The sequence below is a fragment of the Dendrobates tinctorius genome, unplaced genomic scaffold (assembly GCF_039654945.1).
Source record: "Dendrobates tinctorius isolate UK_male_01 unplaced genomic scaffold, ASM3965494v1 ptg000119l, whole genome shotgun sequence".
Classification (NCBI taxonomy): domain Eukaryota; kingdom Metazoa; phylum Chordata; class Amphibia; order Anura; family Dendrobatidae; genus Dendrobates; species Dendrobates tinctorius.
In genome coordinates this window covers 537,890-609,978 of record NW_027361787.1, presented here as the reverse complement: position 1 = coordinate 609,978, position 72,089 = coordinate 537,890, and the positions used below count along the sequence as shown (strand labels likewise).

The following is a 72,089-nucleotide window of genomic DNA, read 5'->3' as shown; positions in this document are numbered from 1 at the left end:
CTCTTTTCAAGAGGTATACTGAAAAAACCATTGCTAATGTCCAGTACAGAGAAGTATTTGGCCTTTGCATTTAACCTTGCCATCATGTCATGAGTATCTGCCACAATTGGTGCGACATTGGGTGTATGCTTATTGAACATCCGTAAATCCAATATCATTCGATAAGAACCATCAGATTTCAAAACACACCACAAAGGATTGTTACTTACAGAATTAGCCTTTCGGATAACACCTTGATCTAACAATTCCTGTATGATCTTTGACATAGAATCAATTGATTCTGGAGGCAATTTATACTGACGCTGTGGCGGGGGATCACGCCCCTCCACATTCACGATAACTTCCTTCATTGTTCCAACCTCATTCCTGAACTGAGCCCAAAGAGAAGGAAAAAGCTGTACAATTTCTGTCAATACCTTGTCATCATTAGTGTCAGGCCACAAATGGTCAGATGACACCACATCATTCAAGCAAATACTTCCAACATGGCTATAATCATTAGGATCAATGACTACCGGTTTACAACCATTGGAATCTTTCCAGATCACTTGATTTCCTAGGTCAACTACCCATCCGAATTTCTGCATAAAATCTGTGCCAAGTATATTTTCAGAATCACGACAATACCAGATGTCAATTTCTGTTTTGAAAGAACTAGGTATTTCCAAAATCACATTGGGAACTAAGGTTGCTTTAGTTCCACCTTTTCCACTGAAACCGACAATTGTACAAACTGGTGAATCTGGGTTTAACTTCAAATCAAGGTTTGTAACACTTAACTGAGCTCCTGTGTCAATGAGAAATACAACATTCTGGCCTGCTAAACTTACTTTGATAAATGGTCTTCCACAGTCATCCAATGTAACTCGAGTCACAAATTCCAATGGATGTGGTACAGGAATAGTCTGTGATTGTCAGAAAGATGAAGGAGATGGGAGAAGACCAGTGTCCTTTTTAAAAGACCTTGGAATTCTATCCCTTGACTCTGTTTCCTTCACTGTCATTTCTCTGATCTGTCTGATTAATGGTGCATATGGTGACTGTGTTTGTCTGTTGGCAGTATGAGCAGGTGCAGATAATTGTAATGCAGGTGCGGAAGGTGTGGTGTATGATTTTGGCATGAGTCCATTTTCCCTTCCAAGCTTACCTGTTCCTTGTGTACCCATCTCTGATTCTGCTCTCAAAAATTTCCTGCACTGCCACTTCAAATGTCCAGGTATACCACAAAAATAACAATGGATATTGTTCCTTTGTGTAGTATTTTTACCTCTATGCTCAATGTAATCCCTGCTCTTGGAGATTACTGTGGCTCTAGGTTTCAGCTGACTGTCTTCCTTCTCATGAACTACCGCTATTTTAGCCTTGACCTGATTTTGTTTCATGGATCTCCTTATTCTGTCAATAAAAACTGTTGCTTCTTGCAATGATGGCTGAGTGTTAGCCAATTGCACTGAGGCAGGATCTAAGTACTTGAACTTCTTTACAAAAAATTTGATCATGGATGCTGGCTCTTCGTGAGGCCCGAGATCCATTACCATCCTATAGGCCTGTTCAAACTTTACCAAAAAAGAGAATGGGTCTTCAGAAATATTTGTTTGTAAACTCCCTAAAATATCAACTGTAGGCATGTCTTCTCCAGTTGTAAACAATACTAATTGTCTAAGTCTGTCTTCTTTTGTACTATGTGCCATTTCATTCTCATCATTTAATCTGGGTGTGGTCTGTAATCTTTTTCCCATATGTGAAGGTAACCAAACTTTGAATATTTTATTCTTTTGCTCATCATTCAGATTGTATTTGTCTGTGTTTGATTCAAAAGTGTCCGCATTATAAAAGGCATCCATCTTATCATTGTAATTTGGAATGTCTTTTACAATTTTCATTAGCTGATCGTGTATTTTCAGATTAATGCGTGCTGCTCTGTCATGTAATTTTTTCCGTTGTAATTCTACTGCCTCTAATTCCTCTACTGAAGCATCTGGATCCTGCATATTTGGTACAAATGATGAGGCAGCAGCACTGTCCTCCTGTTTACCTGTTGATCTTGTGTTAGCAGAAACCCTTTTTATATCTTGTCGTAATTTAGACAATAACTCTGTCCTGGTATCTATTTGATCTTCCAATTGTTCTATATGCTCTGACAAAATCAAACAATTTGGACAATCAAAGTAATCCCCGTCAGACTCTTGTGTGTCACCTGGTGTGTCAGTGTGATTAATGTCTTGTGTGACAATGCATGTTTTATAGGTGTTAGGTTCAGTTTTCTCAAAGACTAAGCTATTATACACATGAACTAGCTGCATAACATTCTGAAGTTTCCTTTGTAATTTTCTTACTGAGAAAAACCTTTTGTCAATTTTAACATTTTCTGCCTCACATTGATTATACAAACTAGACCATAATTGGGCATCCGTATGATTATGAACAAACTTGAAATCTATGTTACTTTTCTTAGCATAATCATGTATAAAATCCATTATATTTTTTCTCACCTATTGAGAGTCTTTCCCGTCAATGGATGGTCCTCTGTGTCCTTATGCAATCCTCAGATCTCCGTCTGGATGAGACGCATGCAGCTCTTTACGATCCTCACCCGTCGTCTTCAGGTTCAGTGTGATCCTTTGTGCCGTGAAATAGTGGAATTCCTGAGGAAGCTTGTACAACAGGTGGTTTTTTAGCAGAGTTCGTGCTCCCCCCTTGCACAATCGAGGAAGGAATGCCAGCCAAAATTAGCACAAAAGATCAATCTGGCTAAGGCTCGCCAAAATGTAGAAAAATATATATATATATATCTTCTTGCACGGTTGAGAATCAAAAGTAAAGGCAATGTTGAATTGAGGATAAAATAAATCTTGTTTTTAATTGTTCATTTCCAAAAGTGATTACAAAAATGAAGAAAAGTAAGTTCATGACATGCAATAATTATTTGAAGAGAAAACGAGCATTGTTCTTACATATAGTCTTGAGCAGCTGTCCGGGTGTTCGAGAGTCTCAAGGGATATGAGATCTCCTGAACAAGAGTTAGGCCGGCTTTATATACTATTCTGACCTATAAACTACAACCACATATGGTGGCTTGCCACTATGTTCATAACTTCTTCCATATTAAGTGAACCCTAGTTATTTTAAACAATATGCATACAGTTATTTATGCATTACCTTAGTCTGAGATATTTAAGCCTAAAGTCTGAGATCTTTAGAACCATTCATTATCTCTAAATAGTCACATTTTGACAGCTTTGACTATTTTGACCTATACATTTGACAAGAGAGACAGCTGTGTGAGCCAAGGCACTCAGAATAAGTCAGTCACTTCTCTAAAGTAAGCAAAGCCTGTTAACTATATTCTGTATGAGAGAATTAATCCATATTATAGAAATACTGATATTTTACATATGTCCATGTCCACCCTTGCGCCGACAGTTACCCGCCTCCCGTTGCCCGATAAATATTCTGGGGATGGAGTCCCTCCTCCATCAGCGGACCCGGGTGCATCTGTAGGAGATGGTCGCGAGCATTTGATGTCGCTGGTTCGTTCGTCGGTGACTTCGTCTATGTGGCAAGCCTATGATGCCGTTAGACCGACTGTCTGGTTACTAGGACACTCCTACATATTTTGAGCAGCACAGCGAGCTGAGTGCCGCCCTGGGGGGAGGCATCTAGGTTTCCGTGACGTGGCCTTCATGTGGAGAGGCATCAGGGGCTTGCAATGGCCGCAAGTTCTACCGGAAGTGGTATCGATTGCAAGAGGAGCCAGGGGTCCTATAATTTTGGATTCTGCACGCGGGGGGGAATGATCTATGATCGTACAAGGTGGCAGAGCTTCTCACAATGATGCGGGCTGATATGGAACGTTTCCATGGTTTTTTTTTCAGGAATTGGTGCTAGTCTGGTCTGAGATTGTCCCGAGGGCGGTGTGGCAAGGAGCTAGGGATGGTATTGCCGTTGAGCGCACTAGGAGGACCATACACGCCTGTATTTCTAAGATGGTGCGTGAGAGGTTTGGTTGTTAGACACAGACAACTGGAAGGGGATAATGCTGCTTTATTGAGACCTGACGGGGTGCACTTGAACAATATCGGGCTCGATATCTTATCCGGTCTCCAAGATGGCATAGAGCAGGCATTGCTACTGATGGGTGGGGGTCGGAGTCCTGTTTGAGAAACAGGATCCTCCGTGGCGGTGGAGAAGTAATGGCACATAAGTTACGGCTTGCTGGCTGACTTGCCTGCGAATATGGAGTAGGGCATTAGGCAGCGAGCGCGTTTTTAAGAAAGCTAAGTGCCTTTTCAAATGGTTGGTAAGAAAACATTTAATAAAGCTGTGACCGACCTTCACCCATCACTTGGTCTCTGAGTTTTGATTTGTATGGTTAAGTGGGGCTGAGGAAATGCGCCAAGGGGTTGTTTAGCCCTATGTCAACACAGTCATACAGGAGGAGAGGTACTGTGCAGTATATACATATACAGGAGTGGTACTGTGCAGTGTATATATATACAGGAGGAGTGGTACTGTGCAGTGTATATATATATATATATACACAGGATGAGTGGTACTGTGCAGTATATACATATATAGGAGTGGTACTGTGCAGTGTATATATACAGGAGGAGTGGTACTGTGCAGTATATACATATACAGGAGTGGTACTGTGCAGTGTATATATATACAGGATGAGTGGTACTGTGCAGTATATACATATATAGGAGTGGTACTGTGCAGTGTATATATACAGGAGGAGTGGTACTGTGCAGTATATACATATACAGGAGTGGTACTGTGCAGTGTATATACACAGGAGGAGTGGTACTGTGCAGAGTATATATAAAGGAGGAGTGGTACTGTGCAGTATATACATATACAGGAGTGGTACTGTGCAGTGTATATATACAGGACAGGAGTTGTACTGTGCAGTGTATATATATACAGGAGTGGTACTGTGCAGTGTGTATATACAGGAGGAGTGGTACTGTGCAGTGAATATATATAGGACTGGAGTGGTACTGTGCAGCGTATATATACAGGACAGGAGGAGTGGTACTGTGCAGCGTATATATACAGGACAGGAGTAGTGGTACTGTGCAATGTATATATACAGGAGTGGTACTGTGCAGAGTATATATACAGGAGGAGTGGTACTGTGCAGTGTATATATACAGGAGGAGTGGTACTGTGCAGTGTATATATACAGGAGTGGTACTGTGCAGTGTATATATACAGGACAGGAGGAGTGGTACTGTGCAGTGTATATATACAGGAGGAGTGGTACTGTGCAGTGTATATATATACAGGAGGAGTGGTACTGTGCAGTGTATATATATACAGGAGTGGTACTGTGCAGTGTATATATACAGGAGGAGTGGTACTGTGCAGTGTATATATATACAGGAGGAGTGGTACTGTGCAGTGTGTATATACAGGAGGAGTGGTACTGTGCAGTGAATATATACAGGACTGGAGTGGTACTGTGCAGTGTATATATACAGGACAGGAGGAGTGGTACTGTGCAATGTATATATACAGGAGTGGTACTGTGCAGTGTATATATACAGGAGGAGTGGTACTGTGCAGTGTATATATACAGGAGGAGCGGTAATGTGCAGTGTATATATACAGGAGTGGTACTGTGCAGTGTATATATACAGGAGGAGTGGTACTGTGCAGTGTATATATACAGGAGGAGTGGTACTGTGCAGTGTATATATACAGGAGGAGTGGTGCTGTGCAGTGCATATATATACAGGGCAGGAGGACTGGTACTGTGCAGTGTGTATATGCAGGACAGGAGTGGTACTGTGCAGTGTATATATACAGGACAGGAGTGGTGCTGTGCAGTGCATATATACAGGCCAGGAGGAGTGGTGCTGTACAGTGTATATATACAGGACAGGAGGAGTGGTAATGTGCAGTGTATATATACAGGAGGAGTGGTACTGTGCAGTGCATATATACAGGACAGGAGGAGTGGTACTGTGCAGTGTATATATACAGGAGGAGTTGTACTGTGCAGTGTGTATATGCAGGATAGGAGTGGTACTATGCAGTGTGTATATACAGGACACGAGTGGTACTGTGCAGTGTATATATACAGGACAGGAGGAGTGGTGCTGTGCAGTGTATATATACAGGACAGGAGGAGTGGTGCTGTGCAGTGTATATATACAGGAGTGGGACTGTGCCGTGTATATAGACAGGAGTGGTACTGTGCAGTGTGTATATATACAGGACAGGAGTGGTACTGTGCAGTGCATATATGCAGGACAGGAGTGGTACTGTGCAGTGTATATATACAGGACAGGAGTGGTGCTGTGCAGTGTATATATACATCACAGGAGGAGTGGTACTGTGCAGTGTATATATACAGGACAGGAGTGGTACTGTGCTGTGCATATATGCAGGAGGAGGGGTACTGTGCAGTGTATATATAGGAGTGGTACTGTGCAGTGTATATATACAGGAAAGGAGGAGTGATGTCGTGCATTGTATATATACAGGATTGGTACTGTGCAGTGTATATATACAGGACTGGAGTGGTACTGTGGAGTGTATATATACAGGAGTGGTACTGTGCAGTGTATATATAGGAGTGGTACTGTGCAGTGTATATATACACAGGAAAGGAGGAGTGATGTCGTGCAGTGTATATATACAGGATTGGTACTGTGCAGTGCATATATACAGGACTGGAGTGGTACTGTGGAGTGTATATATACAGGAGTGGTACTGTGCAGTGTATATATACAGGATTGGTACTGTGCAGCGTATATACACAGGACAGGAGTAGTGGTACTGTGCAGTGTATATATATATAGGAGTGGTACTGTGCGGTGCATATATACGGGACAGGAGGAGAGGTACTGTGCAGTGCATATATACAGGACAGGAGTGGTACTGTGCAGTGTATATATACAGGAGTGGCGCTGTGCAGTGTATAGATAAAGGAGGAGTGGTACTGTGCAGTGTACATATGCAGGACAGGAGTGGTACTGTGCAGTGTATATATACAGGACAGGAGTGGTATTGTGCAGTGCATATATACAGGACAGGAGTGGTGCTGTGCAGTGTATATACAGGAGTGGTACTGTGCAGTGTATATATACAGGAGGAGTGGTACTGTGGAGTGTATATATACAGGACAGGAGTGGTGCTGTGCAGTGTATATATACATCACAGGAGGAGTGGTGCTGTGCAGTGTATATATGCAGGACAGGAGTGGTACTGTGCAGTGTATATATACAGGAGTGGGACTGTGCAGTGTATATAGACAGGAGTGGTACTGTGCAGTGTATATATACAGGACATGAGTGGTACTGTGCAGTGCATATATGCAGGACAGGAGGAATGGTGCTGTGCAGTGTATATATACAGGACAGGAGTGGTACTGTGCAGTGTATATATACAGGACAGGAGTGGTACTGTGCAGTGCATATATACAGGCCAGGAGGAATGGTGCTGTGCAGTGTATATATACAGGACAGGAGTGGTACTGTGCAGTGTAAATACAGGAGTGGTACTGCGCAGTGTATATATATACAGGAGGAGTGGTACTGTGCAGTGCATATATATACAGGACAGGAGGAGTGGTACTGTGCAGTGTGTATATGCAGGACAGGAGTGGTACTGTGCATTGTATATATACAGGACAGGAGTGGTGCTGTGCAGTGTAAATATACAGGCCAGGAGTGGTACTGTGCAGTGCATATATACAGGCCAGGAGGAGTGGTGCTGTGCAGTGTATATACAGGACTGGAGGAGTGGTACTGTGCAGTGTATATATACAGGAGGAGTGGTACTGTGCAGTGCATATATACAGGACAGGAGGAGTGGTACTGTGCAGTGTATATATACAGGAGGAGTTGTACTGTGCAGTGTGTATATGCAGGATAGTAGTGGTACTATGCAGTGTGTATATACAGGACACGAGTGGTACTGTGCAGTGTATATATACAGGACAGGAGGAGTGGTGCTGTGCAGTGTATATATACAGGAGTGGGACTGTGCCGTGTATATAGACAGGAGTGGTACTGTGCAGTGTATATATACAGGACAGGAGTGGTACTGTGCAGTGCATATATGCAGGACAGGAGTGGTACTGTGCAGTGCATATATGCAGGACAGGAGTGGTACTGTGCAGTGTATATATACAGGACAGGAGTGGTACTGTGCAGTGCATATATGCAGGAGGAGGGGTACTGTGCAGTGTATATATAGGAGTGGTACTGTGCAGTGTATATATACAGGAAAGGAGGAGTGATGTCGTGCAGTGTATATATACAGGATTGGTACTGTGCAGTGTATATATACAGGACTGGAGTGGTACTGTGGAGTGTATATATACAGGAGTGGTACTGTGCAGTGTATATATACAGGAAAGGAGGAGTGATGTCGTGCAGTGTATATATACAGGATTGGTACTGTGCAGTGCATATATACAGGACTGGAGTGGTACTGTGGAGTGTATATATACAGGAGTGGTACTGTGCAGTGTATATATACAGGATTGGTACTGTGCAGCGTATATACACAGGACAGGAGTAGTGGTACTGTGCAGTGTATATATATAGGAGTGGTACTGTGCGGTGCATATATACGGGACAGGAGGAGAGGTACTGTGCAGTGCATATATACAGGACAGGAGTGGTACTGTGCAGTGTATATATACAGGAGTGGCACTGTGCAGTGTATAGATAAAGGAGGAGTGGTACTGTGCAGTGTACATATGCAGGACAGGAGTGGTACTGTGCAGTGTATATATACAGGACAGGAGTGGTACTGTGCAGTGCATATATACAGGACAGGATTGGTGCTGTGCAGTGTATATATACAGGAGTGGTACTGTGCAGTGTATATATACAGGAGGAGTGGTACTGTGGAGTGTATATATACAGGACAGGAGTGGTGCTGTGCAGTGTATATATACAGGACAGGAGTGGTACTGTGCAGTGCATATATACAGGACAGGAGTGGTGCTGTGCAGTGTATATATACAGGAGTGGTACTGTGCAGTGTATATATACAGGAGGAGTGGTACTGTGCAGTGCATATATGCAGGACAGGAGGAGTGGTGCTGTGCAGTGTATATATACAGGACAGGAGTGGTACTGTGCAGTGTATATATACAGGACATGAGTGGTACTGTGCAGTGCATATATGCAGGACAGGAGGAGTGGTGCTGTGCAGTGTATATATACAGGACAGGAGTGGTACTGTGCAGTGTATATATACATGACAGGAGTGGTACTGTGCAGTGTATATACAGGAGTGGTGCTGTGCAATGTATATATGCAGGAGTGGTACTGTGCAGTGTGTATATGCAGGACAGGAGTGGGACTGTGCAGTGTATATAGACAGGAGTGGTACTGTGCAGTGTATATAGACAGGAGTGGTACTGTGCAGTGTATATATATATATATATATATACAGGGCATGAGTGGTACTGTGCAGTGCATATATGCAGGACAGGAGGAGTGGTGCTGTGCAGTGTATATATACATGACACGAGTGGTACTGTGCAGTGTATACAGGAGGAGGGGTACTGTGCAGTGTATATATAGGAGGAGTGGTGCTGTGCAGTGTATATACACAGGAGGACTGGTACTGTGCAGTGTATATATACAGGACAGGAGTGGTACTGTGCAGTGTATATATACAGGAGTGGGACTGTGCAGTGTGTAAACACAGGAGTGGTACTGTGCAGTGCATATATACATGAGGAGTGGTACTGTGCTGTGTGTATATGCAGGACAGGAGTGGTACTGTGCAGTGTGTATATACATGACAGGAGTGGTGCTGTGCAGTGTATATATACAGGACAGGAGGAGTAGTGCTGTGCAGTGTATATATACAGGACAGGAGTGGTACTGTGCAGTGTATATATACAGGACAGGAGGAGAGGTGCTGTGCAGTGTATGTATACAGGACAGGAGGAGTGGTGCTGTGGAGTGTATATATACAGGACAGGAGTGGTACTGTGCAGTGTATATACAGGAGAGGTACTGTGCAGTGTATATATACAGGAGGAGTGGTACTGTGCAGTGCATATATATACAGGACAGGAGGAGTGGTACTGTGCAGTGTGTATATGCAGGACAGGAGTGGTACTGTGCAGTGTATATATACAGGACAGGAGTGGTGCTGTGCAGTGTAAATATACAGGACAGGAGTGGTACTGTGCAGTGCATATTTACAGGCCAGGAGGAGTGGTGCTGTGCAGTGTATATATACAGGAGTTGTACTGTGCAGTGTGTATATGCAGGATAGGAGTGGTACTATGCAGCGTGTATATACAAGACACGAGTGGTACTGTGCAGTGTATATATACAGGACAGGAGGAGTGGTGCTGTGCAGTGTATATTTACAGGACAGGAGGAGTGGTGCTGAGCAGTGTATATATACAGGAGTGGGACTGTGCCGTGTATATAGACAGGAGTGGTACTGTGCAGTGTGTATATATACAGGACAGGAGTGGTACTGTGCAGTGCATATATGCAGGACAGGAGTGGTACTGTGCAGTGTATATATACAGGACTGGAGTGGTACTGTGGAGTGTATATATACACAGGAGTGGTACTGTGCAGTGTATATATAGGAGTGGTACTGTGCAGTGTATATATACAGGAAAGGAGGAGTGATGTCGTGCAGTGTATATATACAGGATTGGTACTGTGCAGTGTATATATACAGGACTGGAGTGGTGCTGTGGAGTGTATATATACAGGAGTGGTACTGTGCAGTGTATATATAGGAGTGGTACTGTGCAGTGTATATATACAGGAAAGGAGTGATGTCGTGCAGTGTATATATACAGGATTGGTACTGTGCAGTGCATATATACAGGACTGGAGTGGTACTGTGGAGTGTATATATACAGGAGTGGTACTGTGCAGTGTATATATACAGGATTGGTACTGTGCAGCGTATATACACAGGACAGGAGTAGTGGTACTGTGCAGTGTATATATAGGAGTGGTACTGTGCGGTGCATATATACGGGACAGGAGGAGAGGTACTGTGCAGTGCATATATAGAGGACAGGAGTGGTACTGTGCAGTGTATATATACAGGAGTGGCGCTGTGCAGTGTATAGATAAAGGAGGAGTGGTACTGTGCAGTGTACATATGCAGGACAGGAGTGGTACTGTGCAGTGTATATATACAGGACAGGAGTGGTACTGTGCAGTGCATATATACAGGACAGGAGTGGTGCTGTGCAGTGTATATATACAGGAGTGGTACTGTGCAGTGTATATATACAGGAGGAGTGGTACTGTGGAGTGTATATATACAGGACAGGAGTGGTGCTGTGCAGTGTATATATACATCACAGGAGGAGTGGTGCTGTGCAGTGTATATATGCAGGACAGGAGTGGTACTGTGCAGTGTATATATACAGGAGTGGGTTTGTGCAGTGTATATAGACAGGAGTGGTACTGTGCAGTGTATATATACAGGACATGAGTGGTACTATGCAGTGCATATATGCAGGACAGGAGGAGTGGTGCTGTGCAGTGTATATATACAGGACAGGAGTGGTACTGTGCAGTGTATATACTGGAGTGGTGCTGTGCAATGTATATATGCAGGAGTGGTACTGTGCAGTGTGTATATGCAGGACAGGAGTGGGACTGTGCAGTGTATATAGACAGGAGTGGGACTGTGCAGTGTATATATACAGGAGTGGGACTGTGCAGTGTATATAAACAGGGCATGAGTGGATAGTGCAGTGCATATATGCAGGACAGGAGGAGTGGTGCTGTGCAGTGTATATATACAGGACACGAGTGGTACTGTGCAGTGTATATATACAGGAGGAGGGGTACTGTGCAGTGTATATATAGGAGGAGTGGTGCTGTGCAGTGTATATATACAGGAAAGGAGGAGTGATGTCGTGCAGTGTATATGTACAGGATTGGTACTGTGCACTGTATATATACAGGACTAGAGTGGTACTGTGGAGTGTATATATACAGGAGTGGTACTGTGCAGTGTATATATAGGAGTGGTACTGTGCAGTGTATATATACAGGAAAGGAGGAGTGATGTCGTGCAGTGTATATATACAGGATTGGTACTGTGCAGTGCATATATACAGGACTGGAGTGGTACTGTGGAGTGTATATATACAGGAGTGGTACTGTGCAGTGTATATATACAGGATTGGTACTGTGCAGCGTATATACACAGGACAGGAGTAGTGGTACTGTGCAGTGTATATATATAGGAGTGGTACTGTGCGGTGCATATATACGGGACAGGAGAGGTACTGTGCAGTGCATATATACAGGACAGGAGTGGTACTGTGCAGTGTATATATACAGGAGTGGCGCTGTGCAGTGTATAGATAAAGGAGGAGTGGTACTGTGCAGTGTACATATGCAGGACAGGAGTGGTACTGTGCAGTGTATATATACAGGACAGGAGTGGTACTGTGCAGTGCATATATACAGGACAGGAGTGGTGCTGTGCAGTGTATATATACAGGAGTGGTACTGTGCAGTGTATATATACAGGAGGAGTGGTACTGTGGAGTGTATATATACAGGACAGGAGTGGTGCTGTGCAGTGTATATATACATCACAGGAGGAGTGGTGCTGTGCAGTGTATATATGCAGGACAGGAGTGGTACTGTGCAGTGTATATATACAGGAGTGGGTTTGTGCAGTGTATATAGACAGGAGTGGTACTGTGCAGTGTATATATACAGGACATGAGTGGTACTATGCAGTGCATATATGCAGGACAGGAGGAGTGGTGCTGTGCAGTGTATATATACAGGACAGGAGTGGTACTGTGCAGTGTATATATACAGGACAGGAGTGGTACTGTGCAGTGTATATACAGGAGTGGTGCTGTGCAATGTATATATGCAGGAGTGGTACTGTGCAGTGTGTATATGCAGGACAGGAGTGGGACTGTGCAGTGTATATATACAGGAGTGGGACTGTGCAGTGTATATAGACAGGAGTGGTACTGTGCAGTGTATATATACAGGGCATGAGTGGATAGTGCAGTGCATATATGCAGGACAGGAGGAGTGGTGCTGTGCAGTGTATATATACAGGACACAAGTGGTACTGTGCAGTGTATATATACAGGAGGAGGGGTACTGTGCAGTGTATATATAGGAGTGGTGCTGTGCAGTGTATATATACAGGAGGAGTGGTACTGTGCAGTGTATATATACAGGACAGGAGTGGTACTGTGCAGTGTATATATACAGGAGTGGGACTGTGCAGTGTGTATAGACAGGAGTGGGACTGTGCAGTGTGTATAGACAGGAGGAGTGGTACTATGCAGTGCATATATACAGGACAGGAGGAGTGGTACTGTGCAGTGTATATATACAGGAAAAGTGGTACTGTGCTGTGTGTATATGCAGGACAGGAGTGGTACTGTGCAGTGTGTATATACAGGACAGGAGTGGTGCTGTGCAGTGTATATATACAGGACAGGAGGAGTGGTGCTGTGCAGTGTATATATACAGGACAGGAGGAGTGGTGCTGTGCAGTGTATATATACAGGACAGGAGGAGTGGTGCTGTGCAGTGCATATATACAGGACAGGAGGAGTGGTGCTGTGCAGTGTATATATACAGGACAGGAGGAGTGGTGCTGTGGAGTGTATATATACAGGACAGGAGTGGTACTGTGCAGTGTATATACAGGAGTGGTACTGTGCAGTGTATAAATACAGGAGTGTTACTGTGCAGTGTGTATATGCAGGACAGGAGTGGTACTGTGCAGTGTATATATACAGGAGTGGAACTGTGCAGTGTATATAGGCAGGAGTGGTACTGTGCAGTGTGTATATATACAGGACAGGAGTGGTACTGTGCAATGCATATATGCAGGACAGGAGTGGTACTGTGCACTGCATATATACAGGACAGGAGTGGTACTGTGCAGTGCATATATGCAGGAGGAGTGGTACTGTGCAGTGTGTATATATACAGGACACGAGTGGTACTGTGCAGTGTATATATACAGGACAGGAGGAGTGGTGCTGTGCAGTGTATATATACAGGACAGGAGGAGTGGTGCTGTGCAGTGTATATATACAGGAGTGGGACTGTGCCGTGTATATAGACAGGAGTGGTACTGTGCAGTGTGTATATATACAGGACAGGAGTGGTACTGTGCAGTGATATGCAGGACAGGAGTGGTACTGTGCAGTGTATATATAGGAGTGGTACTGTGCAGTGTATATATACAGGAAAGGAGGAGTGATGTCGTGCAGTGTATATATACAGGACTGGTACTGTGCAGTGTATATATACAGGACTGGAGTGGTACTGTGGAGTGTATATATACAGGAGTGGTACTGTGCAGTGTATATATAGGAGTGGTACTGTGCAGTGTATATATACAGGAAAGGAGGAGTGATGTCGTGCAGTGTATATATACAGGATTGGTACTGTGCAGTGCATATATACAGGACTGGAGTGGTACTGTGGAGTGTATGTATACAGGAGTGGTACTGTGCAGTGTATATATACAGGATTGGTACTGTGCAGCGTATATACACAGGACAGGAGTAGTGGTACTGTGCAGTGTATGTATATATAGGAGTGGTACTGTGCGGTGCATATATACGGGACAGGAGGAGAGGTACTGTGCAGTGCATATATACAGGACAGGAGTGGTACTGTGCAGTGTATATATACAGGAGTGGCGCTGTGCAGTGTATAGATAAAGGAGGAGTGGTACTGTGCAGTGTACATATGCAGGACAGGAGTGGTACTGTGCAGTGTACATATACAGGATAGGAGTGGTACTGTGCAGTGAATATATACAGGACAGGAGTGGTACTGTGCAGTGTATATATACAGGAAGAGTGGTACTGTGGAGTGTATATATACAAGACAGGAGTGGTGCTGTGCAGTGTATATATACATCACAGGAGGAGTGGTGCTGTGCAGTGTATATATGCAGGACAGGAGTGGTACTGTGCAGTGTATATATACAGGAGTGGGACTGTGCAGTGTATATAGACAGGAGTGGTACTGTGCAGTGTATATAGACAGGAGTGGTACTGTGCAGTGTATATAGACAGGACATGAGTGGTACTGTGCAGTGCATATATGCAGGACAGGAGGAGTGGTGCTGTGCAGTGTATATATACAGGACAGGAGTGGTACTGTGCAGTGTATATACAGGAGTGGTGCTGTGCAATGTATATATGCAGGAGTGGTACTGTGCAATGTATATATGCAGGACAGGAGTGGTACTGTGCAGTGTATATATACAGGAGTGGGACTGTGCAGTGTATATAGTCAGGAGTGGTACTGTGCAGTGTATATATACAGGGCATGAGTGGTACTGTGCAGTGCATATATGCAGGACAGGAGGAGTGGTGCTGTGCAGTGTATATATACAAGACACGAGTGGTACTGTGCAGTGTATATATACAGGAGGAGGGGTACTGTGCAGTGTATATATAGGAGGAGTGGTGCTGTGCATATATACAGGAGGAGTGGTACTGTGCAATGTATATATACAGGACAGGAGTGGTACTGTGCAGTGTATATATACAGGAGTGGGACTGTGCAGTGTGTATAGACAGGAGTGGTACTGTGCAGTGTATATATACAGGAGTGGTACTGTGCAGTGTATATATACAGGAGGAGTGGTACTGTGCAGTGCATATATACAGGACAGGAGGAGTGGTACTGTGCAGTGTATATATACAGGAGGAGTGGTACTGTGCTGTGTATATGCAGGACAGGAGTGGTACTGTGCAGTGTATATATACAGGAGGAGTGGTACTGTGCAGTGCATATATACAGGACAGGAGGAGTGGTACTTTGCAGTGTATATATACAGGAGGAGTGGTACTGTGCTGTGTGTATATGCAGGACAGGAGTGGTACTGTGCAGTGTATATATACAGGAGTGGTACTGTGCAGTGCATATATACAGGACAGGAGGAGTGGTGCTGTGCAGTGTATATATACAGGACAGGAGTGGTACTGTGCAGTGTATATATACAGGACAGGAGGAGTGGTGCTGTGCAGTGTATGTATACAGGACAGGAGGAGTGGTGCTGTGGAGTGTATATATACAGGACAGGAGTGGTACTGTGCAGTGTATATACAGGAGTGGTACTGTGCAGTGTATATATACAGGAGGAGTGGTACTGTGCAGTGTGTATATGCAGGACAGGAGTGGTACTGTGCATTGTATATATACAGGAGTGGAACTGTGCAGTGTATATAGACAGGAGTGGTACTGTGCAGTGTGTATATATACAGGACAGGAGTGGTACTGTGCAGTGCATATATGCAGGACAGGAGTGGTACTGTGCAGTGTATATATACAGGACAGGAGTGGTACTGTGCAGTGCATATATGCAGGAGGACTGGTACTGTGCAGTGTATATATACAGGACAGGAGTGGTGCTGTGCAGGGTATATATACAGGACAGGAGGAGTGGTACTGTGCAGTGTATATATACAGGAAAGGAGGAGTGGTACTGTGCAGTGTATATATACAGGACAGGAGTGGTACTGTGCAGTGCATATATGCAGGAGAAGGGTTACTGTGCAGTGTATATATAGGAGTGGTACTGTGCAGTGCATATATACAGGACAGGAGGAGTGGTGCTGTGCAGTGTATATATACAGGACAGGAGGAGTGGTGCTGTGCAATGTATATATACAGGACAGGAGTGGTGCTGTGCAGTGCATATATACAGGACAGGAGGAGTGGTGCTGTGCAGTGTATATATACAGGACAGGAGTGGTACTGTGCAGTGTATATATACAGGAGGAGTGGTACTGTGCAGTGTGTATATGCAGGAGTGGTACTGTGCAGTGTATATATACAGGACAGGAGGAGTGGTGCTGTGCAGTGTATATACAGGACAGGAGTGGTACTGTGCAGTGTATATACAGGAGTGGTACTGTGCAGTGTATATGTACAGGAGTGGTACTGTGCAGTGTGTATATGCAGGACAGGAGTGGTACTGTGCAGTGTATATATACAGGAGTGGGACTGTGCAGTGTATATAGACAGGAGTGGTACTGTGCTGTGTATATACATATACAGGAGTGGTACTGTGCAGTGTATATATACAGGAGTGGGACTGTGCAGTGTATATAGACAGGAGTGGTACTGTGCAGTGTATATATACAGGACAGGAGTGGTACTGTGCAGTGCATATATGCAGAACAGGAGTGGTACTGTGCAGTGTATATATACAGGACAGTAGTACTGTGCAGTGCATATATGCAGGAGGAGTGGTACTGTGCAGTGCATATATGCAGAACAGGAGTGGTACTGTGCAGTGTATATATACAGGACAGTAGTACTGTGCAGTGCATATATGCAGGAGGAGGGGTACTGTGCAGTGTATATATACAGGAGGAGTGGTACTGTGCAGTATATACATATACAGGAGTGGTACTGTGCAGTGTATATATATACAGGATGAGTGGTACTGTGCAGTATCTGTATCCAACATTCTGCCCCAGCTCACAGCCTGCCCCCATGTCCAGCATTCTGCCTCAGTCTCCAGCATTCTGCCCCAGCTTCGAGCATTCTGCCCCATGTCCAGAATTCTGCCCCAGCGTCCAGCATTCTGCCCCGTCTCACAGTCTGCCCTCATATCCAGCATTCTGCCACCAGCGTCCAGCATTCTGTCCCCAGCGTCCAGCATTCTGCCCCATGTCCATTCTGCCCCCAGTGTCCAGCATTATGCCCCATGTCCAGCATTTTGCCCCAGGCTCCCTGGATAGCCACTCTCAAAAAAAAAAAAATTCTTCTTACCTTGTTATCTGGCTGTGCTCCAGCGGCGAGGCTCCCTCCCTCTCCCAGTCCCACGTGGCACACTGACTGAATGAGGAAGTGGAGGAGCAGAGCAGTGTGTGACGTCAGGTGAGGGCGGAGCTGTGGCTGGACCATTGTGCAGGGGGGGATTTCGGCGCTGGCTGGACCATGGTGCGGGGGGGGGGGGGGGGGGCCTGCCCGAGGGGCCCGGCAGGCGCTGAGTCAGAATTTAAAATATAGCTGCAGAAGCCTGTATAAAATGTAGGGGGGCCCCAGCGCGGATCGGGCTGCCAGCATGGTCGGGCCCCCCTAATCACCGGGCCCCATACACATGTAAGGCCTGTCATGCCCTGATGGCGGCCCTGGTTTCAGGATGCTTGACAGTTGGCATGAGACAAGACTGGTGGTAGCGCTCACCTGGTCTTCTCCGAATAAGCCGTTTTCCAGATGTCCCAAACAATCGAAAAGGGGATTCATCAGAGAAAATGACTTTACCCCAGTCCTCAGCAGTCCACTCCCTGTACCTCTTGCAGAATATCAGTCTGTCCATGATGTTTTTTCTGGAGAGAAGTGGCTTCTTTGCTGTCCTCCTTGAGACCAGGCCTTGCTCCAAGAGTCTCCGCCTCACAGCGTGTGCAGAAGCACTCACACCTGCCTGCTGCCATTCCTGAGCAAGCTCTGCACTGCTGGTAGTCCGATCCCACAGCTGAAGCACTTTTAAGAGACGGTCCTGGCGCTTGCTGGTCTTTCTTGGGCGCCCTGGAGCCTTTTTGGCAACAAGGGAACCTCTCTCCTTGAAGTTCTTGATGATGCGATAGATTGTTGACTGAGGTGCATTCTTTCTAGCTGCGATACTCTTCCCTGTTAGGCCATTTTTGTGCAGTGCAATGATGACTGCACGTGTTTCTTTAGAGATAACCATGGTTAACAGAAGAGAAACAATGATGCCAAGCACCAGCCTCCTTTTAAAGTGTCCAGTGGTGTCATTCTTACTTAATCATGACAGATTGATCTCCAGCCCTGTCCTCATCAACACCCACACCTGTGTTAATGGAGCAATCACTGAAACGATGTTAGCTGGTCCTTTTAAGGCAGGGCTGCAATGATGTTGAAATGTATTTTGGGGGATAAAGTTAATTTTCTAGGCAAATATTGACTTTGCAAGTAATTGCTGTTAAGCTGATCACTCTTTATAACATTCTGGAGTATATGCAAATTGCCATTAGAAAAAATGAAGCAGTAGACTTTGTAAAAATTATTATTTGTGTCATTCTCAAAATTTTTAGCCATGGCTGTACAGACCAAAGTTTGGACACACCTTCTCATTCAAAGAGTTTGCTTTATTTTCATGACTATGAAAATTGTAGATTCACTCTGAAGGCATCAAAGCTATGAATTAACACATGTGGAATTATATAATTAACAAAAAAGTGTGAAACAACTGAAAATGTGTCTTATATTCTAGGTTCTTCAAAGTAGCCACCTTTTGCTTTGATTACTGCTTTGCACACTCTTGGCATTCTATTGATGAGCTTCAAGAGGTAGTCACTGGAAATGGACTTCCAACAGTCTTGAAGGAGTTCCCAGAGATGCTTAGCACTTGTTGGCCCTTTGGCCTTCACTCTGCGGTCCAGCTCACCCCAAACCATCTCGATTGGGTTCAGGTCTGGTGACTGTGGAGGCCAGGTCATCTGGCGTAGCACCCGATCACTCTCCTTCTTGGTCAAATAGCCCTTACACAGCCTGGAGGTGTGTTTGAGGTCATTGTCCTGTTGAAAAATAAATGATGGTCCAGCTAAACACAAACCGGATGGAATAGCATGCCGCTGCAAGATGCTGTGGTGGCCATGCTGGTTCAGTATGCCTTCAATTTTTAATAAATCCCCAACAGTGTCACCAGTAAAGCACCCCCACACCATCACACCTCCTCCTCCATGCTTCACGGTGGGAACCAGGCATGTAGAGTCCATCCGTTCACCTTTTCTGCGTCGCACAAAGACAAGGTGGTTGGAACCAAAGATCTCAAATTTGGACTCATCAGACCAAAGCACAGATTTCCACTGGTCTAATGTCCATTCCTTGAGTTCTTTAGCCCAAACAAGTCTCTTCTGCTTGTTGCCTGTCCTTAGCAGTGGTTTCCTAGCAGCTATTTTACCATGAAGGCCTGCTGCACAAAGTCTCCTCTTAGCAGTTGTTGTAGAGATGTGTCTGCTGCTAGAACTCTGTGTGGCATTGACCTGGTCTCTGATCTGAGCTGCTGTTAACCTGCGATTTCTGAGGCTGGTGACTCGGATGAACTTATCCTCCGCAGCAGAGGTGACTCTTGGTCTTCCTTTCCTGGAGCGGTCCTCATGTGAGCCAGTTTCTTTGTAGCGCTTGATGGTTTTTGCCACTGCACGTGGGGACACTTTCAAAGTTTTCCCAATTTTTCGGACTGACTGACCTTCATTTCTTAAAGTAATAATGGCCACTCGTTTTTCTTTACTCAGCTGCTTTTTTCTTGCCATAATACAAATTCTAATAGTCTATTCAGTAGGACTATCAGCTGTGTATCCACCAGACTTCTGCACAACTGATGGTCCCAACCCCATTTATAAGGCAAGAAATCCCACTTATTAAACCATAGTCATGAAAATAAAGAATACGCTTTGATTGAGGTGTGTCCAAACCTTTGGTCTGTAGTGTGTGTGTGTGTGTATGTGTGTATATATATATATATACACACACACATACTATGACTTATCTCGGCTAAGACAAAGCCTAGATCCTCAGGCTACATCCACATCATGGGCGTAGCCAGGATCAAACCTGGGGGGGGGGCAGAACCTCATACTGCACACCCCTACACTTGAAAATAAAGCCTGCACCTTAAGAAGATGTGGTGGTGAATGCAGTATATTTATTCCAACTATCAGTTGATGTTACTGAAGACGAGCAATGCCTGTCCTGGGCGTCCTTTTGGGCAGCTATGAGGTGGACCTGACTGGTGCTAAAAAAAAAGGAGCGTTAGTCTGTGTGCTATCCGGCTTTCATTCTTTTTGGTACAGATATGATATGGATAGACAGATATATAAATAAAAGCAGATTAGAAATCTGCTCTGATATTGAAAACATTATCTATGAGCTCAAAAACCTTTCAGGTGATGCAGTTTTTAAAAAGCTGATCTGCTTTTGCAACTGAAAAACGTATCCTCAAAAAACGCAGCAAAAACGCTGTGTGTGAATGTAGCCTTAGATCAGGAATAGAACAGTCATTTATAGGACATTTCATAACTTTCCCAAATTCCTATGAAAAAATATTCAGCACATTCTGCATTGAACTACTGTACCCAATTTATTATATATTTTAGGAGTCGGAATCGGTCCATTTTATACCAACTCCGACTCCACCAAAATGAGCTCCGACTCCGACTCCACAGCCCTACATACCAAGGTTGTGTTTTATCTCCCGTCCACCACACTCCAGCTCCGGCTCCGCCCCCTAAGCACCATCCTCTGCTCCCCCCATGCTCAGCCTCTGCTCCCCCCCCATGCTCAGCCTCTGCTCCCCCCCCCCCCATGCTCAGCCTCTGCTCCCCCCCCCCATGCTCAGCCTCTGCTCCCCCCCATGCTCAGCCTCTGCTCCCCCCCATGCTCAGCCTCTGCTCCCCCCCCATGCTCAGCCTCTGCTCCCCCCCCATGCTCAGCCTCTGCTCCCCCCCCATGCTCAGCCTCTGCTCCCCCCCCCATGCTCAGCCTCTGCTCCCCCCCCATGCTCAGCCTCTGCTCCCCCCCCATGCTCAGCCTCTGCTCCCCCCCATGCTCAGCCTCTGCTCCCCCCCCCATGCTCAGCCTCTGCTCCCCCCCATGCTCAGCCTCTGCTCCCCCCCCCCATGCTCAGCCTCTGCTCCCCCCCCATGCTCAGCCTCTGCTCCCCCCCCCCCCATGCTCAGCCTCTGCTCCCCCCCATGCTCAGCCTCTGCTCCCCCCCCATGCTCATCCTCTGCTCCCCCTCCCATGCTCAGCCTCTGCTCCCTCCCCCCATGCTCAGCCTCTGCTCCCCCCCCATGCTCAGCCTCTGCTCCCCCCATGCTCAGCCTCTGCTCCCCCCCCCATGCTCAGCCTCTGCTCCCCCCCCATGCTCAGCCTCTGCTCCCCCCCCCCCATGCTCAGCCTCTGCTCCCCCCCATGCTCAGCCTCTGCTCCCCCCCATGCTCAGCCTCTGCTCCCCCCCCATGCTCATCCTCTGCTCCCCCTCCCATGCTCAGCCTCTGCTCCCTCCCCCCATGCTCAGCCTCTGCTCCCCCCCCATGCTCAGCCTCTGCTCCCCCCATGCTCAGCCTCTGCTCCCCCCCCCATGCTCAGCCTCTGCTCCCCCCCCCATGCTCAGCCTCTGCTCCCCCCCCCATGCTCAGCCTCTGCTCCCCCCCCCATGCTCAGCCTCTGCTCCCCCCCCCCCCATGCTCAGCCTCTGCTCCCCCCCATGCTCAGCCTCTGCTCCCCCCCATGCTCAGCCTCTGCTCCCCCCACTCTCTCCCCCCACACACCGTCTCCCTTCTGTCCTCTGCGGGGTGTCGCCGCTCCCTCCTCCGGGCTTTGTGTTGTGCCGCGCTCTTCCCCGCTGACAGCTCCGCTCCTCTGCTGCGCTCTCTCCACAGCAAACATTACGACACCACCGTCGCCTCCTCCATGACTCAGTCCGGCCTCCCACGTCTCCTCACCACACGTCACTTCCCCGCCCGGCCGCCATTTTAGTTCCTGTGGTGGCGGAGCACAGGCGGAAGTGCCGCCATCTGTAGCAGCGGCTGCGGTCCTCCTCACCGTGTCTCCGCCGAGTCAGGAGGTTTTCGTGAGGGGGAGATCTCGGCGGCCTGATACCATAATGCCGTCCCCCCCGCTCCGTGTGGCCGTGGTGTGCTCCAGAACCGCAGCATGGAGGCGCACAATCTCCTCCGGTAATGGCGGAGCCCCTTCTTCTTCAGTCTGTGCGCGTAGTTCGGGGCCGTGTGAGGCCGGTGATGTCTCTAGGCCTCTGTATGTGATGGAGGACCCTGGGAGCGCCCATACCTTCTTACACACACCTCCATGGTGGCCTTTTCCCCCTCAGATGTAGGAAAATTACACATTTGTAACTGAATGTGTTAGAAACTTTTTTTGGGGGGGAACTTGCGCCATATAGCAACTCTCCGGCCATTTTTTTTTAAATTCTTTTATATGACTGGGAAAGGATTAAAAGCATAACAGTAGTGGCCTTTTCAGTTACCGGGGCCGACTAGGCCTCACACGGGTTCTGGTCGGGTCGTCATCAGTCCAGTCTGGGCAGGTGGTGTGTATATATATAATTTACTTTTCACCTCCCCAGTCTCTTCACTAGTTTTAAGCTTCAGGGGCCTGAAGGTCCTGGAAGCCCTTTTATTTCGAGTGATTTCTGGCCGAAGCAAACTTAGGTTTGTTTGTGTCTGGTGGAAACTGATGGCCTTCACTCTGTTTTTTTTTCTGTTTTTGGAGTAAAAAAAAAAAATATATATATTAGGTTCTTTTCACACCAGGACGTGTACACTGAATATATTCTATAGGGTATAACAGGCACCCGTCTGCCGAGAGAACGTCCTTCTCAAATCCATCTGACCACTGTACATCCAAAAAAACTTACCAGCTGATTCATCAGTTTAATTTTTTTTTTTTTTTTAAGCCAAAAAATGTCTCTTGATGTTTTTACAGCCTCTCTGTTTACTTTGTGAAAAGTTGAATAAAATGCCTTTATCTACGATCATCTGATGTCTTGTTACAAAGAAATTAGACAGGGACAGAGTTTTGAATATTGGAATATTACAATTTTTTCTCATGTAGGGTGACCAGCCAATGTTACTGGGCACAGTGAGGCTACATGAAAGCTCCACATGTCCACTGTTAACTCCTGGTGGATTGTTTTATTAGTAATCTGTTCATTGTGGTATAAGTTGTATGCACAACTTTTTGTGTTTTTTGTGTTGTATTTGAATTCAAATGGAATTTGAATTCAGGGGGTCAGAGCCTGGCTGTCCATGGATAAAAGTGGTCCTTGTGGTGCAGGCTTGAGGGTGCACAAATGCCCAACAGAGCACCACACAGCCCCAAGAACTGCTCCCTCACCTCAGTCTGGTAATTAGCTTTCAAATGACATCCCAATGTCCCCTCTGGCTTTGCCAGAAGTCCCACCAGGGGCCCCAATGTCTGATTTGGACAGCAGATCTGTACTGAAGTCCCTGGTGGTGCAAACTCTTGTGTCACCAGGGAGCATGTCAATGTCAGCAGTCAGGATGGCCTAGTGGTCTAAGGCACTGTGTTCAGGTTGCAGTCTCCCGTGGAGGCGTGGGTTCGAATCCCACTCCTGACAGCAGCAGTACTGGTCCCTGGAGGTGCAAGCTGTTGTGCACCAGGGAGCGTGTTAAGCGTCTGCAGTCACCACATGTGGAGGCGTGGGTTCAAATCCCACTCCTTGACAGCAGCAGTACTGGTCCCTGGAGGTGCAAGCTGTTGTGCACCAGGGAGCGTGTTCAGCGTCTGCAGTCACCACGTGGAGGCGTGGGTTCGAATCCCACTCCTGACAGCGACAGTTTTTTTTTTTTTTTTGTTTTTTTTTAAAGAAAAGAAAATAAACCTAGTGGCAGCATGTGTAATAACAGTCTCCAGGTCTTATAGCCTAATGTATACACCATAAATATTTATATGTGTGTCTATACAGTTGGTGTATATATGTGTGAGTATATTTTTTAGCCTTAAAGTTTTGATTCTCCATCCTCATTTCTTTCTTTTCCAAATCAAAAAAACACTCGTGTGAGAGCAATCTGCATCCAAAAAAACTTAGGGATAGGGACAATTTAGTGAGTACGTCGGGCTCCCTTAAAAGGTCAATTCACCCAACGAACAAGGGTGCTGCTCAGGGTGGATTGATTTAAATCACGCCGATTTAAATCATGATTTAAATCACGATTTAAATCAAAAGATTTTTTTCTATTTAAATCGGATCGATTTAAATCATGATTTTAATCATGATTTAAATCACTGGTTTAAATCAAAAGGTTTTTTTTTTAATATAAATCACGATTAAAATGAGAAGTGAGAGCAGTGTGCATGTGCGCCCATAGTTACACGGACGAAAGTAGGGGCAACGATCTAACGCCAGGGTGAGGGGGGGACCCCAAAGTAAGTAAAAATCTTTTTTGTTTTACTATATGGCAATAGGTAGGTGTTTAAAAGCAGCATGTCTTAATTGTATAAACTATTAATAGCCTCCACATTTTGTTCATACTGCCCCTTTAATTCCACACTTCTAGCTTGGTTTCAGTTTTGGTTTAGTTTCTTTTTCCCTGCATTCAGTTGACATGCCCAAACTTGTTGGATAGTCAGCAGTACTTGGCTCAGGCTGGAGTAACATCAGCAGTGCTTGGCTCAGGCTGTAGTAACAATCAAACTTCATAAGTGATCTGTGTGAGCCATGGCAGCAGGTCGTAAGAGAGACCCTATTTGGGTTCATTTTGTTGAGATGCCAGCAGCAGATCTTGGAAAGAAAGGTGCAAGAGCAAAGTGCAAATACTGTCAAAAGGATATCCAAGGACTTGTTTGCCGTTTGAAATCACATTATGAAAACTGCAATCAAATGATTTAAATCAAAAAAATCTGATTTAAATCAAAAAAATCTGATTTTTTTGATTTTTTTTAAAAAATTCAAGATTTTTATCCACCCTGGTGCTGCTTGCTCGTCGGGTGAGATGGGCAGCACGATTATTATCATCTAACACGCTTTCCTAGGATAATCTGCCAACACAAATCTCTTCTTGAATGGACAATCGTTTCTTAAATGACAATTTATGCTGATAAAAAAACCCAAAAGCTCTAAATTAGGAAGGAGGCTGGAGGGGGGGGCGTCAGGGACTGGAGGGGGGAGACAGAGGCTGGAGGAGGAAGTGTGGTGGTGTAGACGGGGCTGCGGGAGGCTGTGTGGTGCTGTAGAGCGGGTTGCGGGAGGCTGTGTGGTGGTGTAGAGGCCTACAGGGCCACACAGCCCCCTGGTGTGACTTCCCGAGTGCCATGACAGCTGACTGTATATACATGTTTACACATACATGTATGTACATGTGCCATGACCGCTCCTTAGACCATACATACATGGATTGTCACTTACCCAAACCGAGGATGAAGAGGCTTAGCTGCTCCACATGATGATGGTGGCCGGAGAGCTGTGTTCCTCCATAGCGATGTCGTCCATTAGGCAAACTTGGTGTCCTTGTCCCGCCAGTTCTTGAGCCAGTTTAGTGTCCACGATGCCTTGTTACCTATTGGAAAAAAAAGGGAAAAGGAAATTAAGTCCTATGAATTGTACTGGTACATTAACCCCTTTTTCTACGAGCGTATATTGCCAGCAGACACACAGAGAGCGGGCGACTGCCCCAAGTGTTACCTACTGAGAGACAGAGAAATAAAAAAACAATAATTAATAAGGGAAATATTGCATTCATAATTAGTGTTCACAGCAGAGTGACAACACAGCCCCCCTAACCCTCCCCTACCCCACAGGGAACGCCTGTACCCCGCCATGCCCCCCACAGCTGTGCCCATACACTGTCCTCACCTCCCCCTGCAGGGACCACCTGTCTCCCACGCAGTGCCCCCCACAGCTGACCCCAAACACTCTGCAGGGACCCCCTGTCTCCCACGCAGTGCCCCCCACAGCTGACCCCATACACTCTGCAGGGACCCCCTGTCTCCCCCGTAGTGCCCCCCACAGCTGACCCCATACACTCTGCAGGGACCCCCTGTCTACCCGCAGTGCCCCCCACAGCTGACCCCATACACTCTGCAGGGACCCCCTGTCTACCCGCAGTGCCCCCCACAGCTGACCCCATACACTCTGCAGGGACCCCCTGTCTACCCGCAGTGCCCCCCACAGCTGACCCCATACACTCTGCAGGGACCCCCTGCCTCCCCCCACAGCTGACCCCATACAGGCATACAGTTACCGGCCGGCAGCTCCAAGGTTCAAATCTGGCGCTCAGGTGACGTCATTGTTGCTGCAGTTAGACCGAGAAAGCAGGGGGTGGGCTCGGAGCCACGTGACACAGAGCCCGGCCGCCCATCCCCCAGCCTCACTGTACTGCAAGCCAGGGAGAGACTGTTTGTGTGCTGCACGGCGCTGACTCCGCCCCCCGAGCCAGGGGATGAGTCACAGGCAGCTCGGCGTGTCACACGACTCCTCCCTCTGCCACCTTCTATGCAGGCCGGATCTTGGTTCCCATAGCACAGTGACCCTGCCCACCGGCCAGTCACTGCCGCCCCTCCCCCACCACTAAGCGATCTTACACAGCAGCACAGAGCCAGGGAGGAGATGGGAGATGACCCCGCACCACACAGCGGAGCACTATGAGCCCTGGGGGTGCAGCGCTGACCCCGCCCACGCCGCACCACACAGCGCAGCGCTATAAGCCCTGGGGGCGCAGCGCTGACCCCACCCACCCCGCACCACACAGCGGAGCACTATGAGCCCTGGGGGCGCAGCGCTGACCCTGCCCACCCCGCACCACACAGCGCAGCACTATGAGCCCTCGGGGCAGTCTCCCGTAGAGGCGTGGGTTCGAATCCCACTCCTGACAGCAGCAGTACTGGTCCCTGGAGGTGCAAGCTGTTGTGCACCAGGGAGCGTGTTCAGCGTCTGCAGTCACCACGTGGAGGCGTGGGTTCGAATCCCACTCCACACAGCGCAGCACTATGAGCCCTCGGGGCGCAGCCAGGGGTGGGATTCAGCGGGTTCTCCCCGGTTCGGTGGAACCGGTTGTTAAAGCTATTGCTCTCATTTTTGGCACCATTAGCCGGCTCTCACTTTTGAAAATGAGATTTCAAATTTTGAGGTCTGCGGCAGATTCTTTCCGGCGTCCATGCTCCCGGAGGCCACTGCAACATGGCGGCGGCCAGCAAGGGAAGTGCGGGGGCCTCCGGGCTGCGAAGAAATCGCGGCGGAGCCGCCGTCCCTGTACCGGAGCACAGCCCGCTGCCACCACCGCACCGCAGAGCGCCGCCCGCTGCCACCACCACAGAGCCCACCTGCCTCAGCGCTGCTGCTGCCCCTGCCTCAGCGCTGCTGCTGCCCCTGCCTCAGCGCTGCTGCTGCCCCTGCCTCAGCGCTGCTGCTGCCCCTGCCTCAGCGCTGCTGCTGCCCCTGCCTCAGCGCTGCTGCTGCCCCTGCCCCAGCGCTGCTGCCTCTCCCCCAGCGCTGCTGCCCCAGCACAACCAACCTGCCCTAGCACAGAGCCGCCACCGCACGAGCCTGGACCACTGAATGACCCCTGTGACTACTTCACCTGTGCCAGATCCCTTCCCAGGTAAGCTGAATTCGGACTGTAAGACGGACCCCCATTTGACACATTATTTTTTTTCCCCCTATTTTCCTACTGAAAATTGGGGTGTTCTTATGGTCCGTTGCATCTTTTTTTTTTTTTTAAAGAAAAGAAAATAAACCTAGTGGCAGCATGTGTAATAACAGTCTCCAGGTCTTATAGCCTAATGTATACACCATAAATATTTATATGTGTGTCTATACAGTTGGTGTATATATGTGTGAGTATATTTTTTAGCCTTAAAGTTTTGATTCTCCATCCTCATTTCTTTCTTTTCCAAATCAAAAAAACACTCGTGTGAGAGCAATCTGCATCCAAAAAAACTTAGGGATAGGGACAATTTAGTGAGTACGTCGGGCTCCCTTAAAAGGTCAATTCACCCAACGAACAAGGGTGCTGCTTGCTCGTCGGGTGAGATGGGCAGCACGATTATTAGCATCTAACACGCTTTCCTAGGATAATCTGCCAACACAAATCTCTTCTTGAATGGACAATCGTTTCTTAAATTACAATTTATGCTGATAAAAAAACCCAAAAGCTCTAAATTAGGAAGGAGGCTGGAGGGGGGGGCGTCAGGGACTGGAGGGGGGAGACAGAGGCTGGAGGAGGAAGTGTGGTGGTGTAGACGGGGCTGCGGGAGGCTGTGTGGTGCTGTAGAGCGGGTTGCGGGAGGCTGTGTGGTGGTGTAGAGGCCTACAGGGCCACACAGCCCCCTGGTGTGACTTCCCGAGTGCCATGACAGCTGACTGTATATACATGTTTACACATACATGTATGTACATGTGCCATGACCGCTCCTTAGACCATACATACATGGATTGTCACCCAAACCGAGGATGAAGAGGCTTAGCTGCTCCACATGATGATGGTGGCCGGAGAGCTGTGTTCCTCCATAGCGATGTCGTCCATTAGGCAAACTTGGTGTCCTTGTCCCGCCAGTTCTTGAGCCAGTTTAGTGTCCACAATGCCTTGTTACCTATTGGAAAAAAAAGGGAAAAGGAAATTATTGAATTTTGACATAGAATAAAAATTAAGTCCTATGAATTGTACTGGTACATTAACCCCTTTTTCTACGAGCGTATATTGCCAGCAGACACACAGAGAGCGGGCGACTGCCCCAAGTGTTACCTACTGAGAGACAGAGAAATAAAAAAACAATAATTAATAAGGGAAATATTGCATTCATAATTAGTGTTCACAGCAGAGTGACAACACAGCCCCCCTAACCCTCCCCTACCCCACAGGGAACGCCTGTACCCCGCCATGCCCCCCACAGCTGTGCCCATACACTGTCCTCACCTCCCCCTGCAGGGACCACCTGTCTCCCACGCAGTGCCCCCCACAGCTGACCCCAAACACTCTGCAGGGACACCCTGTCTCCCACGCAGTGCCCCCCACAGCTGACCCCATACACTCTGCAGGGACCCCCTGTCTACCCGCAGTGCCCCCCACAGCTGACCCCATACACTCTGCAGGGACCCCCTGCCTCCCCCCACAGCTGACCCCATACAGGCATACAGTTACCGGCCGGCAGCTCCAAGGTTCAAATCTGGCGCTCAGGTGACGTCATTGTTGCTGCAGTTAGACCGAGAAAGCAGGGGGTGGGCTCGGAGCCACGTGACACAGAGCCCGGCCGCCCATCCCCCAGCCTCACTGTACTGCAAGCCAGGGAGAGACTGTTTGTGTGCTGCACGGCACTGACTCCGCCCCCCGAGCCAGGGGATGAGTCACAGGCAGCTCGGCGTGTCACACGACTCCTCCCTCTTCCACCTTCTATGCAGGCCGGATCTTGGTTCCCATAGCACAGTGACCCTGCCCACCGGCCAGTCACTGCCGCCCCTCCCCCACCACTAAGCGATCTTACACAGCAGCACAGAGCCAGGGAGGAGATGGGAGATGACCCCGCACCACACAGCGGAGCACTATGAGCCCTGGGGGTGCAGCGCTGACCCCGCCCACGCCGCACCACACAGCGCAGCGCTATAAGCCCTGGGGGCGCAGCGCTGACCCCACCCACCCCGCACCACACAGCGGAGCACTATGAGCCCTGGGGACGCAGCGCTGACCCTGCCCACCCCGCACCACACAGCGCAGCACTATGAGCCCTCGGGGCAGTCTCCCGTAGAGGCGTGGGTTCGAATCCCACTCCTGACAGCAGCAGTACTGGTCCCTGGAGGTGCAAGCTGTTGTGCACCAGGGAGCGTGTTCAGCGTCTGCAGTCACCACGTGGAGGCGTGGGTTCGAATCCCACTCCACACAGCGCAGCACTATGAGCCCTCGGGGCGCAGCCAGGGGTGGGATTCAGCGGGTTCTCCCCGGTTCGGTGGAACCGGTTGTTAAAGCTATTGCTCTCATTTTTGGCACCATTAGCCGGCTCTCACTTTTGAAAATGAGATTTCAAATTTTGAGGTCTGCGGCAGATTCTTTCCGGCGTCCATGCTCCCGGAGGCCACTGCAACATGGCGGCGGCCAGCAAGGGAAGTGCGGGGGCCTCCGGGCTGCGAAGAAATCGCGGCGGAGCCGCCGTCCCTGTACCGGAGCACAGCCCGCTGCCACCACCGCACCGCAGAGCGCCGCCCGCTGCCACCACCACAGAGCCCACCTGCCCCAGTGCAGCTGCCCCTGCCCCAGTGCAGCTGCCCCTGCCTCAGCGCTGCTGCTGCCCCTGCCTCAGCGCTGCTGCTGCCCCTGCCTCAGCGCTGCTGCTGCCCCTGCCTCAGCGCTGCTGCTGCTGCCCCTGCCTCAGCGCTGCTGCTGCTGCCCCTGCCTCAGCGCTGCTGCTGCTGCCCCTGCCTCAGCGCTGCTGCTGCTGCCCCTGCCTCAGCGCTGCTGCTGCTGCCCCTGCCTCAGCGCTGCTGCCTCTCCCCCAGCGCAGCTGCCCCAGAACAACCAACCTGCCCTAGCACAGAGCCGCCACCGCACGAGCCTGGACCACTGAATGACCCCTGTGACTACTTCACCTGTGCCAGATCCCTTCCCAGGTAAGCTGAATTCGGACTGTAAGACGGACCCCCATTTGACACATTATTTTTTTTCCCCCTATTTTCCTACTGAAAATTGGGGTGTTCTTATGGTCCGTTGCATCTTATAGTCCGAAAAATACGGTAATTTATCCTGAGATTACAGAGTCTGCAACTTTTCTATCTAGCCAGTTAGAAGTGACTCATTGTAACACTTAGGGTACCGTTACACCTAGCGATGCACCAGCGATCCCGACTAGCGATATGACGCGGTCAGGATCGCTGGTGCATCGCTAGGTGGTCGCTAGTGAGCTGCTACACAGGCAGATCTCACCAGCGACATTGCTGGGGACGGGGATCGCTACTTACCTGTCAGACACGGCGATCCTGCGTCCTCCCGCCCTGGGCGCCACAGGAAGCCCAGCAGGAAGTGGCCGACGAGGAATGGACCAGGAGCTTCTCGCGCGATCAGTGATAACCAGCGGGGGAGCTGGTCGGAGGTAAGTATCACATGCAGGGATATCGCTAGCAATATCGCTGCAACGTCACAAAATCGGTGACTTTACAGCAATATAGAATCATAGAATCGTAGAGTTGGAAGGGACCTCCTGGGCCATCTGGTCCAACCCCCTGCTCAAAGCAGGATTCGCTAAATCATCCCAGTCAGATGTCTGTCCAGCCTCTGTTTGAAGACTTCCATTGAAGGAGAACTCACCACTTCTCGTGGCAGCCTGTTCCACTCATTGATCACTCTAACTGTCAAAAAGTTTTTTCTAATATCTAATCTGTGTCTCTTCCCATTCAGTTTCATCCCATTGCTTCTAGTCTTTCCTTGTGCAAATGAGAATAAAGTTGATCCTTCTACAATGTGACAGCCCTTTAGATATTTGTAGACAGCTATTAAGTCTCCTCTCAGTCTTCTCTTTTGCAAACTAAACATTCCCAAATCCTGCAACCTTTCCTCATAAGACAGGGTTTGCAGACCGGTCACCATTCTGGTCGCTCTTTTCTGAACTTGCTCCAGTTTGTTGATGTCTTTTTTAAAATGTGGTGCCCAAAACTGGACACAATATTCCAGATGAGGTCTGACCAAAGAGGAGTAGAGGGAAATAATGACTTCACGTGATCTAGACTGTATGCTTCTGTTAATACATCCTAGAATTGCATTTGCCTTTTTTGCTGCTGCATCACACTGTTGACTCATATTCAGTCTGTGATCTATTAGTATATCCAAGTCTTTTTCACATGTGCTGTCACTTAGCCCTATTCCTCCCATTCTATATATGCTTTTTTCATTTTTATTGCCCAGATGTAGTACTTTGCATTTCTCCCTGTTAAAAACCATTCTGTTACTTGCTGCCCACTTCTCCAGTTTATTTAAATCTTTTTGAATCCTCTCTCTCTCTTCTCTAGTATTAGCTATCCCTCCTAGCTTTGTGTCATCAGCAAATTTAATCAGTTTACCCTCAATTCCTTCATCTAAATCGTTGATAAAGATGTTGAACAATACAGGGCCCAGGACAGAGCCCTGTGGTACCCCACTTGAGACATTCTTCCAACTGGATGTGCAGCCATTTACGACCACTCTTTGGGTCCGATCACTAAGCCAGTTATGAATCCACCTAACAGTTGCCTTGTCCATTCCATACTTAGTCATTTTTTCAATAAGGATTGTATGAGAGACTTTGTCAAATGCTTTGCTGAAGTCAAGATATACTATATCTACAGCATTTCCTTGATCCACCCAATCAGTGATACCGTCATAGAAGGAAATTAAGTTAGTCTGACATGACTTATTAGTTAGAAACCCATGCTGACTCTGTTTAATCACTTCATTCTTATCCAGGTATTGACATACATGTTGTTTAATAATTTGTTCAAAGATCTTTCCTGGTATAGAAGTCAGACTCACCGGCCTATAGTTGCCTGGGTCCACCTTCTTCCCCTTTTTGAAGATAGGAACAACATTTGCTCTTCTCCAGTCTTCTGGCACTTCTCCTGTTCTCCAAGAATTTTCAAAGATTATGGAGAGGGGTTCAAAAATATTGCTAGCGATATCGCAGTGTGTAACGGGGTCTTTACAGACAATGGCGTTTACCATCTGTCTGCAGAACTAAAGTAATGAAAAAGAAGCTGGTAATTAGCTTTCAAATGACATCCCAATGTCCCCTCTGGCTTTACCAGAGGCCCCAATGTCTGATTTGGACAGCAGATTTGAAAAGACATTTTCAGTCTGGGGCAGTCTTGGGGGTTCTCAATCCCCTTAACTACTCTGCAGAAGGGGTCAGGCAAATCAAGCTTGGCAGGAACATCATCCAGGAGGCCACCTACATACAGCAACATCACTTGTCCCCCTGCTCCAAATGGAATTTGAATTCAGGGGGTCAGAGCCTGGCTGTCCATGGATAAAAGTGGTCCTTGTGGTGCAGGCTTGAGGGTGCACAAATGCCCAACAGAGCACCACACAGCCCCAAGAACTGCTCCCTCACCTCAGTCTGGTAATTAGCTTTCAAATGACATCCCAATGTCCCCTCTGGCTTTGCCAGAAGTCCCACCAGGGGCCCCAATGTCTGATTTGGACAGCAGATCTGTACTGAAGTCCCTGGTGGTGCAAACTCTTGTGTCACCAGGGAGCATGTCAATGTCAGCAGTCAGGATGGCCTAGTGGTCTAAGGCACTGTGTTCAGGTTGCAGTCTCCCGTGGAGGCGTGGGTTCGAATCCCACTCCTGACAGCAGCAGTACTGGTCCCTGGAGGTGCAAGCTGTTGTGCACCAGGGAGCGTGTTAAGCGTCTGCAGTCACCACATGTGGAGGCGTGGGTTCAAATCCCACTCCTTGACAGCAGCAGTACTGGTCCCTGGAGGTGCAAGCTGTTGTGCACCAGGGAGCGTGTTCAGCGTCTGCAGTCACCACGTGGAGGCGTGGGTTCGAATCCCACTCCTGACAGCGACAGTTTTTTTTTTGTTTTTTTTTAAAGAAAAGAAAATAAACCTAGTGGCAGCATGTGTAATAACAGTCTCCAGGTCTTATAGCCTAATGTATACACCATAAATATTTATATGTGTGTCTATACAGTTGGTGTATATATGTGTGAGTATATTTTTTAGCCTTAAAGTTTTGATTCTCCATCCTCATTTCTTTCTTTTCCAAATCAAAAAAACACTCGTGTGAGAGCAATCTGCATCCAAAAAAACTTAGGGATAGGGACAATTTAGTGAGTACGTCGGGCTCCCTTAAAAGGTCAATTCACCCAACGAACAAGGGTGCTGCTTGCTCGTCGGGTGAGATGGGCAGCACGATTATTATCATCTAACACGCTTTCCTAGGATAATCTGCCAACACAAATCTCTTCTTGAATGGACAATCGTTTCTTAAATGACAATTTATGCTGATAAAAAAAACCAAAAGCTCTAAATTAGGAAGGAGGCTGGAGGGGGGGGCGTCAGGGACTGGAGGGGGGAGACAGAGGCTGGAGGAGGAAGTGTGGTGGTGTAGACGGGGCTGCGGGAGGCTGTGTGGTGCTGTAGAGCGGGTTGCGGGAGGCTGTGTGGTGGTGTAGAGGCCTACAGGGCCACACAGCCCCCTGGTGTGACTTCCCAAGTGCCATGACAGCTGACTGTATATACATGTTTACACATACATGTATGTACATGTGCCATGACCGCTCCTTAGACCATACATACATGGATTGTCACTTACCCAAACCGAGGATGAAGAGGCTTAGCTGCTCCACATGATGATGGTGGCCGGAGAGCTGTGTTCCTCCATAGCGATGTCGTCCATTAGGCAAACTTGGTGTCCTTGTCCCGCCAGTTCTTGAGCCAGTTTAGTGTCCACGATGCCTTGTTACCTATTGGAAAAAAAAGGGAAAAGGAAATTATTGAATTTTGACATAGAATACAAATTAAGTCCTATGAATTGTACTGGTACATTAACCCCTTTTTCTACGAGCGTATATTGCCAGCAGACACACAGAGAGCGGGCGACTGCCCCAAGTGTTACCTACTGAGAGACAGAGAAATAAAAAAACAATAATTAATAAGGGAAATATTGCATTCATAATTAGTGTTCACAGCAGAGTGACAACACAGCCCCCCTAACCCTCCCCTACCCCACAGGGAACGCCTGTACCCCGCCATGCCCCCCACAGCTGTGCCCATACACTGTCCTCACCTCCCCCTGCAGGGACCACCTGTCTCCCACGCAGTGCCCCCCACAGCTGACCCCAAACACTCTGCAGGGACCCCCTGTCTCCCACGCAGTGCCCCCCACAGCTGACCCCAAACACTCTGCAGGGACCCCCTGTCTCCCACGCAGTGCCCCCCACAGCTGACCCCATACACTCTGCAGGGACCCCCTGTCTACCCGCAGTGCCCCCCACAGCTGACCCCATACACTCTGCAGGGACCCCCTGCCTCCCCCCACAGCTGACCCCATACAGGCATACAGTTACCGGCCGGCAGCTCCAAGGTTCAAATCTGGCGCTCAGGTGACGTCATTGTTGCTGCAGTTAGACCGAGAAAGCAGGGGGTGGGCTCGGAGCCACGTGACACAGAGCCCGGCCGCCCATCCCCCAGCCTCACTGTACTGCAAGCCAGGGAGAGACTGTTTGTGTGCTGCACGGCGCTGACTCCGCCCCCCGAGCCAGGGGATGAGTCACAGGCAGCTCGGCGTGTCACACGACTCCTCCCTCTTCCACCTTCTATGCAGGCCGGATCTTGGTTCCCATAGCACAGTGACCCTGCCCACCGGCCAGTCACTGCCGCCCCTCCCCCACCACTAAGCGATCTTACACAGCAGCACAGAGCCAGGGAGGAGATGGGAGATGACCCCGCACCACACAGCGGAGCACTATGAGCCCTGGGGGTGCAGCGCTGACCCCGCCCACGCCGCACCACACAGCGCAGCGCTATAAGCCCTGGGGGCGCAGCGCTGACCCCACCCACCCCGCACCACACAGCGGAGCACTATGAGCCCTGGGGGCGCAGCGCTGACCCTTCCCACCCCGCACCACACAGCGCAGCACTATGAGCCCTCGGGGCAGTCTCCCGTAGAGGCGTGGGTTCGAATCCCACTCCTGACAGCAGCAGTACTGGTCCCTGGAGGTGCAAGCTGTTGTGCACCAGGGAGCGTGTTCAGCGTCTGCAGTCACCACGTGGAGGCGTGGGTTCGAATCCCACTCCACACAGCGCAGCACTATGAGCCCTCGGGGCGCAGCCAGGGGTGGGATTCAGCGGGTTCTCCCCGGTTCGGTGGAACCGGTTGTTAAAGCTATTGCTCTCATTTTTGGCACCATTAGCCGGCTCTCACTTTTGAAAATGAGATTTCAAATTTTGAGGTCTGCGGCAGATTCTTTCCGGCGTCCATGCTCCCGGAGGCCACTGCAACATGGCGGCGGCCAGCAAGGGAAGTGCGGGGGCCTCCGGGCTGCGAAGAAATCGCGGCGGAGCCGCCGTCCCTGTACCGGAGCACAGCCCGCTGCCACCACCGCACCGCAGAGCGCCGCCCGCTGCCACCACCACAGAGCCCACCTGCCCCAGCACAGCTGCCCCTGCCCCAGCGCAGCTGCCCCTGCCCCAGCGCTGCTGCTGCCCCTGCCTCAGCGCAGCTGCCCCAGCGCAGCTGCCTCTCCCCCAGCGCAGCTGCCCCAGCACAACCAACCTGCCCTAGCACAGAGCCGCCAACGCACGAGCCTGGACCACTGAATGACCCCTGTGACTACTTCACCTGTGCCAGATCCCTTCCCAGGTAAGCTGAATTCGGACTGTAAGACGGACCCCCATTTGACACATTATTTTTTTTCCCCCTATTTTCCTACTGAAAATTGGGGTGTTCTTATGGTCCGTTGCATCTTTTTTTTTTTTAAAGAAAAGAAAATAAACCTAGTGGCAGCATGTGTAATAACAGTCTCCAGGTCTTATAGCCTAATGTATACACCATAAATATTTATATGTGTGTCTATACAGTTGGTGTATATATGTGTGAGTATATTTTTTAGCCTTAAAGTTTTGATTCTCCATCCTCATTTCTTTCTTTTCCAAATCAAAAAAACACTCGTGTGAGAGCAATCTGCATCCCAAAAAACTTAGGGATAGGGACAATTTAGTGAGTACGTCGGGCTCCCTTAAAAGGTCAATTCACCCAACGAACAAGGGTGCTGCTTGCTCGTCGGGTGAGATGGGCAGCACGATTATTATCATCTAACACGCTTTCCTAGGATAATCTGCCAACACAAATCTCTTCTTGAATGGACAATCGTTTCTTAAATGACAATTTATGCTGATAAAAAAAACCAAAAGCTCTAAATTAGGAAGGAGGCTGGAGGGGGGGGGCGTCAGGGACTGGAGGGGGGAGACAGAGGCTGGAGGAGGAAGTGTGGTGGTGTAGACGGGGCTGCGGGAGGCTGTGTGGTGCTGTAGAGCGGGTTGCGGGAGGCTGTGTGGTGGTGTAGAGGCCTACAGGGCCACACAGCCCCCTGGTGTGACTTCCCGAGTGCCATGACAGCTGACTGTATATACATGTTTACACATACATGTATGTACATGTGCCATGACCGCTCCTTAGACCATACATACATGGATTGTCACTTACCCAAACCGAGGATGAAGAGTCTTAGCTGCTCCACATGATGATGGTGGCCGGAGAGCTGTGTTCCTCCATAGCGATGTCGTCCATTAGGCAAACTTGGTGTCCTTGTCCCGCCAGTTCTTGAGCCAGTTTAGTGTCCACGATGCCTTGTTACCTATTGGAAAAAAAAGGGAAAAGGAAATTATTGAATTTTGACATAGAATAAAAATTAAGTCCTATGAATTGTACTGGTACATTAACCCCTTTTTCTACGATCGTATATTGCCAGCAGACACACAGAGAGCGGGCGACTGCTGCCTCTCCCCCAGCGCAGCTGCCCCAGCACAACCAACCTGCCCTAGCACAGAGCCGCCACCGCACGAGCCTGGACCACTGAATGACCCCTGTGACTACTTCACCTGTGCCAGATCCCTTCCCAGGTAAGCTGAATTCGGACTGTAAGACGGACCCCCATTTGACACATTATTTTTTTTCCCCCTATTTTCCTACTGAAAATTGGGGTGTTCTTATGGTCCGTTGCATCTTATAGTCCGAAAAATACGGTAATTTATCCTGAGATTACAGAGTCTGCAACTTTTCTATCTAGCCAGTTAGAAGTGACTCATTGTAACACTTAGGGTACCGTTACACCTAGCGATGCACCAGCGATCCCGACTAGCGATATGACGCGGTCAGGATCGCTGGTGCATCGCTAGGTGGTCGCTAGTGAGCTGCTACACAGGCAGATCTCACCAGCGACATTGCTGGGGACGGGGATCGCTACTTACCTGTCAGACACGGCGATCCTGCGTCCTCCCGCCCTGGGCGCCACAGGAAGCCCAGCAGGAAGTGGCCGACGAGGAATGGACCAGGAGCTTCTCGCGCGATCAGTGATAACCAGCGGGGGAGCTGGTCGGAGGTAAGTATCACATGCAGGGATATCGCTAGCAATATCGCTGCAACGTCACAAAATCGGTGACTTTACAGCAATATAGAATCATAGAATCGTAGAGTTGGAAGGGACCTCCTGGGCCATCTGGTCCAACCCCCTGCTCAAAGCAGGATTCGCTAAATCATCCCAGTCAGATGTCTGTCCAGCCTCTGTTTGAAGACTTCCATTGAAGGAGAACTCACCACTTCTCGTGGCAGCCTGTTCCACTCATTGATCACTCTAACTGTCAAAAAGTTTTTTCTAATATCTAATCTGTGTCTCTTCCCATTCAGTTTCATCCCATTGCTTCTAGTCTTTCCTTGTGCAAATGAGAATAAAGTTGATCCTTCTACAATGTGACAGCCCTTTAGATATTTGTAGACAGCTATTAAGTCTCCTCTCAGTCTTCTCTTTTGCAAACTAAACATTCCCAAATCCTGCAACCTTTCCTCATAAGACAGGGTTTGCAGACCGGTCACCATTCTGGTCGCTCTTTTCTGAACTTGCTCCAGTTTGTTGATGTCTTTTTTAAAATGTGGTGCCCAAAACTGGACACAATATTCCAGATGAGGTCTGACCAAAGAGGAGTAGAGGGAAATAATGACTTCACGTGATCTAGACTGTATGCTTCTGTTAATACATCCTAGAATTGCATTTGCCTTTTTTGCTGCTGCATCACACTGTTGACTCATATTCAGTCTGTGATCTATTAGTATATCCAAGTCTTTTTCACATGTGCTGTCACTTAGCCCTATTCCTCCCATTCTATATATGCTTTTTTCATTTTTATTGCCCAGATGTAGTACTTTGCATTTCTCCCTGTTAAAAACCATTCTGTTACTTGCTGCCCACTTCTCCAGTTTATTTAAATCTTTTTGAATCCTCTCTCTCTCTTCTCTAGTATTAGCTATCCCTCCTAGCTTTGTGTCATCAGCAAATTTAATCAGTTTACCCTCAATTCCTTCATCTAAATCATTGATAAAGATGTTGAACAATACAGGGCCCAGGACAGAGCCCTGTGGTACCCCACTTGAGACATTCTTCCAACTGGATGTGCAGCCATTTACGACCACTCTTTGGGTCCGATCACTAAGCCAGTTATGAATCCACCTAACAGTTGCCTTGTCCATTCCATACTTAGTCATTTTTTCAATAAGGATTGTATGAGAGACTTTGTCAAATGCTTTGCTGAAGTCAAGATATACTATATCTACAGCATTTCCTTGATCCACCCAATCAGTGATACCGTCATAGAAGGAAATTAAGTTAGTCTGACATGACTTATTAGTTAGAAACCCATGCTGACTCTGTTTAATCACTTCATTCTTATCCAGGTATTGACATACATGTTGTTTAATAATTTGTTCAAAGATCTTTCCTGGTATAGAAGTCAGACTCACCGGCCTATAGTTGCCTGGGTCCACCTTCTTCCCCTTTTTGAAGATAGGAACAACATTTGCTCTTCTCCAGTCTTCTGGCACTTCTCCTGTTCTCCAAGAATTTTCAAAGATTATGGAGAGGGGTTCAAAAATATTGCTAGCGATATCGCAGTGTGTAACGGGGTCTTTACAGACAATGGCGTTTACCATCTGTCTGCAGAACTAAAGTAATGAAAAAGAAGCTGGTAATTAGCTTTCAAATGACATCCCAATGTCCCCTCTGGCTTTACCAGAGGCCCCAATGTCTGATTTGGACAGCAGATTTGAAAAGACATTTTCAGTCTGGGGCAGTCTTGGGGGTTCTCAATCCCCTTAACTACTCTGCAGAAGGGGTCAGGCAAATCAAGCTTGGCAGGAACATCATCCAGGAGGCCACCTACATACAGCAACATCACTTGTCCCCCTGCTCCAAATGGAATTTGAATTCAGGGGGTCAGAGCCTGGCTGTCCATGGATAAAAGTGGTCCTTGTGGTGCAGGCTTGAGGGTGCACAAATGCCCAACAGAGCACCACACAGCCCCAAGAACTGCTCCCTCACCTCAGTCTGGTAATTAGCTTTCAAATGACATCCCAATGTCCCCTCTGGCTTTGCCAGAAGTCCCACCAGGGGCCCCAATGTCTGATTTGGACAGCAGATCTGTACTGAAGTCCCTGGTGGTGCAAACTCTTGTGTCACCAGGGAGCATGTCAATGTCAGCAGTCAGGATGGCCTAGTGGTCTAAGGCACTGTGTTCAGGTTGCAGTCTCCCGTGGAGGCGTGGGTTCGAATCCCACTCCTGACAGCAGCAGTACTGGTCCCTGGAGGTGCAAGCTGTTGTGCACCAGGGAGCGTGTTAAGCGTCTGCAGTCACCACATGTGGAGGCGTGGGTTCAAATCCCACTCCTTGACAGCAGCAGTACTGGTCCCTGGAGGTGCAAGCTGTTGTGCACCAGGGAGCGTGTTCAGCGTCTGCAGTCACCACGTGGAGGCGTGGGTTCGAATCCCACTCCTGACAGCGACAGTTTTTTTTTTGTTTTTTTTTAAAGAAAAGAAAATAAACCTAGTGGCAGCATGTGTAATAACAGTCTCCAGGTCTTATAGCCTAATGTATACACCATAAATATTTATATGTGTGTCTATACAGTTGGTGTATATATGTGTGAGTATATTTTTTAGCCTTAAAGTTTTGATTCTCCATCCTCATTTCTTTCTTTTCCAAATCAAAAAAACACTCGTGTGAGAGCAATCTGCATCCAAAAAAACTTAGGGATAGGGACAATTTAGTGAGTACGTCGGGCTCCCTTAAAAGGTCAATTCACCCAACGAACAAGGGTGCTGCTTGCTCGTCGGGTGAGATGGGCAGCACGATTATTATCATCTAACACGCTTTCCTAGGATAATCTGCCAACACAAATCTCTTCTTGAATGGACAATCGTTTCTTAAATGACAATTTATGCTGATAAAAAAAACCAAAAGCTCTAAATTAGGAAGGAGGCTGGAGGGGGGGGCGTCAGGGACTGGAGGGGGGAGACAGAGGCTGGAGGAGGAAGTGTGGTGGTGTAGACGGGGCTGCGGGAGGCTGTGTGGTGCTGTAGAGCGGGTTGCGGGAGGCTGTGTGGTGGTGTAGAGGCCTACAGGGCCACACAGCCCCCTGGTGTGACTTCCCAAGTGCCATGACAGCTGACTGTATATACATGTTTACACATACATGTATGTACATGTGCCATGACCGCTCCTTAGACCATACATACATGGATTGTCACTTACCCAAACCGAGGATGAAGAGGCTTAGCTGCTCCACATGATGATGGTGGCCGGAGAGCTGTGTTCCTCCATAGCGATGTCGTCCATTAGGCAAACTTGGTGTCCTTGTCCCGCCAGTTCTTGAGCCAGTTTAGTGTCCACGATGCCTTGTTACCTATTGGAAAAAAAAGGGAAAAGGAAATTATTGAATTTTGACATAGAATACAAATTAAGTCCTATGAATTGTACTGGTACATTAACCCCTTTTTCTACGAGCGTATATTGCCAGCAGACACACAGAGAGCGGGCGACTGCCCCAAGTGTTACCTACTGAGAGACAGAGAAATAAAAAAACAATAATTAATAAGGGAAATATTGCATTCATAATTAGTGTTCACAGCAGAGTGACAACACAGCCCCCCTAACCCTCCCCTACCCCACAGGGAACGCCTGTACCCCGCCATGCCCCCCACAGCTGTGCCCATACACTGTCCTCACCTCCCCCTGCAGGGACCACCTGTCTCCCACGCAGTGCCCCCCACAGCTGACCCCAAACACTCTGCAGGGACCCCCTGTCTCCCACGCAGTGCCCCCCACAGCTGACCCCAAACACTCTGCAGGGACCCCCTGTCTCCCACGCAGTGCCCCCCACAGCTGACCCCATACACTCTGCAGGGACCCCCTGTCTACCCGCAGTGCCCCCCACAGCTGACCCCATACACTCTGCAGGGACCCCCTGCCTCCCCCCACAGCTGACCCCATACAGGCATACAGTTACCGGCCGGCAGCTCCAAGGTTCAAATCTGGCGCTCAGGTGACGTCATTGTTGCTGCAGTTAGACCGAGAAAGCAGGGGGTGGGCTCGGAGCCACGTGACACAGAGCCCGGCCGCCCATCCCCCAGCCTCACTGTACTGCAAGCCAGGGAGAGACTGTTTGTGTGCTGCACGGCGCTGACTCCGCCCCCCGAGCCAGGGGATGAGTCACAGGCAGCTCGGCGTGTCACACGACTCCTCCCTCTTCCACCTTCTATGCAGGCCGGATCTTGGTTCCCATAGCACAGTGACCCTGCCCACCGGCCAGTCACTGCCGCCCCTCCCCCACCACTAAGCGATCTTACACAGCAGCACAGAGCCAGGGAGGAGATGGGAGATGACCCCGCACCACACAGCGGAGCACTATGAGCCCTGGGGGTGCAGCGCTGACCCCGCCCACGCCGCACCACACAGCGCAGCGCTATAAGCCCTGGGGGCGCAGCGCTGACCCCACCCACCCCGCACCACACAGCGGAGCACTATGAGCCCTGGGGGCGCAGCGCTGACCCTTCCCACCCCGCACCACACAGCGCAGCACTATGAGCCCTCGGGGCAGTCTCCCGTAGAGGCGTGGGTTCGAATCCCACTCCTGACAGCAGCAGTACTGGTCCCTGGAGGTGCAAGCTGTTGTGCACCAGGGAGCGTGTTCAGCGTCTGCAGTCACCACGTGGAGGCGTGGGTTCGAATCCCACTCCACACAGCGCAGCACTATGAGCCCTCGGGGCGCAGCCAGGGGTGGGATTCAGCGGGTTCTCCCCGGTTCGGTGGAACCGGTTGTTAAAGCTATTGCTCTCATTTTTGGCACCATTAGCCGGCTCTCACTTTTGAAAATGAGATTTCAAATTTTGAGGTCTGCGGCAGATTCTTTCCGGCGTCCATGCTCCCGGAGGCCACTGCAACATGGCGGCGGCCAGCAAGGGAAGTGCGGGGGCCTCCGGGCTGCGAAGAAATCGCGGCGGAGCCGCCGTCCCTGTACCGGAGCACAGCCCGCTGCCACCACCGCACCGCAGAGCGCCGCCCGCTGCCACCACCACAGAGCCCACCTGCCCCAGCACAGCTGCCCCTGCCCCAGCGCAGCTGCCCCTGCCCCAGCGCTGCTGCTGCCCCTGCCTCAGCGCAGCTGCCCCAGCGCAGCTGCCTCTCCCCCAGCGCAGCTGCCCCAGCACAACCAACCTGCCCTAGCACAGAGCCGCCAACGCACGAGCCTGGACCACTGAATGACCCCTGTGACTACTTCACCTGTGCCAGATCCCTTCCCAGGTAAGCTGAATTCGGACTGTAAGACGGACCCCCATTTGACACATTATTTTTTTTCCCCCTATTTTCCTACTGAAAATTGGGGTGTTCTTATGGTCCGTTGCATCTTTTTTTTTTTTAAAGAAAAGAAAATAAACCTAGTGGCAGCATGTGTAATAACAGTCTCCAGGTCTTATAGCCTAATGTATACACCATAAATATTTATATGTGTGTCTATACAGTTGGTGTATATATGTGTGAGTATATTTTTTAGCCTTAAAGTTTTGATTCTCCATCCTCATTTCTTTCTTTTCCAAATCAAAAAAACACTCGTGTGAGAGCAATCTGCATCCCAAAAAACTTAGGGATAGGGACAATTTAGTGAGTACGTCGGGCTCCCTTAAAAGGTCAATTCACCCAACGAACAAGGGTGCTGCTTGCTCGTCGGGTGAGATGGGCAGCACGATTATTATCATCTAACACGCTTTCCTAGGATAATCTGCCAACACAAATCTCTTCTTGAATGGACAATCGTTTCTTAAATGACAATTTATGCTGATAAAAAAAACCAAAAGCTCTAAATTAGGAAGGAGGCTGGAGGGGGGGGGCGTCAGGGACTGGAGGGGGGAGACAGAGGCTGGAGGAGGAAGTGTGGTGGTGTAGACGGGGCTGCGGGAGGCTGTGTGGTGCTGTAGAGCGGGTTGCGGGAGGCTGTGTGGTGGTGTAGAGGCCTACAGGGCCACACAGCCCCCTGGTGTGACTTCCCGAGTGCCATGACAGCTGACTGTATATACATGTTTACACATACATGTATGTACATGTGCCATGACCGCTCCTTAGACCATACATACATGGATTGTCACTTACCCAAACCGAGGATGAAGAGTCTTAGCTGCTCCACATGATGATGGTGGCCGGAGAGCTGTGTTCCTCCATAGCGATGTCGTCCATTAGGCAAACTTGGTGTCCTTGTCCCGCCAGTTCTTGAGCCAGTTTAGTGTCCACGATGCCTTGTTACCTATTGGAAAAAAAAGGGAAAAGGAAATTATTGAATTTTGACATAGAATAAAAATTAAGTCCTATGAATTGTACTGGTACATTAACCCCTTTTTCTACGATCGTATATTGCCAGCAGACACACAGAGAGCGGGCGACTGCTGCCTCTCCCCCAGCGCAGCTGCCCCAGCACAACCAACCTGCCCTAGCACAGAGCCGCCACCGCACGAGCCTGGACCACTGAATGACCCCTGTGACTACTTCACCTGTGCCAGATCCCTTCCCAGGTAAGCTGAATTCGGACTGTAAGACGGACCCCCATTTGACACATTATTTTTTTTCCCCCTATTTTCCTACTGAAAATTGGGGTGTTCTTATGGTCCGTTGCATCTTATAGTCCGAAAAATACGGTAATTTATCCTGAGATTACAGAGTCTGCAACTTTTCTATCTAGCCAGTTAGAAGTGACTCATTGTAACACTTAGGGTACCGTTACACCTAGCGATGCACCAGCGATCCCGACTAGCGATATGACGCGGTCAGGATCGCTGGTGCATCGCTAGGTGGTCGCTAGTGAGCTGCTACACAGGCAGATCTCACCAGCGACATTGCTGGGGACGGGGATCGCTACTTACCTGTCAGACGCGGCGATCCTGCGTCCTCCCGCCCTGGGCGCCACAGGAAGCCCAGCAGGAAGTGGCCGACGAGGAATGGACCAGGAGCTTCTCGCGCGATCAGTGATAACCAGCGGGGGAGCCGGTCGGAGGTAAGTATCACATGCAGGGATATCGCTAGCAATATCGCTGCAACGTCACAAAATCGGTGACTTTACAGCAATATAGAATCATAGAATCGTAGAGTTGGAAGGGACCTCCTGGGCCATCTGGTCCAACCCCCTGCTCAAAGCAGGATTCGCTAAATCATCCCAGTCAGATGTCTGTCCAGCCTCTGTTTGAAGACTTCCATTGAAGGAGAACTCACCACTTCTCGTGGCAGCCTGTTCCACTCATTGATCACTCTAACTGTCAAAAAGTTTTTTCTAATATCTAATCTGTGTCTCTTCCCATTCAGTTTCATCCCATTGCTTCTAGTCTTTCCTTGTGCAAATGAGAATAAAGTTGATCCTTCTACAATGTGACAGCCCTTTAGATATTTGTAGACAGCTATTAAGTCTCCTCTCAGTCTTCTCTTTTGCAAACTAAACATTCCCAAATCCTGCAACCTTTCCTCATAAGACAGGGTTTGCAGACCGGTCACCATTCTGGTCGCTCTTTTCTGAACTTGCTCCAGTTTGTTGATGTCTTTTTTAAAATGTGGTGCCCAAAACTGGACACAATATTCCAGATGAGGTCTGACCAAAGAGGAGTAGAGGGAAATAATGACTTCACGTGATCTAGACTGTATGCTTCTGTTAATACATCCTAGAATTGCATTTGCCTTTTTTGCTGCTGCATCACACTGTTGACTCATATTCAGTCTGTGATCTATTAGTATACCCAAGTCTTTTTCACATGTGCTGTCACTTAGCCCTATTCCTCCCATTCTATATATGCTTTTTTCATTTTTATTGCCCAGATGTAGTACTTTGCATTTCTCCCTGTTAAAAACCATTCTGTTACTTGCTGCCCACTTCTCCAGTTTATTTAAATCTTTTTGAATCCTCTCTCTCTCTTCTCTAGTATTAGCTATCCCTCCTAGCTTTGTGTCATCAGCAAATTTAATCAGTTTACCCTCAATTCCTTCATCTAAATCGTTGATAAAGATGTTGAACAATACAGGGCCCAGGACAGAGCCCTGTGGTACCCCACTTGAGACATTCTTCCAACTGGATGTGCAGCCATTTACGACCACTCTTTGGGTCCGATCACTAAGCCAGTTATGAATCCACCTAACAGTTGCCTTGTCCATTCCATACTTAGTCATTTTTTCAATAAGGATTGTATGAGAGACTTTGTCAAATGCTTTGCTGAAGTCAAGATATACTATATCTACAGCATTTCCTTGATCCACCCAATCAGTGATACCGTCATAGAAGGAAATTAAGTTAGTCTGACATGACTTATTAGTTAGAAACCCATGCTGACTCTGTTTAATCACTTCATTCTTATCCAGGTATTGACATACATGTTGTTTAATAATTTGTTCAAAGATCTTTCCTGGTATAGAAGTCAGACTCACCGGCCTATAGTTGCCTGGGTCCACCTTCTTCCCCTTTTTGAAGATAGGAACAACATTTGCTCTTCTCCAGTCTTCTGGCACTTCTCCTGTTCTCCAAGAATTTTCAAAGATTATGGAGAGGGGTTCAAAAATATTGCTAGCGATATCGCAGTGTGTAACGGGGTCTTTACAGACAATGGCGTTTACCATCTGTCTGCAGAACTAAAGTAATGAAAAAGAAGCTGGTAATTAGCTTTCAAATGACATCCCAATGTCCCCTCTGGCTTTACCAGAGGCCCCAATGTCTGATTTGGACAGCAGATTTGAAAAGACATTTTCAGTCTGGGGCAGTCTTGGGGGTTCTCAATCCCCTTAACTACTCTGCAGAAGGGGTCAGGCAAATCAAGCTTGGCAGGAACATCATCCAGGAGGCCACCTACATACAGCAACATCACTTGTCCCCCTGCTCCAAATGGAATTTGAATTCAGGGGGTCAGAGCCTGGCTGTCCATGGATAAAAGTGGTCCTTGTGGTGCAGGCTTGAGGGTGCACAAATGCCCAACAGAGCACCACACAGCCCCAAGAACTGCTCCCTCACCTCAGTCTGGTAATTAGCTTTCAAATGACATCCCAATGTCCCCTCTGGCTTTGCCAGAAGTCCCACCAGGGGCCCCAATGTCTGATTTGGACAGCAGATCTGTACTGAAGTCCCTGGTGGTGCAAACTCTTGTGTCACCAGGGAGCATGTCAATGTCAGCAGTCAGGATGGCCTAGTGGTCTAAGGCACTGTGTTCAGGTTGCAGTCTCCCGTGGAGGCGTGGGTTCGAATCCCACTCCTGACAGCAGCAGTACTGGTCCCTGGAGGTGCAAGCTGTTGTGCACCAGGGAGCGTGTTAAGCGTCTGCAGTCACCACATGTGGAGGCGTGGGTTCAAATCCCACTCCTTGACAGCAGCAGTACTGGTCCCTGGAGGTGCAAGCTGTTGTGCACCAGGGAGCGTGTTCAGTGTCTGCAGTCACCACGTGGAGGCGTGGGTTCGAATCCCACTCCTGACAGCGACAGTTTTTTGTTTTTTTTTTTTAAAGAAAAGAAAATAAACCTAGTGGCAGCATGTGTAATAACAGTCTCCCGTGGAGGCGTGGGTTCGAATCCCACTCCTGACAGCAGCAGTACTGGTCCCTGGAGGTGCAAGCTGTTGCGCACCAGGGAGCGTGTTAACCGTCTGCAGTCACCACATGTGGAGGCGTGGGTTCAAATCCCACTCCTTGACAGCAGCAGTACTGGTCCCTGGAGGTGCAAGCTGTTGTGCACCAGGGAGCGTGTTCAGCGTCTGCAGTCACCACGTGGAGGCGTGGGTTCGAATCCCACTCCTGACAGCGACAGTTTTTTTTTTTTGTTTTTTTTTAAAGAAAAGAAAATAAACCTAGTGGCAGCATGTGTAATAACAGTCTCCAGGTCTTATAGCCTAATGTATACACTATAAATATTTGTGTGTCTATACAGTTGGTGTATATATGTGTGAGTATATTTTTTAGCCTTTAAAGTTTTGATTCTCCATCCTCATTTCTTTCTTTTCCAAATCAAAAAAACACTCGTGTGAGAGCAATCTGCATCCAAAAAAACTTAGGGATAGGGACAATTTAGTGAGTACGTCGGGCTCCCTTAAAAGGTCAATTCACCCAACGAACAAGGGTGCTGCTTGCTCGTCGGGTGAGATGGGCAGCACGATTATTATCATCTAACACGCTTTCCTAGGATAATCTGCCAACACAAATCTCTTCTTGAATGGACAATCGTTTCTTAAATGACAATTTATGCTGATAAAAAAAACAAAAGCTCTAAATTAGGAAGGAGGCTGGAGGGGGGGGGGCGTCAGGGGCTGGAGGGGGGAAGACAGAGGCTGGAGGAGGAAGTGTGGTGGTGTAGACGGGAATCTATCTGATTCCCAAAAGGAAGATGGAAGTCCACAGCATCCATGGGGTCCCTAGGAATTATCTAGTGTCCAGAGTAATCATTCTAAAGACATACTAATAGGGAATTTAGATTGTGAGCCCCATCGGGGACAGTGATGATGTGTGCAAACTGTTAAGCGCTGCGGAATATGTTAGCGCTATATAAAAAAATAAAGATTGAGACACCCACGATTATTACCAGCCATGACGTCCCTGTAGTCCTGGACTTGCCATTCCCTATTGTAAAAGGCCGGGACTTTAAATGGTTTTGGGAACTGAGGGAGGAGAGGGAAATGTCTGAAGAGAGTGCGGCAAGGTGGACTCGAGTAAAAATGGCAAGGGTTCCCCTGGTCGCCAGGGACATGGCGGCTGCAGAAAGGCAGGTCAGGCTGAACACTCTGAAGAAGAGACGGGGTCAGGTGCAAACAAACTTAATGTCCTAGATAAAGAGGTCACATTGCCGCTGACAAACCCCAGCACAGAGGTAACAGTTGATGTGCTGAAAATTAAACTGACATATTGTGATGGTGGAGATGCCTCAGCAAAGATCGTGGTAGGAGAAATCCCAGAGAGTGCAGGTGGAGTGAAAACCCACAAAGGTTATGGAGAGTGGACTGGTGGCTCATTTGCCTCAGAGGTGGTGGAAAATGACAACTGTGCCAAAATTCTGGAAGAGGAAGGGAACTATACTGAGGCGTGTGACAACAGGACAGTAGGGGGTGAGAACTCCAGAGAACCCGAGGGTGGAGAGATGGAGTCTGGGAGCGAGAACATTGACTCTTCAGAGAGCCCTGTTGAGGCCCTAGGGGTGGTTGATGGTAATGGAGGGAAGACCCACAAAAATCTTAACCTGCAGATGAAGAAATAGGTTGAACTCTGAAGCAGCAGAGAGTGGGTTGGCAAGCTGCCCCATCTGAAACTTTAATGAATTTATGGTCCGACACGTGCTAGCCAAAAGGGAACAGGCTCACGAAGTGGAGATGGTTAAAGAGACAATAAGAGACCATGTCGAGCGAGAAAAGGACCTGAGACAAGTGGCTGAGTACAGAGTTGATGAGCTGGAGAAGGAAGTCTCTGAGCTCAGAGGTCACTTGTCAACGTGTCAATCAGTGAACAAGGCCATATTGGAAAATATAGAGGTGCTTATATCGTAGATAAGTCTGCTGTGGCTAGAGTGAGGATTCTGGCTGATGATGAAGCCCAGGTAGCTGGTGAAGGTGGGATGGTTCCATTCTTCCTTGTCGGATCAATCTAGAGCCTTGAGAATATCCGAATGCTCCTGGAACATCGCATGGCGTACCTAAGAGTGGTAGAGCAGCTGACACTTGAGAGACTGCAAATTAATAAACAGCTGCAGGAAAGACGAAGAAGATGGCGGCCATTTTCAACTCGAGGTATTGAGAGACGAGGGTTTCTTTAAAGGCTTGAAGTACTCAACCGGAAGATAAATGGAACGACTCCTCTCTGGGTAATAAAGACAAAAGGAGAAACTGTCAATAGAGAGACAACCGAAAGTGGCCTGATGGAAGAGGACAAGGAAGAGTTAGAAGTAGTGACTCTTCTGTGAGTTCAGTGATGCGTGACCTAGGCAGGAAACCCCTGTAGCAGACGTGGTGACAAAGGGTCAGACCAGACAGAAGGTATAGGTGTCAGGGAATCACCACACTGTACTGACCGCCAGGGATGGGGGTGGTCCAACAAAGGGGCAACACTATCAGAGGAGGTGAAGGAGTCGGACGACGGATAGTTCCAAAAGGGTTCAGTGATTCGGCCCGATTTTGACAGACGGTGTGACTTTCAGAGGCGACTGAGATGGGTTTCTGGTCGGGTAATAGCAAGTGCCAAGCCTCGGAGCCTTAGACAGAGTGGGGAGGTATGTGGTATGGCGAGTGTCCATGTGGTTAATGGGCGGTATGCATCACAGAGGTGGGTGGCCCTGTGATGGAAGCCTGGGCTTGTTTTGCTCAGCAGATGTACTGCTGAAGGTTAATATACATTGGGAAGGCTTCCAGGTGACTTGGAGAGATGGGTGGATCCAGACACCTACATACCCCACCCAAGGGGGTGTGTCTGAAGACCCAAGATGGAGTCTGTGTGTTTGTGCACGGGCAGTGCTGGCTAGGCTGTGCCAGAGAGAGAGAACCTGTGGTATACCTCGGGAGAGGATGCCTCTGAGGATAAGAGGTATCGAGGAACCTGTGGACAGTTAATGGACACTAATCCGTGTTAGGTACACCAAGACTCAGTGAGGTCCATGGGTACTGTAGAGCCGAACAGTGCACGGGGTGCTGCAAGTTACCAAGTACCTGAGATTCGGTTTATGCTCAGTATTAATAAATCGATTGGACTTTTGTTTTAACCCTGAGTGTCCCAGCGTATGCCTCAACGACTGGCCAAGTGAGTATTCCCCGTCCACAGATAGTCGAAGTGTCACAATGCATATACATACAGTCATACACATATTCCATGCATGTTTACACATACAGGCATATATCTACACATATACCATCATACATTCATACAGGCATATACCATGCATACATATGTTGAGGAGAGCCTTAAGATCAAATACTTAAATAACCTTGACATAAGAGATTGAGAACTACCCATAAAGTGTATTATTTCACCTTACATGAGCTTTTTCAGATCAAAGTGGGACACTAAAGATAGCTGCCATTTCCTGTTTCACCACACACCATGTGCTGGTATCCAAGATGACGCCCACTCTGATGACCTCATGGATCCGCCCACGATGACGCCCACTCTGATGACCTCATGGACCAACCCAGCCAGATTACCTTATGGATCCGCCCACGGACTAGCTCACTGCCCAACCCACTAACCAATGGAATACATCCGATCACTCCCATTTTAGAGCCCCCTTACAGGGGATATATAAACCTATGTTTGGATTAATAAAGCTCTTGGAGTTGTGCCATAGATTGATCGAAGAGAGGTTACATCCGCCTGTGTCTCTGGTGTGATTTCTTTATTGCACACTAATCAGTATCCATTTGGCCAGGAGCATGCAACTAGTGAACATTTCTTATTGCATACCTCCCAACTTTTGAAGAAGGAAAAGAGGGAAAAATAATGCGGCGCGCACAGCGAGCCGTGGCAAAATTTAGGCCACGCCCCTGACCACACCCATTTCACAACTATTCACACTCATGTCCATGCCCAACTGCACCCATTTAGCACTGCTGAATACACTGACTGGTAAAGAGGGCACAGTGGCTGGCATTATGGGCACAGTGGCTGGTACTATAGGCACACTGACAGGTACTGAGAAAAGAAAGAGAGAAAAAAGAAAACAGAGAAAGGAGAGCGAGAGAAAGAAAGAACAGAGAGAGGAAGAACAGCAAGAGAAGAAAGGACAGAGAGAAAGAAGAAAGAACAGAAAGAAAGAGGGGAAGAAAGAACAGAGCAAAAGTAAGAACAGAGAGAAAGAGAGAGGGGAAGAAAGAAAGAACAGGGAGAGAGAGAGGGGAAAGAAAGCAAGAACAGAGAGAGAAAGAAAGAGGGGAAAGAAAGAAATAACACAGAGACAGAGAAAGAACAGAGAGAAAGAAGTAAAGAAAGAAAGAGGAAAGAAAAAGAGAGAACAGTGAGAGAGAAAGGAAAAAAAGAAAGATTAGAGAACGAAAGACCAGAGAGGGAGAAAGAAAAATAGAGGGAAAGACAGAACATAGAATGAGAAAGAAAGATTCTATAGCAGCCCAGCTCCCATTGTAACGCCCACCTGACCCTCCCGGTGCAGGACATATCATGATCCACTCACATGGCCAACATCCCCGATTCCAAGGCGATCCTGCTGTCCGCACTGTCGGAGGAGGACATGGTGATGGATCCGAAGCATTCCTGGTTCCGTCACAATCTCCTCATGAATTTACCTAATTTCCAGTACATCACTTCTGGTGGACTGTCATGTGCAAGTTTTAAAGTGCTCCGCCATGTACTCCTGTGTCCTTTGGGAAAAGCCTGCTTTGTATGCCTTGTACACACTTGGCTCCACTCTGTACATCCCATACACATATGGCTCCGCTACATACACCAAGTACACACACAACTCTGCTCTGTACACCTCATACATGTGCAGCTCCGCTCTGTACACCTAATACACACATGACGCGGCTCCATACACACGTGATTCCACTCCGTACGCCCCACACACACACGCGCAGCTCCGCTCTGTACACATGTGGCTTCGCTCTGTACACTTCATACACACACGGCTCTGCTCTGTACACACACAGCTCTGCTACATCCACCCTGTAAAGCACTCCTGACCCCACACAGAAACTTTACCTCATCCAGCACCAAGACAACCAGCACAGCAGAGTCCTGCAGAGTGCAGACACAGAGGCCCCTGATCATGTGAACCCTGACTCCTCCCCTCTCACAGGTCCTGTGCGTACAGAACACACAGCCCAGCCACATCATTACTGTTAGGTGTTGGGTTCCTGCAGTGGTTCAACAGGAATCCAGAACCTCACATTCTGCGGTATCCCATTGTCTTTCGACCGCAGAGAAGATTGCTCAGCAATCCCGGCTTCCCAGAGGCTCTGCCCAGACCTGCTCTGTGGGGCTGGCTATTGCTGCCACCTTTGGGTCAGCAATGGCAATGCAGGCTGCTCAGCAGCAAATCGCTCCAGAGGCTGTCCTTCTGTCGCTCCACTGAGTATGCTCACGAGACGATCTCCCATTGGAGATCGGGAGCCACATGTCCAGATCCTTCTCCAGATCTGATTGGTCCATTTCAGGGATCTGGAAGCTTCCGGAAGGTCCTGGCTATAAAAAGTTTGCATGGCCACTCTGCTACTATGTGAATGATGATGGATGCATGAACCTGCGAATGACTCATTAAGATCCCCTCCCTCTGATATTACGAGTGTGTATAGGGACTTAGCTTTAGAGTCAGCGCCAGCCAGTGGCAAGCTATAGCCACAATAAGTATCCACACAGTACTAGCGTCCGACAGTGCGCCCCCTCTTGGGCATTGTCGACTAGCGGCAGTGTCTGTCGCTGCGCTGCAGTCTGCAGCTCCTTTTGGCGTCCGCAGTTGCGACGCCGCATACACGGTAGGTCTAGACGGATGCTGATCCTCTGCCAAGGGCCCAGCTCCTGTGACCATATACCGTGCGTGCACACCTCTGAGACCTGTGACACTGACTGGCTCAGCCCTTTTGTGTTTTGCACTTAAGGCATCTCTGTGAGTAAAACAGAGATCGCTCAGCGCACCTGGGTGACGTTCAACCTACGTGCGCTATACCGCCATATCGTACGTCCGGCATCAGCTAGCAGCAGTGTTAACACCTTCTGCACGGTGGACCCCGGGTGGCAAACGCACTTTACGTTATTTTATATTTAGTGCGTTCCGCCGTCCCTAACATTATACTAGCGCCAGGGTCTGGCTAGTAATGGCGGACCAGCAGCAGCTATTGCAGTACATTCGGCAGCTGGAGGGCAGGTTGGCGACTCTCGAGAGTTCCGCCTCAGCTGTGAAGGTTACTGAGGCTGCTGTGCAGTCAGTCGCAGAGGCTGTCTCGCATGTGTCCACGTCTGCACCGACAGTTTGCCGCCTCCCGTTGCCTGATAAATTTTCTGGTGACACTGCCTCCTGCAGGGGTTTCGTGAGCCAGTGCTCTATCCAGCTTGTTACTGGCCGCGTGATTCCCTACAGAGCGGGCTAAGGTGGGGTTTATCGTTTCCCTTCTGTCGGGCAGGGCGTTGGAGTGGGCCACGCCACTGTGGGAGCGTGGTGACCCTGTGATTCGGACCACTGCTCAGTTCCTAACATCTCTGAAGCAGGTCTTTTTGGGGCCACGGGTCACTCACGACACCTCTCTCCAGTTACTAGCATTAACACAGGGATCCCTCTCGGTCAGCCAGTACGCCGTCCGTTTCCGGACACTGGCTTCTGAGCTGGAATGGCCTGATAAAACCCTCATCCCTGTGTTCTGGAGAGGTTTGGCGGAGCATGTTAAGGATGCTCTATCTACCAGGGAGGTTCCCATAAGTCTGGAAGAGCTGATTGCTATTTCCACCCGCATCGATCTCCGTTTTTCGGAGCGCGGGCTGGAGCGTGCTCAATCCAGACGGAAGATTAGCTTGGCTCCCAACCTCTTTGAACCTCTAGAACCTCTTGAGCAAGAGAGTTTACCTCCAGAGCCCATGGAGGTGTCCCACGCCGGTCTCAAGACACGGCCGGCACAACGCTCCACACGCTGTTACCAGTGTCGACAGTCTGGTCACGTGGCTAACAGGTGTTCGCAGCGGCCGAAAAAACGACCACGTCCACTGGTAATTGGTGAGGGTCTATTCGCTATGGAGACCGTCTCCCCCAATCCAGCGCTCCAAGGGATGTTAGATAGCGGTGATTCCTCCTGGGAGGTACAGGTCACAGTGGATTCCGGGGCAGAAGGGAACTTTATGTCCTCGTTCTTCGCCCAACAGCACGCTATCCCGTTGGTACCACTTCCTCACTCAGTACCCACCAGGGTGGTAAACGGGTCGACCTTATCATCCCAGATTACCCACCAAACAGCACCCCTTTAAGCTCTCAATTCCACCTTTTCATCGGGAGACGGTGTCCCTGCTCATTATGCCAGAGGGCATCGATCAGGTGCTCCTCGGGGTTCCCTGGCTCTGTTGCCATTCCCCTCATATAGAGTTCTCCTCGGGGAGAATAATAGAATGGAGCAAAGACTGTGTGGGAAAGTGCATGGGGGGAGTCGTCCAAGTAGCCTCTGCGGAGGTGCCTGCAGATCTTTCCGCGCCACCTACTGGGAATCTGAAGACCGTGGCTCCGGTCGTCCTCGAGTCACTGCTGCCAGGCAAGACCTTTGTCCCGCCTCATCTACGGTCCAAGGTTCTCACGTGGGCACACGCGTCCAGGGTGGATGGTCACTTTGGCTACAAGCAGACCACAAAACTCCTGGCAAGCTCTTATTGGTGGCCGCACAGGGCTCGGGACGCTAAAAAATACATTCAGGCATACGCCTCTTATGCTCGGAGCAGCTCCTCTAAACAGAGGCTGGCTGGGTTACTGTATCCCTTGCCGGTGGCAGACCGGGCAATGGAGGTTCGCGACAGTCTGGGTCGCACCCCGCATGTCACTCTATCCTCTAAAGTGAGTGAAGACGCCCGTCGACACACATCGGTGCCCCGCTCCAACTTCTCCTGGCGACTTAGCCATCCGTGACGCCTTCCACGTGTCCCTTCTCAAACCTGTTCACATGTCCCTGTTTTCCGAGTCATCTGCGGAGTCAGACTTGTCTTCGGACGAGCCTGAGGCCTATGCCTCTGTGGGACACAAGGTGGTACGTGGCAAAAAACTTTATTTGGTGGATTGGAAGGCTCAAGGGGAAGGGGGCCCTAGGGGGGGTAATGTTAGGTGTCGCGTTCCTGCTGCGGTTCTACAGGAATCCAGAGCCTCACATTCTGCAGTCTCCCATTGTCTTTCGACCGACCGACCACAGAGGAGATTGCTCAGCAATCCCAGCTTCCCAGACACTCTGCCCAGACCTGCTCTGTGGGGCTGGCTATTGCTGCCACCTTTGGGTCAGCAATGGCAATGCAGTCTGCTCAGCAGCAAATCGCTCCAGAGGCTAAGTCCTTCTGTCGCTCCACTGAGCATGCTCACGAGACAATCTCCCATTGCAGAACGGGAGCCACATGTCCAGATCCTTCTCCAGATCTGATTGGTCCATCTCAGGGATCTGGAAGCTTCCGGAAAGTCCTGGCTATAAAAGGTTCGCATGGCCGCTCAGCCATGCGCTAGTATAGTCTCTAGTTGCTACTGTGTGAATGATGATGGTTGCATGAACCTGCGAATGACTCATTAAGATCCCCTCCCTCTGATATTATGAGTGTGTATAGGGACTTAGTGGGTCGCCCTCCCAGGGCCGTGGGGTACTCGGTACCGGGCCGGTGTCAGTGGGATGTGTCACAGCAGCGGTGGCCCTGGGCGCCCAAGTCAATGGCGGGGATGTGAATGATGGAATGGAATAGTTTGTGACGCCACCTGTGGTGTTCGGCAAGGGAGGTGTTAAGCCGACGCTGCAAAGAGATCCTCTGGGACAGATGGTGTGATGCAGCAATGATGGTATAGCCCTCCACAGGCAGGGCTGTTGTCCCAGGGCAGTGTAGATGTGGGGACACTTTGATGGTGTAGTGTCCGGCGCAGGGGATGTAGCAGTGTCAGGCAGACGGACGCAGGAAGGAATGGAGGACACCAGGGCATGTAGTTCCAAGGCTTTACTCACAGTCAGTAGTGCCCGCTTCTGTGCCGTGTTCTCCAGGTCAGGGACCCAGTCAACCTCAGGCAAGATGGAAAGCTCCCCTCCACACTCCGCCAACTTATGTGCTTTTCCTGAACGTCTCCTCTATAGCGCCTTGAAGTGTGAAGATCTCCAGTACCGTGGTACGCTGGAGTTCCTCCTGTCAGATGTTCCCAAGAACCTACTTGTACGGCAGACAGCTGTAGCCTGCTTCGGGGACTCCCTCCTCCTGAGTCCCGGCTCCCTATACAATTGCTGTTGTGCCCCAAGTCTTAGATGGGAGTAGTGCATTTACAGCCATCTATTCCACCGGTGTCTGCTGCAGAACCATAAGTGTCCATACAACCTCGGGGATCGGGCCCCAGCCTTGCGCTGAGAACCTATAGTCAGGGTTCCTCTTCTAACCCACGTCCTCTCTGTTCTCTCTACTCCTTTGTTCCGTACTTGTCTTTCTTTCTTATGGAAGCTTAGGTTTCAGTTTTATGTCTTTCTCCTTCTGTTCCTTTCCTGTGCCAGGTGGCTCAGATCACTGAGGCAGCTGCAGCACTCCTTCCTCCATCCCTTCTTCCAGGGATCCTCACTCCTGTCTGAGTGACTTCCTACCCTCCCGACCTTCTGTCAGACTGAACCTCACATCCTATACTTTCCCACTCTTTTATGTATCTTAACTCCACCCACCTCCCAGCACATCCAGTGTTCCAAGCGGGGAACCACCAAAGGTGCTCTGCTACCCTCTGAGCATGGAGCCGCAATGTGGTTGTGCAGAACTACCCTGTTGTGTGGGGTGCGAGTGTTGGAGTGTAGAAAGGGAGTTCCCACCTTACTTGGATGGTGGGGTACCCCACCTTGGAGAGAGAGCAAGGTGCAGTACCTCTGTGGTGACTGAGCCTCAGGGGCGTCACACTTAGCTTTAGCGTCAGTAACAGCCAGTGGCAAGCTCTAGCCACAATAAGCATCTACACAGTACTAGCGTCCGACAGTGCGCCCCTCTTGGGCATTGTCGACTAGCGGCAGTGTCTGTCGCCGCGCTGCAGTCTGCAGCTCCTTTTGGCGTCCGCAGTTGCGACGCCGCACGCACGGTAGGTCTAGACGGACGCTGATCCTCTGCCTAGGGCCCAGCTCCTGTGACCATATACCATGCGTGCACTCCTCTGAGACCTGTGATGCTAACAGGCTCAGCCCTTTTGTGTTTTGCACTTAAGGCATCTCTGTGAGTAAAACAGAGATCGCTCAGTGCACCTGGGTGACGTTAAACCCGCGTGCGTTATACCGCCATATTGTACGTCCGACATCAGCTAGCAGCAGTGTTAACACCTTCTGCACGGTGGATCCCGGGCAGCGAACACACTTTACGTTATTTTATATTTAGTGCGTTCCGCCGTCCCTAACAATTGCAGGCTGCGGTGGCTCTCTGGGAGGGTGAGGATCATGGGGTCGGTGAATGGTGGGGCATGGCGGCTCAGTGCAATGCGGGAAAAATAGCGTCCCGGGCGGGACGCGGGTTGGGGGTGTCAAAAACAGGACTGTCCCGCGAGAATCGGGACTGTTGGGAGCTTTGCTTATTGTTCAACCTAACACATACACATATACCATGCATACATACACATCCAGGCATATACCATGCATATATACACATCCAGGCATATACCATGCATACATACACATATACTATGCTATATTAACAAGTTATTACACTAAGGTTCAGATACGGCTTTAAATAAGGCTACTACTTATTTTAAAGTACAAAATTAAAGGAATAGTATAATTGAATAGTATGATTGCGTACACTTTTGTATATTTTAAGATACAAAGGTTAAGTACATATAAAGATTAAATACATATAATGATTAAGCACATATAAACATTAACTACATACTGTATACTCACATCATCACCAAGAAGCTTTTAAACATCATCCATCTGGAATATCAGAGATGCACCAAGACAGAGAACCCCTGGGAAATTCACAACACTGCATGGGCGTCCCCACTTGTGCAGGTATTACAACACTGTACACGTGTACAGGTACCCAGGTTTCTGCTTCTGTCTTAGTTATGTTTCTCTGGCCTTATATACAGAGTGGGCCATTTATATGGATACACCTGGGTGGGCCATTTATAAAGTTGGATCTAAAATGGCCCACTTCAAAATGGCCGCCATGGTCACCACCCATCTTGAAAAGTTTCCCCCTCCCATATACTAATGTGCCACAAACAGGAAGTTGATATCACCAACCATATAGGAATAAATGTTAGCACAGCCAAACAGGGAGGTGCCACACAGTAGGTTCCCAAACCTTATAACCAAGTATCAAATACCAGGCACACTCAAGGATTTTTGGTGCAAAAAAATCAGAATTTTAATGCATACAGTAGCCACTAATTACAAACGTTTCGGTCGTGATAGACCTTCATCAGTGTACTAGGGTTAATTTCTAGATGCTAGTGTGAGTAAATCACAAATAGTAGCCAAATAGCCAAAGATCAGGTAAAGAGTGTAGCCCGGAACTTAGGTGGTCAGTGACCTGCAGTATGCCAAAATAGGTATATGCCAGGTATCCTATGTCACAGTATCCACCGCAAGACAGGGAGCTGTCACCTCCCTATGTTCCGTACTACACTCTTTACCCGATCTTTGGCTACTATTTGTGATTTACTCACACTAGCATCTAGAAACTAACCCTAGTACACTGATGAAGGTCTATCACGACTGAAACGTTTGTAACTAGTGGCTATTGTATATATTAAAATTCTGATTTTTTTTGCACCAAAAATCCTTGGGTGTGCCCGGTATTTGATATCACCAACCATTCCCATTTTATTTAGGTGCATCTATATATATGGCCCACCCTGTAGTGATTTACACTGTGTAACTCTGGTTTCACCATGCCCTTCCAGTGGCCAGCTTTCAAGATTAGGTGAAATGGAGATACCATGGCTATTTGCTGGCTTTCATGCCAGTTCTCATGGTCATAACCCATTCGGGCCGGGTTCAGTCATTTAACCCTTTCAGTAACGCCCTTCGGTGCCCACTTAGATGCCCTTTTTATGCAGTTTTATCATATTTGTAGCTGCTTTTAAGCGTTATTCACAGCAAGGCTCCTCGCCGCATTGTATTTTATTAGAGCAGGTGGAGGCGTTGGTCTGCGCCTATCACCAAAATGTACCTTTCAGGTTATCCCTCAAGTACCCTCACTTGTCTCTTCTTTTGAGGTCCATGCCGTCAGACTCTACACCCCCTTCTCAATGCAAGTGGCGGTGGTATATCATTCTCCCGGCCCCTCCCATCAGTTCCTGGATCATTTTGCCACTTGGCTTCCACATTTTCTCTCTTGTGACATCCCTACCCTCATCATGGGCGATTTCAACATCCCCATTGCTCTTCCCCTCTCCCTATCTGCTACTCACCTTTTATCTCTAACCTCCTCGTTCAGCCTTTCGCAGCTTACTAATTCTCCAATGCATGGAGACAGAAACTCCCTCGACTTGGTCTTCTCTCGGCTTTGTGCAGTGGATGATTTTGCAAACTCCCCTCTCCCGCTCTCTGACCACAACCTTCTTTCATTCTCTATCAAGAACTGCCAGGCCGCTCAGGTCACCCCCACTGTCCATACTTATAGAAACATACAGGCCATTAACACCCAGAAACTTATGGAGAACTTGCAGTCTTCATTGGCCCCTATCTCCTCCCTCTCATGTCCTGATTCTGCATTGAAACATTACAATGAAACACTTCAAAGTGCCCTGGATGAATTTGCACCTCCTAAACATAGACCACCACAACACAGATGGCGACAACCCTGGCATACCCTGCAAACACGTTTCCTGCAGCGGCGCTCCAGGTGCGCTGAACGTCTGTGGAGAAAATCCAATCTACATGAAGATTTCATCCATTATAAGTTTATGCTTAGAACATACAACACTGCCCTTCACATCTCAAAACAAACCTATTTCAACACGCTCATCACCTCACTGTCCAATAACCCTAAACGTCTCTTTGACACTTTTCATTCTTTACTCAACCCAAGAGTACAGGCCCCAACCACGGAGCTTCAACCTAACGATCTGGTGAATTACTTCAAAGAAAAAATTGACCAGCTCGGACAGGAAATTATCTCCCTATCACCTCATACCATGCACTGTCCTCTGTTGTGAGTTCATTTTTCCCTTCACCAGTGAGGTCTGATGAACTCCCTCTTCTGGCGAAGGAAGGTAGTGAGGCTGATCACCAAACAGCTGAGCAGGTAGATGATGACTGGGTCACAGGAACTGATGACTGGATATAAGGCAGCCGACGCCCTGCTGCCTCGCTGGTGAATTCCTGCTGGATTCTTGGAGACCAGTCTGATTTCTGCTTCTCAAAGCTAAGTGTTGCTCTGCCTTTTGTACACTTTAGTTCTGGTTTTGTTTGCCTTGTTTTTTGGAGTTCAGCCATCCCCGGCCGGGGGTGAGCTGAATTCCATTTTTGTCTCTGATCTGTTGATCTCTGGCTCTGTCTTCAGAATATACCTAAGTGCTGATATAGTCTTTTTGAAGCCTAGTGACTTCAGGGCCTGTTTTTCCTATTAGTCTGTTGGTTCATTTTTGGATAGGGTTTTTGCGGATTGCAGACAGCAGCTTTTCTATCCTGTCCTATTTAGTTAGCTTGGGCTCCATCATTTGCTCAAACTATCTTTCTATCTGTGTTAGTGTTTTTCATCTTGCTTCACAGTCATTATATGTTGGGGGCTGCCTATTCCTTTGGGGTCTGCTCTGGGGCAGTTTAGATTTCCCCTTTCTGTCTTTAGGCTAATTTAGTTCTCCGGCTGTGATCGAGGGGTCTAAGGCACCGTAGGAACCCCCCACGGCTACTGCTAGTTGTTGTGGATAGGTTCAGGGGTCTGCAATCCGATAGCTTCCAACTTCTCTGGTTTTCTGGACTTAGCTATTATTTTTGTTTTTTCCTCCTTCGGTGACTCATCCATAACAGTCCTCCCTCCCCCACTGCATCTAGCGCACTCTATGATTTTGAACCAGTCACAGAAGAAGAAGTAAGCAGGCTCCTTGCATCATCTCGCCCAACTACTTGCACCAGTGACCCATTTCTGTCACATCTCCTCCAGTCCCTTTCCCCTGCTCTCACCCCTCACCTAACTAAAATAACCTCTCTCTCTCTTCTGGTATCTTTCCCTCCTCATTTAACCATGCCATCATATATCCACTACTTAAAAAAACCATCCCTCGACCAAAACTGTGCCGCTAAGGGTACCGTTACACCTAGCGACTCACCAGCGATCCTGACCAGCGATATGATGCGGTCAGGATCGCTGCCACACAGGCAGATCTCACCAGCGACATCGCAGGGGACGGAGATCGCTACTTACCTGTCAGACGCGGCGATCCTGCGTCCTCCCGCCCGGCTCCACGCGTCGCTCATCGTCACAGCAGGAAGCTGACGATGAGAAATGATCCAGGAGCTTCTCGCGCGATCAGCAATAACCAGCGGGGGAGCCGGTCGGAGGTAAGTATCACATGCAGCGATATCGCTAGCAATATCGCTGCAACGTCACAAAATCGGTGACTTTACAGCAATATTGCTAGCGATATCACAGTGTGTAACGGGGGCTTTACTATAGACTTGTCTCTAATCTTCCCTTCATCTCTAAACTCCTGGATTGCCTGTCAACTCCCGTCTTATCTACTATTTCTTTGATAACTCTCTTCTCGACCCTCTCCAATCCAGTTTCCGTTCTTTACGCCCTACTAAAACTGCCCTCACTAAAGTCTCTAATGATCTACTAACAGCTAAATCAAATGGTCATTAGTCCATGCTAATTCTCTTGGATCTCTCTGCAGCATTTGACACTGTGGATCATCAGCTCTTCCTCACTATGCTCCGTTCCATTGGCCTCAAGGACACCGTTCTCTCCTGGTTCTCCTCCTATCTCTCTGACCGCTCCTTTACTGTATCTTTTGCAGGTTCCTCCTCCTCTCATCTTCCCCTTACTGTTGGGGTTCCTCAAGGATCAGGTCAAACAATCAGTAGATTGGTCAAACAATCAGTAGATTTGGTTTCCAGTACCATCGCTATGCTGATGACACCCAATTATACGCTTCTTCTTCTGACATCACGCCTGCCTTTCTAGAAAACACCAGCGATTGTCTAAACGCTGTGTCTAACATCATGTCCTCACTATATCTGAAACTGAACCTGTCAAAGACTGAACTCCTTGTGTTTCCTCCCGTTGCTAATGTACCTATACCCGACATTGCCATTTCCGTGTGTGGTTCCACTATTACTCCCCAGCAACATGCCCGCTGTCTTGGGGTCATACTTGACTCCGAGCTTTCCTTTGCCCCCCACATCCGATCACTGGCTCGCTCTTGTTATCTGCACCTCAAAAACATTTCTAGAATTCGACCTTTTCTTACTTTTGACTCCACAAAAACTCTTAGGCTGTGTGCCCATGTAAGCGTTTTTGAAGCATTTGTCCAGGTCAAAATGCTTCAAAAACGCATACAAGAAGCATCCCATTCGTTTTAAATGAAGTCCACACATTTTGTGCACATTGATGCGCTTTTTTTCCGCGAAAAACGCTTCACGGTAAAAAATGCAGCATGCTCATTAATTTTGCAGAAAAGTCAGCGTTTTTGCTCTTTCCTATGAGTCAGAAAACACATGGAAAAAAACGCATAAACGCGCGGTTTTCGCGCGGAAATAAAACGCGCGTTTTCTGGGAAGGAGTCCGATTTTGAAGCAGAAATTTTCTGCATACGTGGGCACATAGCCTCACTGTTTCTCTTATTATTCTTGTCTTGACTATTGTAACTCTCTTCTAATCGGTCTCCCTCTTACCAAACTCTCCCCCCTCCAATCTGTCTAGAATGCTGCAGCCGGGATCATATTCCTCGACAATCGTTAGGCTAAGTTCACACATAGCGGAATTCCCACGGAAGTTACCGCGAGAATTCCAGAATTCCATTCCGCGGGAAAATCGCATTTTAAATTCCCGCGATTTTCCCGTGGAAAAACTAGCGATTTGCAAGCGTAATTAGCTTACGGAATGCTAGCGTTTTCCAAGCGATCTGGAGCATCGCTTGGAGAACTGATTCACAGGTTGGTCACACTCGTCAAACATAGTGTTTGACGAGTGTGACCAACATTTTACTATTGAGGCTGCCTATGCAGCATCAGTAGTAAAAGATAGAATGTAAAAAATAATCAAAAAAAATATTGTTATTCTCATCTTCCGGCGTCCCACGCAGCCTTTCCGCCTCTCTCCACGCTCCCGGCATCGTCCGGTCCGAGACCGCGACGTCATTGCAGTCATTCTCGCAAAGGATTACTGGGACCGGAAGATTCTGGGAGCGTGGAGAGAGGCGGGAAGTCCTCACCCACAAAGCTCTCCGTGGCTCAGCGCCACCCTACATCTCCTCCCTCGTTTCAGTCTACCACCCTATCGGCGCCCTCCGTTCTGCTGACCTGAGGTTAGCATCCTCAATAATCAGAACCTCCCACTCCCGTCTCCAAGACTTTACACGTGCTGCACCAATTCTTTGGAATGCACTTCCCAGGCCAATACGATTAGTCCCCAATCCCCACAATTTTAAGCGTGCCCTGAAAACCACATTTATTCAGACTGGCCTATCGCCTCAACACATTAACCTAATCTATCCCTGTGTGGCACAGCCAAAAGTTTTACCATAACCAGGTTCCCCGCGTCATGTTCCCACATGCTTTATGCATCCATTAGCCCTCTGTGTCTGTACTGTTACACACTTAACATTATGGCTGGTCCATACAATCAGGGCAACTGTTACCACCCACCTTTCGTGTCTACCTCTTTCCTCATAGACTGTAAGCTTGCGAGCAGGGCCCTCATTCCTCTTGGTATCTGTTATAATCTGTGATTATTGTTATGCTGTAATGTCTATTGTCTGTACAAGTCCCCTCTGAAATGTAAAGTGCTGCGGAATATGTCAGCGCTATAAAAATAAAATTTATTATTATTTATTTTTAAGTTTTGTCATTAAATCTGTAAAAAAAAAAAAAAAAACTAAAAAAAAAAGGGGGAAAAAAAATTCTGAATAAAAAAAAAAAAAAGCTTCAGTTTGGTAAAACATGGCTTCTGGAATAAGATGAAGAAAATTCCCCTCTAGGGGCCACAAGCTGCATTCCCCCTGGTGACGGTGTGCCTTCCTGTCGTCCACACTTCTCTCCTATGGGGAGATGCTGGACAGTGTGGGCGGGGCCACAGCTTCCTCCCGTCTGCTCTATGGAGGAGGAGGCGCTGCCCCTTCTGGTCACATGGGCATGACGTCACCACAGGTCCTGTGTGCACAGAGCAGTCATATATGTGGCGGACGCTCCTGGACCTTCTGCTTTCTGGGCCGGTTCCTCCTGTAAGTCCTATTAACCCTTCCGCCCCCTGTCTTCTCCTTTCTGACAGGACAATCTCTGAATTCGGACAGTGTGACAGGAATTTCAGCAATGTGTAAGGAAGAAATGACAATTTTACTGTTTTCCTCACAGAAATGTCACTTTAGCCCCAAATATATCATTGTCCTAAAGGTGACAGGAGCGCTGAGGCCGCACAGTGCGCCGTGTCTAATGAGTGCCGATACCCCACAGGCTCGGGAGGGAAGGGGCGCCATTGTGGCTGGGATAGACGGCGGACGCTGTGTGACGTGTGAAGAGCTCTGACACCAGAACAGCAGAGACCCCACAAGTGGCCCCATGTTACCCCCTCCACCTCTGGGGGCTCATCTAGGGGGCAGGGAGGATTATTAACCCTCAGGGGTCACAGAATTGTGTAACATTGAGCGGAGGAATGAAATGTTCCCACTAAAATGTCGCTCCGTCCCCAAGTCTGTAATTATCACACGGGAGAAGAGGAGAAAACAGAAACCACTTGTTCCACAATTTCCCCTGAGCGCCGATACCCCATAAGGGGCCGGACATTCCTCAGGAGGGAAGGGGCGCCATTGTGGCTGGGATAGACGGTGGACGCCATGTGAAGAGCTCTGACACCAGAACAGCAGAGACCCCACAAGTGGCCCCATGTTACCCCCTCCACCTCTGGGGGCTCATCTAGGGGGCAGGGAGGATTATTAACCCTCAGGGGTCACAGAATTGTGTAACATTGAGCGGAGGAATACATACATACTACATACATAATATATACTACATGCATGCTACATACATACTACATGCTACATATATACTACATGCATCCTACATACATACTACATGCTACATACATGCTACATATATACTACATGGATGCTACATACATACTACATGCTACATACATACTACATATCTACTACATATCTACTACATATCTACTACATACATACTACATACATACTACATGCATGCTACATACATACTATATGCTACATACATACTACATACATGCTACATACATACTATATACACTCACTGGCCACTTTATTAGGTACACCATGCTAGTAACGGGTTGGACCCCCTTTTGCCTTCAGAACTGCCTCAATTCTTCGTGGCAGAGATTCAACAAGGTGCTGGAAGCATTCCTCAGAGATTTTGGACCATATTGACATGATGGCATCACACAGTTGGCGCAGATTTGTCGGCTGCACATCCCTGATGCGAATCTCCCGTTCCACCTCATCCCAAAGATGCTCTATTGGATTGAGATCTGGTGACTGAGGAGGCCATTTGAGTACAGTGAACTCATTGTCATGTTCAAGAAACCAATCTGAGATGATTCGAGCTTTATGACATGGCGCATTATCCTGCTGAAAGTAGCCATCAGATGTTGGGTACATTGTGGTCATAAAGGGATGGACATGGTCAGCAACAATACTCAGGTAGGCTGTGGCGTTGCAACGATGCTCAATTGGTACCAAGGGGCCCAAAGAGTGCCAAGAAAAAATTCCCCACACCATGACACCACCAGCCTGAACCGTTGATACAAGGCAGGATGGATCCATGCTTTCATGTTGTTTACGCCAAATTCTGACCCTACCATCCGAATGTCGCAGCAGAAATCGAGACTCATCAGACCAGGCAACGTTTTTCCAATCTTCTACTGTCCAATTTCGATGAGCTTGTGCAAATTGTAGCCTCAGTTTCCTGTTCTTAGCTGAGAGGAGTGGTACCCAGTGTGGTCTTCTGCTGCTGTAGCCTATCTGCCTCAAAGTTCGACGCACTGTGCGTTCAGAGATGCTCTTCTGCCTACCTTGGTTGTAACGGGTGGCAATTTGAGTCACTGTTGCCTTTCTATCAGCTCGAACCAGTATGCCCATTCTCCTCTGACCTCTGGCATCAACAAGGCATTTCCGGCCACAGAACTGCCGCTCACTGGATTTTTTTTCTTTTTCGGACCATTCTCTGTAAACCCTAGAGATGGTTGTGCGTGAAAATCCCAGTAGATCAGCAGTTTCTGAAATACTCAGACCAGCCCTTCTGGCACCAACAATCATGCCACGTTCAAAGGCACTCAAATCACCTTTCTTCCCCATACTGATGCTCGGTTTGAACTGCAGGAGATTGTCTTGACCATGTCTACATGCCTAAATGCACTGAGTTGCCGCCATGTGATTGGCTGATTAGAAATTAAGTCTTAACACACAGTTGGACAGGTGTACCTAATAAAGTGGCCAGTGAGTGTATATACTACATACATACTACATACATACTACATGCTACATATATACTACATGCATGCTACATACATACTATATGCTACATACATACTACATACATGCTACATACATACTACATATTATTATTATTTATTGTTATAGCGCCATTTATTCCATGGCGCTTTACATGTGAGGGGGGTATACATAAAAACAAGTACAATAATCTTAAACAATACAAGTCATAACTGGTACAGGAGGAGAGAGGACCCTGCCCGCGAGGGCTCACAATCTTCAAGGGATGGGTGATAATACAGTAGGCGAGGGTAGAGCTGGTCGTGCAGCGGTTTGGTCGATCGGTGGTTACTGCAGGTTATAGGCTTGTCGGAAGAGGTGGGTCTTCAGGCTCTTTTTGAAGGTTTCGATGGTAGGTGAGAGTCTGATATGTTGTGGTAGAGAGTTCCAGAGTAGGGGTGATGCGCGAGAGAAATCTTGTATGCGATTGTGGGAAGAGGAGATAAGAGGGGAGTAGAGAAGGAGATCTTGTGAGGATCGGAGGTTGCGTGCAGGAAAGTACCGGGAGACGAGGTCACAGATGTATGGAGGAGACAAGTTGTGGATGGCTTTGTATGTCATGGTTAGGGTTTTGTAATGGAGTCTCTGGGTAATTGGGAGCCAGTGAAGGGATTGACAGAGGGGAGAAGCTGGGAAATAGCGGGGGGACAGGTGGATTAGTCGGGCAGCAGAGTTTAGAATAGATTGGAGGGGTGCGAGAGTGTTTGAGGGGAGGCCGCAGAGCATGAGGTTGCAGTAGTCAAGGCGAGAGATGATGAGGGCATGGACTAGGGTTTTTGCAGATTCTTGGGTGAGGAATGAACGGATGCGTGAAATATTTTTGAGTTGAAGTCGGCAGGAAGTGGAAAGGGTTTGGATATGTGGTTTGAAGGAGAGATCAGCATCAAGGATTACTCCGAGGCAGCGAGCTTGTGGGACTGGGGAGAGTGGGCAGTCATTTACTGTAATTGATAGGTTCGTAGGGGGGGTCACGTGAGATGGGGGAAAGATGATGAATTCTGTTTTGTCCATGTTGAGTTTCAGATATCTAGTGGAGAAGAAGGATGAAATAGTGGACAGACATTGAGGGATTCTGGTTAGTAGGGAGGTGATATCTGGTCCAGAGATGTAGATCTGTGTGTCATCAGCATAAAGATGATACTGAAAGCCATGAGATTCTATGAGCTGTCCCAGGCCAAAGGTGTAAATAGAGAACAGCAGGGGCCCTAGGACTGAACCTTGTGGGACTCCGACAGATAGGGGGCGAGGTGAGGAGGTGGTGTGTGAGTGGGAGACGCTGAATGTCCGGTCTGTTAGGTATGATGAGATCCAGGAGAGGGCCAAGTCTGTGATGCCGAGGGATGAGAGGGTCTGTAATAATAGGGAATGGTCCACTGTGTCAAAGGCAGCCGACAGGTCCAGGAGGAGGAGGACAGAGTAGTGTCGCTTGCTCTTGGCAGTTAAGAGGTCATTGGTGACCTTAGTAAGGGCAGTTTCAGTGGAGTGGTGTGACCGGAAGCCAGATTGTAAGCGGTCGAAGAGGGAGCAAGAAGAGAGATGGGAGGACAGTTCAAGGTAGACGTGTTGTTCCAGTAGCTTGGAGGCGTATGGGAGAAGTGATATAGGGCGATAGCTAGATACAGAGGATGGGTCAAGAGAGGGCTTTTTGAGGATAGGTGTGATGGAGGCATGTTTAAAGCTTGAGGGGAAAACACCAGTTGTTAGTGATAGGTTGAAGAGATGGGTTAGGGTTGGGATGAAGACTGTGGTGAGGTTTGGGATGAAGTGGGATGGGATCGGGTCGAGTGCACAGGTGGTGAGATGTGATCTTGAGAGTAGAGTGGAGAGTCGATCTTCTGTAATGGTGGATATATACATAAATACTACATGCTACATACATACTACATACATACTACATACATACATACTACATATATACTACATGCTACATACATACTACATACATACTACATGCATGCTACATACAATACATTCATACAATACATACATAGACATACAGTACATATAACATAGAGTACATACTTACCAATACTTGTCACATTGTTCCCCGAAGCCATTGTCTTCTGCGGAATAAATACTAAAATAACAAACCACCAAAATACTCACCCATGATCCGAAGCAGTCCACGAGTGTGTCCCACGACGATCTTGGGTAGAGAACTGCAGCATCAGCTGATGCTACCGCTCTCTACGGGCTCCAGGAATCCAATGACGGAAGGTAGGTATCCTTCCGCACTGTATTCCTCCGCCACTTAAAAAAAAAAAAAGTCCCTAGTCTCACTTTATGGTATAAGCTGTGTGGGAATTTCCCATGCAGCTTTTACCATAAAGTGAGACTAGGGACTTTTTTTTTTTAAGTATGTATGTAGTATGTATGTAGCATGTAGTATGTATGTAGCATGTAGCATGTATGTAGCATGTAGCATGTATGTAGCATGTATGTAGTATGTATGTAGTATATATGTAGTATGTATGTAGCATGTATGTAGTATGTATGTAGTATATATGTAGTATGTATGTAGCATGTATGTAGTATGTATGTAGCATGTATGTAGCATATAGTATGTATGTAGCATGCATGTAGTATATATGTAGTATGTATGTAGTATATATGTAGTATGTATGTAGTATATATGTAGTATATATGTAGCATGTATGTAGCATGTAGTATGTATGCAGCATGCATGTAGTATATATGTAGTATCTATGTAGTATGTATGTAGTATATATGTCGTATATATGTAGTATGTATGTAGCATGTATGTAGCATGCATGTAGTATATATGTAGCATGTATGTAGCATGTAGTATGTATGTAGCAGGCATGTAGTATATATGTAGCATGTAGTATATATGTCGTATATATGTAGCATGTATGTAGCATGTATGTAGCATGCATGTAGTATACATGTAGCATGTATGTAGCATGTAGTATGTATGTAGCATGTATGTAGTATGTATGTAGTATGTAGTATGTATGTAGCATGTAGTATGTATGTAGCATGCATGTAGTATATATGTAGTATGTATGTAGTATGTATGTAGCATGTAGTATGTAGCATTATTATTATTATTATTTATTGTTATAGCGCCATTTATTCCATGGCGCTTTACATGTGAGGGGGGTATACATAAATGTAGTATGTATGTAGTATGTATGTAGCATGCATGTAGTATGTATGTAGCATGCATGTAGTATGTATGTAGCATGCATGTAGTATGTATGTAGCATGCATGTAGTATGTATGTAGCATGCATGTAGCATGTATGTAGCATGTATGTAGTATGTATGTAGTATGTATGTAGTATGTATGTAGTATATATGTAGCATGTATGTAGTATGTTGTATATATGTAGTATGTATGTAGTATGTAGCATGTATGTAGCATGCATGTAGTATGTATGTAGTATATATGTAGTATGTATGTAGTATGTAGTTTGTAAATTTTTTTTTTATTTTTATTTTTTTTTACATTTAACACATTAGCCAGATGATGGGACTACTACTGTCCCATCATTGGCTAATGTGTCAATCACTGTCATGGTAGCAGGCATCGCCAGATGGGACTTGTAGTCCCATCGGACGATGCCTGCACAGACCCTCGCAGGCTGCACAGACCCCCGGACATCAGCACAGCCCCCCGGCAGGCCGGCACAGCCCCCCGGCAGGCCGGCACAGCCCCCCGTAGGCTGCACAGACCACCGGAATCGGCGATACCCGATATTTTTTTTAGATCGGGCGATACCGTCCGATACGATATTTTCAAGTATCGGACGGTATCGCTCAACTCTACTAATGATCAAGGATAAGCGCACAATAAAAGTCAATATTACCGGCTTACACAAACAAAAGTCTGTTTTCTTGACCAACCAGAAATCAACACTTACATTTAAAGCCAACATACAGACAACATTCTATTATTCTTTGTTTGCTAAAAAATAGTTGTCTGGTTACTTAAGATACAATGCTGTATGTCTTCACAATGCCAAAAGTGAAAAAAAAAAAGGTTTTTAAAACTATTAAAGAAAAATATATAAAAGTTCAAATCACCCCCCTTTCACCCCATTCAAAATAAAATAAAAAAATCAAACACAGTTATTTGGTATCGCCGCTTTCAGAATCGGCCGATCTATCAATATAAAAAAGAATTAACCCTATCGCTAAATGGCGTAATGAGAAAAAAGTCAAAACGCCAGAATTACGTTTTTTGGTTGCTGCAACGTTGCATTAAAATACAATA

The 72,089-nt window shown here is 48.2% G+C and overlaps 4 non-coding genes across 4 annotated transcripts; all 4 read left to right on the top strand.

Annotated features, from left to right (window-relative positions):
- Window positions 1-24,037: 24,037 nt before the first annotated feature.
- Window positions 24,038-24,120, top strand: TRNAL-CAG (transfer RNA leucine (anticodon CAG)). The gene has a single exon. It is a non-coding gene; the product is annotated as a tRNA-Leu (tRNA).
- A 9,604-nt stretch (window positions 24,121-33,724) lies between these two features.
- TRNAL-CAG (transfer RNA leucine (anticodon CAG)) lies at window positions 33,725-33,807 on the top strand. Its single transcript has one exon. It is a non-coding gene; the product is annotated as a tRNA-Leu (tRNA).
- Window positions 33,808-40,710: 6,903 nt separating this feature from the next.
- On the top strand, window positions 40,711-40,793 carry TRNAL-CAG (transfer RNA leucine (anticodon CAG)). Its single transcript has one exon. It is a non-coding gene; the product is annotated as a tRNA-Leu (tRNA).
- Window positions 40,794-47,696: 6,903 nt separating this feature from the next.
- On the top strand, window positions 47,697-47,779 carry TRNAL-CAG (transfer RNA leucine (anticodon CAG)). Its single transcript has one exon. It is a non-coding gene; the product is annotated as a tRNA-Leu (tRNA).
- Window positions 47,780-72,089: the final 24,310 nt, after the last annotated feature.